The sequence below is a fragment of the Leiobunum rupestre genome, chromosome 5 (genome assembly GCF_980474605.1).
Source record: "Leiobunum rupestre chromosome 5, qqLeiRupe1.1.hap1, whole genome shotgun sequence".
Lineage (NCBI taxonomy): Eukaryota > Metazoa > Arthropoda > Arachnida > Opiliones > Sclerosomatidae > Leiobunum > Leiobunum rupestre.
Genome location: NC_143388.1, coordinates 42,838,213 through 42,908,785, shown reverse-complemented (window position 1 = coordinate 42,908,785; position 70,573 = coordinate 42,838,213). Strand labels below are relative to the sequence as shown.

Sequence of the window (70,573 nt, the reverse complement as noted above, 5' to 3'; positions counted from 1 at the left end):
AAAGATTACGTGGGGAGGCCTTTGCCATCTAGAAAGCTACGCAGTCTACGGCGAGACTATCCCTCGCTCTACATTTCATTAAAGGTAACTTTAGTTTTCACAAAAAGTACCCCTATCTCGCGTTATCGAACCTAAGCAATCGGACGGTAACAGCTTTTGTTTAAGAAGAAGAGACCCGTCTCTTTGATGTCTAAAATGTCCTCCAGACTCCACAGGAGAGGGGAACAGGGGCGTAGCCAGAAATTATGTCTATGTTAAGATAGGTCGATAAGGGGGGGAAATTTCAGTACAGTTAAAGTTAGGCCAAAAGGAGGGGTTTGGACACGGAAACCCTCCCCTTGTCTACCGCCACTGGAGGGAAAACAGGGGATGACTAGAGGCGAAGCAGCGGAAAAGCGTGCCCCACCGGAACTTCGAACCTGTCTCGAATACTACATAGAAAAGAACTAGTGACAGACAGTGTTTGGGATGACAACGACGCGGCGCGAAGTCTTGACCCTTCTCGTCCACGTTAAAAAATGTAAAAAAACTTAAACCTTTCCGATAACTTCGGTTCATTAACATCTTTGTACCAAAGTCCTGTACAATACCTCGGATAATCTTAGGATAGCGTCGTTCACCGAATTCCATCTAGTACAAACAGAGACGATCAGATCTCTTCCTCCAGTCTGTTTTTTTAGCATAGCGGTCCATTTGGGTGATCAGCGAAAAAGCAATATCCACGAGTGGGTTTTCTGTATAAAGCTTGTAGCTCCAGCACTGAGAGAAACAAATGTAGTTTTAACAGCAAATTTGTACAGGACCTATCTTTGGAATAATTCTACATAATTTTTTTTTAAATAGCCGTGCTTCTGTAATGAATACAGAAACAAATTCAGGAAAGCGCTGTTTTATCTAAAACCAGTATTTTCTGTAGGAAATTTGTGTAAAAGTAATATTATGGGAATTTACAGTGTGTCAGTTCTACAGAAAACTATTTTAGAAATAGACGTGTTTCTGTAATTTATGCAGAGAAAAATACAGAAGTAGACTGTTTTCTCTAAAACCAGTATTTTCTGTTAAAAATAGAGGAAATTTGTGTAAAAGTAATATTAAGGGAATTTACAGTGTCAGTTCTACAGAAAACTATTTTAGAAATAGACGTGTTTCTGTAATTTATGCAGAGAAAAATACAGAAGTAGACTGTTTTCTCTAAAACCAGTATTTTCTGTTAAAAATACAGGAAATTTGTGTAAAAGTAATATTAAGGGAATTTACAGTGTCAGTTCTACAGAAAACTATTTTAGAAATAGACGTGTTTCTGTAATTTGACCAAACAAATACAGGAACAGACTTTTCTCTAAAACCGGTATTTTCTGTAAAAAATACGGGATAGATTTGTAAGCGCATTTTCGATTTTGCACGGTCAGTGCAATATTTGCATGTTCATCGAGTCATGAAATTCTCTGATATTTCCTGGCGTTTCAGAAATATTTTCAAATTCCCTGATGTTTTAGGCCTATTTTCAAAACCCCTGAAGTTTTAGGCCTATTTTCATTTTCCCTAACGTTTTAGGTCTATTTTCAAAATCTCTGGCTTTTCGATGTTGCTTGGTAACCTTGCTATATTCTAAAAGTGTGCTAATTAACTTAAATAATTAGAGCTTGTCACAAACAGACGACACTTCCAGGTCAGATCGAGCGAAATCAAGGAAAAGCCAAGAAACTTTCTTACTTTCGCAAAACCATTCAACTCATACGTTACAAATTTTGTGGATCAGAGGTTGATCATATTTTCCAAAGAATATTTCAGTATATTTAAAAACATAATAATCCAATTATTTTAATGATTAAGTTCATATATTTAATTTTTACATTAATAAAATATAAATCTTTTTAAAGAAATTCAGATAAATCTCTGAGATTTCATAATTTAACTATTAAATTATGAAATATTTAAATTTAACTACAAAAATAAGTAGGTCAAAATTACATTTTGCAGTAGCTTTCAATCCTGGATGTTCTCAAAGAACAAGGCCAAGTCTAAGATGTTATAGATATAGTTAAGCATATATATTTATATATTTTGGTAAAGTATATCGCTGAAATTCGTCTTCCAGTTCAAAATCAAAAAACGTTTTCCTCGGGTTGGTTCCGCGCAACACGTGTTATTTAAATTCCAGACACATCTCTCGAAAACGTTTCCCTCTTCATAGCTGCATTATCAACTTGGAATTTCGACAAACAAGGGAAAAACAATAAGCAAATTCTTTAAAACCAGCAACCAAAGACCCCCGACCAAAAAGAGCGATTAATATTGTTAAAGTGGTTTTTGAATATTCGGGTACTATTAACTTCTGGGGTAATTCTTATATTTTAAAATTTACTGCTTTTAAATATATTCTGTAATGGACAATAATTTTACCAATATTTATTAGCTTCTGGTGTTACGAATTCTCGCGAAAAAATGTTAAAAACGGACGGGCGGGATCGTCCGATTTCAATTTCAAGATAATTAGTCACATTTTCACTTTCCCCAGTTAAGAATGTCAATCGTAGGTTTTTCTGCGCTTTCTTGACGCTGGAGAAGCGAGGACCAGAGTTACCAACACCGCGGTTAATCCGCGGAAACCCGCGGATTGTTTTAAAGCCGCGGTTAAAAATCTTAAAGCCACGGCCCGTGGTTTTGGTAACCGTTTGTTGACAACGCTGTTCAGGAATGGATAGACTTAGTTAGACTAGTGGATGGACGAGGCGGGATCGAAAATCAAGGTCGCTCTCTTTTTCCCTCTTTGGCATTTCTCCCAAGCTCTTGGCATATGGGTATATATTTTCAACAGCTTGTTATTTTACCTGGGATTTTTTCCTCTGCCCTAGGATCGTTAATCCTAGGATTTTCTTTGCAAAAAACTTAAAAATTTGGATTGTACTATACTTTCTCCTACTTACTAACAGAGCCGGACTTAAGAGATCCCGGGCCCCTAGGCAGATACGGAGTTTTTAGAAATATAGTACAAAGTCGACACAATAGAAATACACTTTTTAAGGAAAATATGACATATAAGAAATGTATACCCATTTTAATTACAAAATTACATTGACCTTCGACGAACTTTCTTTTGTCAAAAGGCTTAATAAAAGCTGTTAACAAACGTCGATTAAATATGCGATAGTTTTGCAACATTCCGATTTAAGGCTACGTCCGTAAACTGTCAGGTAGAAAATTTGTAAATTTAAAGTACGTTTGATATTATTATAGAGACTAGTCTGTATGATATTATAGATTCATGCTTTCGTTTACGGTAATTACGGTCACTGGAGGACCCCTAGGCGGAAATACGACCCTGCTTACTACCAATGGTCTTAGTCGATAGTTCAAAATAACGGTTAAAATCTCCGCCGTTCAGTTTAGTAAAATATTTTCGGCGGCGTAATCGTCGGTCATTTTCGGTGTGGATATACTGGAAGGCAGGCAAGGCCACCTGATTTCAATAGACCGAAAACGGCCAACTCTGTCAAATGCGGTCGGTCAAATGTTTTCGTTTTCAAAGTGAAAATTTTGCAGCGTAGCTATCAACTAGGACTATTTAATATGGGCTTCTTCGTCACTACTAGGTCGTGCGAACCGGATTGGCAACCCTGCGTGCGAAATAAAAGTAAAACTATAAATTGATCTACGCGTCTTTAAAGCTGATAGACGCTACATGTACTTTAAAGAAAAATATATATAAATATATAAATATATAGATGTATTTTTTTAATAAATGATTTATAGGTAATTTAAGAACCCCTTCTTTCTGTCTAAAACACTACGACCTGTATAAATTAAAATTTCGATCCTATAAATTGATTATAGGTTGAACAATAAAGGGCTTCTGATATTTTCTGAAGTCATCCTATAATTTGTTTAAATCCTAAACAATGTGCATAAATTTTCTCGGATATTTTCAAAAGTTATTTTCTAATTTAAAGTGTAAACGTGTAATTACAAATAAAAGTTAACTTTTCTTGCCAACTTCTCAAATATCACTATAAAATGCATTACGAGTGTAAATAAAGTTGGGCTAATTATTTTGTGGCCCCTAAGAATTTTGTGGCCCTAACAACCATGGAGTGTAGCTACACTCCATTTTACAAATTTAGTGACCCCTTATAATTTTTGTAAGGAAGCGAGAAGAGCAAGGTCGTTTTCTTGGTGCGGCTCTCTTCGCGTTTACTGGACCCCCTATGACCTTGTATCCGACCTGGAGGGGACATGTGCATGCCCGGGGTATTTCCCTAAATTCCCTTTCTTTTCTTCCTATTGTCCATTCAACTTTATCTCAATTTCCGCTCCCTTCCTAACAAATCTATCTGTTTATGGTCTACTATCTTATTGAGTAAACAAATTGATTTTTTTCCAGAAAAAAATTTCTTGGCATTAAAACAAATTTCTAGAGATAAAGAAAATTCATAAATTCAAATATGTGGCCTCTTAATTATAAATATGTGGCCCTTTTAATATAAATATGTGGCCCTTCTCAGAAATTCAGGGGGGCTAAAGCCCACTTCAGCCCACCCTTAGCGCCGCTACTGTTAATAAGAATATCTATTTTGGCGAATTTATGATTAAAATCGTCACCTGAAAGCAAAAACCATGTAACTTTATACTAATTATAGTTATGTAGTTTTTGGTTTTAGGCGACGAAATGAAAACCGACGTTCAATTGATGCCAGATCTATCGATAGTCGATAGTGATTACTGCAGTGGCGTAGATAATGGCCCCGCAGACCCCGCAATGCGGGTGGCCCCCGGCTTCAAGGGGCCCCCAAATTGCATATGAAGCTGTGTACATTGCAATCGCGCAAGGCCCCATCTAGTTTCTCCTCTTGTCAGCTCAATTTAATGTTTTGCTTGCCTCAAATATGTCTTTAGGCTTTTTAAGCCGATATGGCAAGCCCAAAATTTTACAAATATAGTAATAACTGTCGCGTAAATATCCGAACAACACACAAAAGGTCTGATAGTGAAAGTAACATATAATAGGGAGTTCTACTTAACTAAATTTTGGAAAGTATCGAGACACGTGTTGTTTAGCAGATCGTTATTCGTTAAACGCGGTACATTTAGTAACTAAGTTGTCTTTGCTGTCAGTAGTGCCAAGTTTCAATTTGCAAGGTAAGGTTAATCCGTTTGCATAATTTAATCGCTGGCCTGGGTATTTTTTGTTTCGAAAATCTAAAATTTAAACTTTAACCTTTGTGTACATTTCACAAATGATAATGCTTCTGCTTCACGAAGGAAATAATAGAATGCCTTTGAAACAGAGAAAATGGATTTAGAACGATAGACTCAACTAAAAAAAATGTATTCTGCTCCAATCATAGAAATCTCGCTTTTACATTTTTCAATTAAAAATTGAAACCCAGAAAATTTCCAAACAGAAAAATTGTCCTTCCCATAATAAGCTGCGCTTGCTGAAATTGTTTTACGTAACTCAATCGTAACGTAATACGTAGAAGTTCAGTTCAATTTATACTTAAAAACAGGGTAGATGGTACTTTTAATTAAGTTAACTCCAGGGCTTTCCATAGTGAATCGTCAACGATACATCACCCGTGACGCAACAGCAACATCAAAACCAGACCGCCAATGTTATTTTCAGGCGCGTAGGAACGTTTCGGATTATGGGGTGTACATCGTGGATGCTGAATTTGGCGCCCCCCTCATTGACAAGTTTTTTGCGCCCCTCCAATACAATTTGGCGCCCTTTTCTAACCAATTTGGCGCCCCCTTTCCCATTTCAAGGGGGTACGTTGTTCGTACGCCACTGGTCATTTTATAGAGCAACCTTTTAATTATTACCCAATTTTACTGATTAAGAGTACATCTAATATATAAGCTATAATTTGTCCTTATTTCACCAAAAAATGTTGCAGTATTTTAAATTTATTTCCGATAATTTTTGTGGGGCAGTGAAAGTATAATTCTGAGACATAAGCAGCCGAATACCAAGCCCCCCTCCCCTTAAAAAACCTAAGGGGCCCCTCAAATAGTTTCGCGGGGGGGGCCCGAACCCTTAGCTACGCCACTGGATTACTGATTACATCCACTTCACACAAATAAAAGTTATATATATGCTTTGCAACAAACGCTTTAAATTAAAAGTAATTAATACTATTTTATATTGGTACTATAATTTCGATTGTTGTAATATAATTTGCACCCTTTCTACGATAATTCGTTTAGAAAAATCTGGCAACGCTCGATCTCGGCATTTTAAAAATCACAAAGTGGCAACACTGCTCTTCGGAGTTCGGACGAGAGAACTCGGGCCGTAAGCCCGTAAATTCAAAGAAGACATTCCCATGTTTTCGTTTCGCGATTTTTGACAAATATTAGACAATGGACAAAGGCTTATACTTTTAAAGTTACGATTAGTTTCTAAGATTAATATAGTTTATAACAAAACAATTATGATCTTATTATATTTCCAAAAAAAACAATTAAGTTTATTTTCCTTTTTAAATTGTATTAAATTACTCTTCATAATCACCTACCGCATACTTTATTAAGCTTTATTCAAAATTATTCTTTCACAGTCTGTTTTGGACCTTTTGGCACGGATTTTGACGAATCAACAGTACTACTTCTATCATTTTGGAACTTAAGGTAAAATATAATATAATATTTTGATACTATATTAAATATATATTTTATCATGTAACTCTATTTATCATAAATTTATTTCGCTATTCAAATTAAAATACATAACCATTTAAAAAAATTAAATATTACCATGTTTATGTGTGAAACAAAACCGTTAATTTAAGGAACAGGAATAATGAAAATTCAAAATTTTTATTAGTTCAACGCATATACCGTCTTAAAATAAAACTTCACTAAATAATTACGGTTTTTCACTGAAAGTAGACTGACTGCGTGGCACACGTGTATTACAGTCAGTCTACTTCCGGTGAAAGACAGAGTAAACCGAAGATTTATGTAGTCGGCCTTTAAGTTATTTTCTTTAACTGTCTTTATCTATAAAGCCTGGTACACCAGCGATGGACATCTTGAAAAAGACGCAGAATTATTCAACTTTGGCTGTGATTGGTAATTTCGTATTAAAACACTCATATTCGACAAATGAACAAATATATATAACTTTATGTTGCATTTTAGGAGAGAGTTTGCTTACCGCGTCCCATTTTATGTTGGTAGCTGAAAACACTGTATTAATCGAACATATTCCAGGAGATCAAATTTCAACAGCAATTTGGATATTTTTTAGTAGTTACTACATGTTCAACATGCAATATCCAAGTGCAATCCAGCAACATTGGAGTTTTTTCAGCGGTAAGATATATTATTTATTTTTACTTCCATAAGTAAGAATGATTAAAAGTGTGGTTGGTCATTTTATCTATATAAAATTTAACTACCATTATAAGCAGCTGTTACTTTTATTATTGTTTATTTGTATTGTATATGGTTTTCTGTTTTTCATTACTATATTTATTTATGCAACTTCTAATATTTCTTTCTATTTAATTTAATGTAGATATGTGGCAATTATTAATCCTGAAAGCTCGAAAGACGTTGTAAATACTAAAGTCATACGTTTGTTCAATAAAGTTTCAGAACTTGAATGTACACAATTCAAGTTAAAATGAATTGTAATTCAATAATTTCATTTTTGTTAATGTCAATTTTGGTGAATAAATGTAAAATGTGTTTACATTGAATAAAAACTAATCGAAAACGTATATTTTTCGATCATTGCACATAAGTAAAAATCACGATTCCAGGGGTTATTTTTATATTATTTATATTTTTTTACTGACCGTTTCGCTAAATACGCAGACACTACTGTAAATAATACAGAACTTTGAACTGTTTTATTTACTGACCATTTCGCTAAATACGCAGACACTACTGTAAATAATACAGAACTGTGAACTGTTTTATTTACTGACCATTTCGCTAAATACGCAGACTACTGTAAATAATACAGAACTTTGAACTCTTTTATTTACTGACCATTTCGCTAAATACGCAGACACTACTGTAAATAATACAGAACTTTGAACTGTTCTATTTACTGACCATTTCGCTAAATACGCTGACACTACTGTAAATAATACAGAACTTTGAACTGTTTTATTTACAGACTCTTTCTATAAATAAACATAAGCTACTGTAAAAAATACAGTACTTGTAATAGTGTTATGTGCTGAAAAAAACTCTAAATATACAAATTACAGTACATCGATTTGTTTTATTTACTGTTCATTTCCGAAAAATCTACATATTTCACTGTAGAATGTGCAGTACGTTAATCCGTGTTATTTACTGAGAAATTCGCTAAATTTACATGTTTTTCTGTAGAAAGGACCTACATTTTATCTGTAATATTTACTGATTTTACTAAAGACACTACAGGGTTTGCATCTGTAATTTTTAAAGAAATGTAAGAGCAAAATATACAGGTTTATTTCTGTAAATGATTTTAGGGAAAATACGTAAAATATACAGAAACGTTATGGACACTCGCGCGTCCCGGAATTTTCTGTAAATTTAACAGACATTTTTTCTCTCAGTGAGGAGTAATAGGGGCAGAGGCAGCCATTTCGCCCGTGACCAACACTTTTTCCCAATGGATTTAATTTGTGGACGACCCATAAGGAAACTAATTACTATACATTTTCCCCAACTAACGTTAGAACGTCAATAAAGAAGAATATGCTAAACTGCATCGTGCTATTCAGTCTTACGGAGCGATTATCGGGGGTCATAGCAACGATGTTCTGAACTGCATTTACGACGGAAAAGGAGCATTATATCACGGATCGAGTTTCATGCCTTATCTGATCTACAAGTATCGTAAATACGACTTTAAAACCAAGAAGATCTATCTAGGAGTAGGAGTGTCCAGGATCTTTGAGGGTTTTCAATGTACAGGTAGAAAGGGGGTCGGCACCGGAAGTCCCCGCTTCCTTCCCCCTTCCGGCAGGTGGCGCGGGGGGGGTCGGCATTTTCCTCGGGGATCGAGGTCATTGACCTCCGCAGAGTGGCGCGCGCGCTGATTGGCTGGCGCGGGGAGCACGTGGTTACCTGCGCGCTGATTGGCTGGCGCGTAACTACGCGGCGCGGGGACCACGTGGTTACTACGCGCGTGTACTGCGCGCTTATTGGCTGACTCGAAATTGTTCAAAATGGCGCCGATTGGTTGGTATTTTGGCGCGAAAAGGGGTCAGTACTCCTTTAACGGAATTCCCAGGCTCGCTATACTCGGGCATTGTTAAAGTGGTGACAGGTTTGATTGATTACGAGCAGGTGTTTATCGAGGAATGCGCCGTTGCTAGGTTACCCAGTACGCTGTTAGAGGAAACTCCAGATTTGTATTCGGGACGATTTCGTTGTATACGTAAATTTCGAAGAAAAAATGGCTACGGTAAATAGCCACGATATTCCTTTAAAATTTCTTTCGGAAAAAAAACGATTAATGAGTTTCGTTAATTGGAAGGTACCAGGTGTACATAAATCAGACTTGGCCGCGCAAGGATTTTATTCGTTACCAGACAGCGTTTCGGTCAAGTGCGCCTTCTGTCCGCTAGTCATAACCGACTGGAAAAGCGTAGCACTCATTCGACACTTGGAAAAGATACCGCTTTGCCCTTTCATGAAAGGAGAATCTGTAGGAAACGAAACGAATCTCGAGTAGGGATGACGGTAGCTTACTTGGTAGGACGAACAACTTTGTAAATAGCAAATTCAAATAGTCACGAGTTCGAATCCCCTCCAAATAAGAGACCGTCATTCTTTTTATAAAAATGGACGACTTTTACGTAACTCTACCGAGTAACGCCTCTAGCGACCTCTATCCGGCGAATACTCAGTCAAACTTTAAAGTAAACTTGGGTCGTTCTATAACACTACCGGACAAATTTGTTGTTGGCGTGTCGGAAGTAATTTTGCCTCCCAACTGGGAAAATATCACGGATAAAACTAATAATTTTCAATTAAAAACTGTTGTAGCTGATTATTATAAAAAACGACCTTACATTTATAAAATCTCATTAAAAGTCGCTAAATTGGAAGCCGAAAAAGACACTGCCGGATTTGTCATCAAATATAGTCTGGTTAAAAAAGTTGTACGCGCTATTAACGAAGGAATAAGGGAAAATGGACTGGACGCCTACATTTCGTTCAAAATCTGGGAAAAACCCGATGGACTTTATTGGATTTACGATCCGACAATACATAATCCGGCTGACCCGACCAAGAAAAAGAAGACCAATTTCGAGTTATTTATTCCTGACGGACCTTTGAAAGAACTGTTATGTTTCGAGAGCAAGGATGACACGGGATATCAATCGGGGGTATATCAGCCGTCAAAACCGGTAACCCCCTATACGAGGAGCATAATTTTAAATCATCTAAATTATATTGAAATCAAAGAAAATCATCTACGCGATATGACTTTTACACGCAACGTAGAAGTTGACTGTAATATTCCGATTGGAACTTATTTAAGTATTCAAGCAATATTAGACGCCATGTCAAACACTATCCCTGATCACGTGAGGAACCTTGTTCATTTCGGTATAAACCCCAATGGCACAATCCATGTAGGAGCTGATCACGGGGCTGTGACTATTTTCTTCAAATCCAGTAAGAAAGGCTTAGGCGAATTATTAGGATTTACGGATTTTGATTTTGACCTGGTTGGTCACGACAGTACTTATCCGGCCGATTTATCTAGAGGCGCGAGTACGCTTTATCTATATTCGAATTTAATATATCCCCAGTATACCGGAGATACTTTCGCTCCTCTCATGAAAATTATACCGTTAGCGAGCAATGATCAGTCTAGTAATAAGTCTATTATATACGACAAAATAGACTATTACCCGGTTAAAGCAAGAGAGCTAGAGTTGATCGAGATAGACTTAAAAACTGATTTTGGAGAAAATTTGATATTTAACGCGGGGAAGACGGTCGTTCGACTTCATTTCAAGAAAGATGTCAGAGAGTGACAGTTATTTCCGTTACTATAAGTCTCAATATGGGGGGCGAGTGTTTGCCGGCCCCGTTTACCAGAGAGGGCGTGGTTTGGGTGGAATATTTAAGAAATTAATGAGATATATTACACCGATGGTAATACCTTTACGCAGCGAAGCGCTAGGTCTCGGAAAGCGTATGTTCGGTGATCTGGAATCCGGTGTAGATCCGCAATTGGCTATCCGCAACAATTTACGATTAGCCGGAAGCAATTTGTTACATAAAGCCGCTGACAGAATGAGTAAGCCCCAGTCAGGCAGTGGAACTCGTAAGAGACGCGCGCCTCCTGGACAACGGAAAAAGAAAACGAAAAAATCAAGGACGAAAGACGATTTTTTGGGATAAGAAACAATGGCGCTTCGAGAAGGCATGCTAAGTTCGTTAGACTTGTTCGAACGACCCGTGTTAAATACCAATATATTAGCTACAACCGAAATACGATATCTGCCCACGAATAACATAACCGACAATGGCCCTCTCGAATTTTTTATTCCGGCATCTGATGACTTATACATTGATTTATCCAAAACTATGCTCAAACTAAAAATGAAACTCGTGCATTTCGACGGTACAGACGTACCAGCCACTGAAGTGAAAGTCGGGGTCACGAATAATCTTATTGGAACTCTTTTTTCGCAAATCGACGCGTATTTGGGCGATACGTCGGTACAGTCTACAAATAATCTTTCGGCGTATAACGCGTACTTGGCGAAATTGCTGAATTTTGGTGAAGATGCTAAGAAAACGCAACTGGAGAATGGAATGTATTATATGAACGCGGCCTGTAACCCGCAAGACATGTGGGAACCTGCTTTTAACAATGATCGTAACGGAATGCTGAAGAGATGCGCGCGAACGAAAGAATCGACCACGTTTGAGTTAATGGGCCATTTACCCCTCGATATTTGTCACATGAATAAGTTTATTGTCAATCAACTACCCGTAAGATTCCGCTTAGTAAGAAGCCCTCGTTTAACTTGTATAATAGCTTTAGAGCAGGGAAAAGATTATAAGCTAATTTTAGAACAGGCGTATTTATACGTTACTAAAGTCAAGGTGGCTCCGCAGATAAGTTTAGCCCACGCTAGGATGCTAGAAAGCGGAATACCAGCGATTTATCCCATTACGCAAACAATTATGAAAAGTTTTTCTATCGCTCAGGGTCTAAAAAACATAAATCGCGATAACGTTATACTCGGGAAAATACCAAAAAGGGCAGTTGTAGTTTTTGTCAAAGAAGAAGCTTTCAACGGGTCATTGACCACAAATAGCTTGAAATTTGAACATTTAAATATCACCGACTTATCTTTGTCAGTCGGACCGGATAGATACCCTCCTGACGGCTTTCAAATGGATTATGCAAATTCAAATTACTGTTTACCTTACCAGGCTTTATTCGAGTCAATGGGCATAGCTTCCGAAGATAGGGGTAATTATCTAAATTTTGCGAATTTTAAGGAGGGGTACACCATCTTTACTTTCGATATGTCGCCGGACCAGAATGCTTCGGCTGATCATACGAGTATTCCTCGACAGGGGTCTCTACGTTTAGATGTTCAATTGAAAGACCCCCTACCGACTAATGTCGTGTGTATAATGTACTTTGAATTTGATAACGAGATTTTAATTACCCGGGACAGAAAGGTGATATATAGTATCGAATAAAATGAGCCACCCTGTTTTCTATGCGATTAGTTCGACGCGAGCTTTTGTTTGAGAATGACACGCCCCCATTTTCTCTCCAACCAACTCGACATTTTTTTATCGGCGAATCTCGCGGAGCCTGAAATTTTAATTAACCGTCAAGGACATAGAAAATATGTCAATTTTAGCGTAAAAGTGTGGAAGAATCTCTGGAACTATGAACAAGAAATTGAAAGATTTTTCAATACCACTACCGAAGCTATACGTTTTCACAGCTGGTTGTCGGATAGTGTCAAGTTGGAAGGATTCTTCTGTCAGCGTGGAAGAATTATTGATATTCGCGGCTATATTCGCGGGTCTAATTCAAATTACGACGTTGTGTATTCCTCCGCCAACGGGGTCGCCCTAGATAAAGAAGCCTGGGACCGTTTGAAGATTATCCGTACGAGTCTCGACAAAGAAATAACTGACCGAAAAGACGCTTTTGAAGGAATGAAAATGTCTATTTTAGACGAATTAAAAAGTGTATTATTTACGTTAACCGAGGCGTGCCCAAACCTGCCCTGCCATAATCAATTGGCCCATCACATTAGCTGCAAACCGATCGCGTCACATTTCTGCGAAAGACTTGAAAAAAGTGTCAAGATGGCGATACCCCTTATGAACTATGACAACGTAATTAAGGCATTTTACGTCAACTTTCCCGACTATAAACTGGGGGTAGAAAATTTATATCATAATATCATGCAAAATGAATCTGAAATTTTATCAGAGCTGATGTATTAAAAATTTCCATTAAAATGTATAAAAATGTAAACTTTGCTGGTCTTTCATTTAATAATGTAGCACGCTTTGAACTGTCAAGACATGAATATAGAATCTATTTATTTTGACCCAGAAAATCCCGGAAGTCTGGGAGGACTAAAACGTTTATCCGAACAATTACCCTCTATTTCCAAGAAAAAAATTAAAGATTGGGCGTTGACCCAAGACGCCTATACGTTGCACAAAGATAGAAAATTTAATTTTCCTAGAAATAGGACTTATGTCACGAGCTTGAACGAAGAACACCAGGCTGATTTAATCGAGTTAAACGAATTAAAAAATATTAATAAATTTAATTATATTCTTACTAATATCGATATTCTGTCCCGATATTTATTCGCTATTCCCGTGAAAACTAAGAGAGCGAGCGATATATTAGCTGCTTTCAAAAAAATCCACAAACAACGTAAGCCTTTGAAAATTAATACTGATCAAGGTTCTGAATTTTTAAATCGTAAAGTGCAACGCTATTTCAAGGACCAGGGAATTAAGCATTTCGTTTGTTACGGCGATAAAAAAAGTAGCGTATGCGAGAGAGTGAATAGGACGCTTAAAAATAAAATTTACAGATTTCTTACCAAAAGTAAAGGAAAAAAATTTATAAAAGAACTACCAAAAATTGTAAAGTCCTATAACGATAGCGTTCATCGCACGACGGGATATAGACCTAGCGAAGTAAGCTTAGCCAATGAGCATCTTGTTTGGCAAAAATTATTTGGAAAGAAAGCGAAAAGAGAGGAACCGAAATTCAAGATTGGCGATCACGTGCGCCTGTCAAAAACCAGCAAAGTATTTCGTAAGGGATTTAAAGGATATTGGGGTAAAGAGGTTTTCACCATATCGAAGGTGATAAATAAACCCCGCCCACTCTACCATATCAAGGACAAGAATAACGAGAAAATATTGGGGTCATTTTATCCCGAAGAAATTCAAAGGGTTTTGCCATGAATACTTTTCAATTGGACGCTTTTTTAAAATGCGACCCGAGAACCAAACCTTTTTTTCTGGGCACATTTTCCAAAGATACTTTACCTCGAGATTGTCCGAAAAAAAAGCCCTTTTGTTTGGTGGCCAATGTACAAGACTCATCAATGCCGGGAAGCCATTGGATAGGAATCTTCGTCAGTGCTAAAAATAGGAAAGGACAACGCGTGGGAGATTTTTTTTGTTCTTTCGGTCAACATTTTGATGTCTACGGTTTTAAATTGGATCATTTAGCTCAGAAATGGTTTTATAATAAAAATATAATTCAAGATATGAACCAAGAAACTTGCGGTTTGCACGTTGCTTCGTTTCTGTTAAATAGGTCTGCTGGATTAAGCTTTAAGAAAATTTTAAAAATGTATAATAATGAAATATATATGAACGAAGTAATTTCGCTATTGGCATTGTGTGTACATTTATTTAATCACGAAAACAGATTTTGTAATCAATAGTGTTTAATAAACATGGTTTTACAAAAAAACATTAATTTTCCCATTCATTAATTTCCCAATCATTAATTTCACGATCTTTAGAATACGCCCGGCGTCTTTCTTTGCGACCTTGTCGGGTTGGCAATTCCTTTCTTGTCAAGAGCGGTCCTACGAAAGGCAAGGAAACAGGTTCGGTCGTATTGCGAAGGGTGGATTCCGAAGGCTTATAGCTGCTGTCTTTGAAAGTTGGCGTGCTATATTCATCGAGACTCGTTTCGCTTCGAGATTTACGTAGCTCAGCTCGAGCGGGCGAAGTGAAAACGTTGCTAGCGCCGTTCTTCCATCTTCCCTTTTGGTAGCCTGGAGTACTCGCAAAGTCAGGCTTGAATGGAATATTTCGTGACGTCACGAGATGCTGTGGGGCTGCAATTAAAGTTTTATGGGCGTAATCGGGCGATTGACTTTCGTCCAACCCCGAAATGCCGGAGACACTCTGCCATGGTGTAGAAATTCCAGGATTTATCGGTGATGCTGGGAGGGGCCTGTTAATAGCCATTTCCAGTTGGTGGAGAGGTTGCTGTACGGCTCTTTGCACCTGTTGCGGCCCGGCGTATAGTTGATGGAGCTGATTTGGCGTTTGGGGAGGCGAAAAAAAACTTGGCGAGGCGAGCGGCGGGTTACCGAATGAACCGTTAGGTACAGCGGGAGGCTGGTAGATCGCACCGTGTGCTAACTGTATCGGCGCTAACGTACTCGAAGAAGGAGGTAAAGGGGGCGGTTTTATTTGAACGGCTGGAGCGCCGTCATAGTCTTTAATTCTGAGATACCGCGCCAACATTGCCAGATATTCTCGTAGTTTTTCTTCTTCACTACCGTCTCGAACGGGTTTGTTAAGAATACTATTCATGTGTTCTTGTATTAAATTTAGCAATTTTTCGGTATCGGATAAATAGCTATCCGCGGGTAGCAAGACAAATTTCTTCATCGCGCCGGATTAATTATACGACCCAAGATTGGCGGGATGAGCGAATCGAGAATCGCTCCCCAAAAACCGCCCGTTTGCGAGACTAGAATTCTTCGTCGATAACGATCACTGAGATCTCTTTGACCTAGTTTTCTAATAGATTTTTTATATCGTTGTAATTGCCGTCGTTTATGCTCGCCAACTGGTAAAGCTCCGCGGCAAATATTATGACAGATATTCGCGATTGAGCCAACCTGATCTCGCGTGGCGTTCTTCAGTAAAAATCGTCTTTGATTTGGGGAAGCCTTTTTTAATAAAGTTAGATACGGGCGGCTTTCTATAATTGACCTGGGCAAAGGCATTTTACAGAATGACGTAAAATTCGAATAAACACTTTGTTATATATCCTGATTATTACAATAATATACATTTTCCTCTACCAAAAATGATAAATACATAAAATAAAAAATTAATTTTCGGTAAATACTAACATTGGTCCTTCTTCTATGAGGCATTGCGTTCTAACTTTTAGAAATTCGGGAGTTTTTTGTTGCAGGTCAACAACCACGTTAGAATAGGGCGTATCCGACGTTACGTAATTATAAACGTTGCTCAGAAAATTAGGGTTATGCGGAAAGATCTGACGACTTAAATGTTTTATTTGTGATGGATCACGGGGGCTTCGGAACAGGACTATAAATGAGGCGTTAAGCGAAATGTCGCGAGAAAATCTGCCCTGACCAAAGACGTTCTGGCATAAGAATACAATACTCAGATTCAGATGATGCGAACACACTCGAAAAAGTTCAGATACCAGCGCGTTGTCTAAGCACTCGCTCGAAAGATCGTCTAGCACCAAGAGGTTGTTTTGTCTTTTGTCAAACAAATCTTCGGGTTTTTCACTAAAGAGTCCCTTATGGAATTCAATTTCGGGGGCGAGGGTTTTTAATTCGTCAAATTGATCGTTCCAAAGATTGTAGCAATATAAAATTTTTTGGGGTGGATTGTCGAACATTAAATTTTTATTTTTCAAGAGATTAAACGTCCAGTGACTTTTTCCCGACTTACTGGGGCCAGCCAAAAGAAAGGTACAGGGGGTTTGAAATTTTAGGCGTGTGAGTGACATGAATATCCGTAGGGAATAGAAGTACCGTCTTTGAAAAATATACGTTTCGTCGACGTAAATCCCACTAGTTTTTCGGCTTGTCTGAGATACAAGTGCCCGGTTTTTTGTCTTTTCACGTTAAAGGGAATCTCGACACGGTATTTTAATTCGCGGTTCTCGAGCGCCAACTGCTTTATCGTGTCAAAGTTTAAGATGGTCTGATTTTTTTTAGTAAGAGTGACGCCTTTTATCTTGGTTAAAATTTTGCCCGATTCGAACAAGATAGAGTAACCCTTGGGGGCTATCGTGGTAAAAGCTTTAATGGGGTCATTAGGATATTCATCCGTAAGTCCGCCCAAGCTGCTTGATAAAGTTAAATCTAATTTCTTATCGTGTATCAGAATACAACTGTCCGTATCGCCGTAGGCCAAATTAGGCCCGATTTTAGCCATTAGATTGTATAATTTAATACGCCCATAAGAGGCGACGAAAATGCCCACAGTTGGGGAACCTTTACGATAAGCCGGGACGTGGTCTTCGTGATATTTGGTCGTCACGAGAGCCATTCCGTTTTCTAGGAGTTTTAAATCGGTCAGCTCTTTCGTTTTATCAGTTAAAATTTTAACCAAGTCAGCGTAGGAGTTTATAAAAGAACTATTATTTTGACGTAATTGAATTAGGTGACGCCCCCAAAGCTGGTTAAGGGAAAGCTTGCCAAGCGCTTTGAGAGCCGGGTTAGAGCTAACCTCTTCTAGGCCTATTTTTATCCCGTCCTGTTCCCAAAAGTCGTTTAAATATTTTTGTTTTTCTTCTAAGGAGTCAACGTTTTTAGGAAAACCAGCGTATTGGGTTTTCATTTTGTAAAAATCTCTGACATAATCGTCAAAAAGAGGGCAGTCAGAGTCGAAAGTTTCGCGATAATGCTGCACTTCGTGAATTTGTAAAACTTTATAATTATATTGAAGGGATAAATAAAACTCGGGGGTAGTGTACGTATCCGTAATCGCGCGTTCCGCCTCGGTATGACGACAGTCGGCTAGATTATAGAGGGCGCACGTTCTGCATAGCGTAAACATTAATTTATCGCCAATCAGGGAGCCCAAGACGGGGAGATATAGATCTTGGGGTGGGAGAAGAGTCGCTTTGATTAGCCCGAAATAGAAATCGGGTTCGTAATTAAAGTTGCTAGTTAAGATTTCGGGGACCCCTTTGGGGTAGCGGTAATTTTTGGACATGGAGACCGATGGATACATACTGTTAAAATCGTAAAATTTAATCGGCCTCTCGGGGGTGGATTCTATATACAGTAAAAAATTTTCAACGCGCCCACCCCTCAGAGCGCTTCGCGAATTGATCGGATCGGAGAAAGCCAGTTCGTCGCAAAACGAATTTATTTCGGGGTTATCTTTTAAAAACGTGTCCCATTCACACTCCCATATGGTAATTAAACGCGCGTTGGGGTAATTTTGACGATAAAACTCGATTTTGTCGAGAGTTTTTAAGTAATTATTGATGTTAGATTCTTTAAGTTCGTAATTGTACCCATTATGGTCAGTGTGATTGGGACACCCGTGCCAGAAACACCCGAAAAATTCCCCAATTATTAAAGGGTCAGCGCTGTAAATGTCGGGGTGGTAAGGAGCTAAATACTTTTCTCCCTCCAACGATCGCGCCGTTTGAAACTTTACGTGCATTTTTTGCTCCAAGTAAGCCGCCCATCTGAGAGCTTTAACGGAATGCTTACCCCTGTACCCTGCTGGCGGGATAATAGCTATGGTATTTGGTTTCAGATACCGGCTCAAAAATAAATCGGTTAAAGCTCCCGGTAGAGTCACGCTTTTTCCCGCCAAAATGTCGAAATTGACCTTTTCTCTAAAAAGATTTCTGAACCGGTCAAAACCCCTCTGTAACAGCTTGACGTCATCAATGGCGTACTTTGTCAACACTTCTTTTAAATCAAAAACGGTAAATTTTTGGGCGTCGTACCAAGTTTCGAAATTTGCCAATTGGTCGGGGGTGAATTTATTTACTTCGAAAAATGATTTTTCCGGTACGACGCCGATATAGTCTAAGGTGTCTTTTTTTAAGAAAGAATACGGGAAAAATCCCTTGCTTTCGCTTAAATTAAAGGTTTTGGAGAAGCTTCTGAGAGGGGCTGGAAAATAAGAAAAGCTATCTATAAATCTTATATTGTATTTGGAAAGAAACATCGCGAGAAGTTTGCAGCCTTTAAAGATAACTTCGGGGATTATTGACCGGGTCAGAACTCCTTTTAATACGAGTAAACTGTCAAATCCAGATCCAAAATGCGAAATGCACGTAATGTTTTTAAAAACTGGTTCGACCTTTGAATATTTGGTTTTACCCTTTTTTGCAACGACCTGACTCTCCAATAAGTAATCTAAAAACGTCTCGACGCAATTAAAGCCGGTAAAGGTACGGTAATCGTACGTTTCAGAGTACGGACTGTCTTGCATAGCGGTAATTAGCAGAACGGGTTTAATCTCGTCATTGTCGACTAAAGTTTCAAAATCAAAGTAAAGGATTCTGGTGGAATTTTCCGGTAACGTGATAGGTTGAACAAAACACGCATTTTTCGGGTGCTCAATTTTGCAGTAGTGACATTTCAAATCGCATACGTGCTCCCCTTCAAACTCTTTACCGCAAGTTAGGCAACGTTTGAGTTTGTCGCACGTCCCTAATTCTATATGCTTTTGGAAGCACGTATTCCCCGAAAAATATCTAAAGCAGTTGGCGCAACGTTGACTAGTTTCGGTATGCGAAACATTCGTGTCGAGACACCGCTTACAGCTAACGGGGCCCTCGCAATTGTGCTGTTATTTTTCTTTGCTATTCCCAAAAACTTTCAAACAAAATGGACAGTACCCTATTCCCCCGAACATGGCGGCGTAAGACCTCACTACGTGGACGTGGTTTCCTAATTTAAGGAGAAAGATTTTTTTGGGTTGAAAGTGGCCTAAATAAATGGGGTCAAAATTGGAATCGGAATCGAGCAGGATAATTTGATAATCGGGCAAGACATTTTGGAATTTAGGAATGTCTTTTATTTCAACAGGACCTGGTGGCACTTTTGATAATCTGTGTAACGCTAAGGCCGCTTTTTTTTGTTTTGGATGGTTGACATTACGAATATAGCTTAGATCATGCATATTAAAATTTTTGGATTGGCCTTTATTTTTTAATTCTTGGTAGTCAGCGAGGCACTGTCCTACCGCAACCGCCCTCGCAAAACACAGATTATCAGAATTGCGAATTGGAATAAAGGTATTGCCCTGTTCAATGTAATTATCTAAGCACTCAATAGTCCTGTTACGAATACTTTTTTGACTACTACTCATATTGGTGTCTTGCAGAAGAATTACGTCGAATTTTAGGGGGGCCTCAAAATATAAATTTTTATGGGACTGGGCTACCTGCTCGATACCGCTTAAAATTCTATCGGCCGTCAACTCGTTTAGGTTCATAAATTGGAAATTAATGGGCTCTTCGAGTTCGTCCGAACTGACCGCTATTCTGATACGACTATAACCCTGATTTTCATCGCTAATTTCGTTTAATAGGGATTGGAAAATTTCGTTTAATTGGGTTTCTTTTCGCGCGTGGTTGAGATCGTCCAAGTTTTTGAACTCGCACTTGAATTCTAAAGTTTTACATTTGTATTTTTTGGAAGTCCGAGAGATAATTTTAGTAACCGAATAATAGTTCTCAGGTCGAAACCTGGTGCTTAAATCGAGAGGGGCTTCTTGAGTCATTGTAATTTACGAATTTCGTCGTAGCGTAGAGTCACTTCCCTCAATAACCGCAGGACGTCGTGAATGTCTCTTCTGCCGTATAGGGTCAGCGATTTTGCAAATGAGGAACCAGAATTTTTGGTCAAGCAAGTGTTACCGGTGGCCTGGCTATGGCGAATTTCTAATTTATCACCCTCAATTAGGTAAACGGCGTCTAGGTCCTTGACGTCTTCTAAGGCTGCTTTAAGCTGGGGTCCTGATTCTAGTTTAACGCATATACCCTGTTTAGTCGGTTGCGGAAGACTGGATGCTACGTGCGTGGCGTAACGCCTTATATCTATATATATTTTTTGGTCAAAGGTCGTTATTTTAACGCCCAAATCTCCGAGCTCAGAGAATTCTAATACAATCTCGTGCCAAGTGGTATTCTTTGTTAATTTTTCTATGTCTTGGTTAGCCCCTTTCCCCGCGAATAATTGTCGAGGTTTATTTTTTTTAATTACTTCGCCGACTTTTGATTTTCTAGCGTATACTTCGGGCAACTTCACTGGTGCTGTTGGGGGAGTGTCATAATCGAGCTTAATGTCGTCTGGGGCTGCCTAAGACATATAGAGATTAAAAACTAATCTCGCTTAAAAAAAAATTCAAAAACATAATTACCATCTTGCTGATTGGTCGTCGGGGAGAGTGAGGGCGGTGTTCGTCGCTTCTGCGAAATTGACCGTTGCGCGGTTTCTTTTATACTCGCAAGGTAAGGGGGGGAAAGAACAAAATAATCGCGTGACAGTCCTATTGTCAATTTGTCAAAATGATTAATTACTTAACGAAAGCGGAATGAACCGGTTCTACCATGACTATGCGAAAGGATTGTTCACTAACGCATTTCCAGCGCGACTCAATTTAATTCGATGACATAATTAATAGGTTTTTCTCTCGGTATTGTCACTAAAGGTATTTGCGCCGCTAAGTTATTTCTACACCTGCTCGTAATCAATCAAACCTGTCACCACTTTAACAATGCCCGAGTATAGCGAGCCTGGGAATTCCGTTAAAGGAGTACTGACCCCTTTTCGCGCCAAAATACCAACCAATCGGCGCCATTTTGAACAATTTCGAGTCAGCCAATAAGCGCGCAGTACACGCGCGTAGTAACCACGTGGTCCCCGCGCCGCGTAGTTACGCGCCAGCCAATCAGCGCGCAGGTAACCACGTGCTCCCCGCGCCAGCCAATCAGCGCGCGCGCCACTCTGCGGAGGTCAATGACCTCGATCCCCGAGGAAAATGCCGACCCCCCCGCGCCACCTGCCGGAAGGGGGAAGGAAGCGGGGACTTCCGGTGCCGACCCCCTTTCTACCTGTACATTGAAAACCCTCAAAGATCCTGGACACTCCTACTTCTAGGTAAGCAGCACTTGCAACGCTATTTTCTTGATGACGAATTAAACGTGTCTATTGGTTTCCCTAGCGTTAGCAAAGTAGAAGGAATCTCGTGAAAAACAACCTTAACGTTAAGTAACCGGGTTCAAGAATGTCTAGGGGTATGATATAGGTAAATATACAACGAGAGTATGGGTGTCCAAACGGTTTAATATATTATAAACCAAAATAATAATAACAATACAAATAACAATAAAATACTTAAACACTTAATAATAATAACAATAAGCATGCAAAAACACGAAATACGCGGGGGGGGATACGCGGGCTCTCTCTCTTTATAACAATAGTTTGAAGCCTGTGGCTTTCGCTCACCGATTGATGAAACGGTCTGGTGCCGTTCAACGTCGCTCGTTTGGGTCTCCTTAACCCTTTGGCTCTGTCCGCTCTTTAACTCGGCCCACTCTCTGGCTCGATCCGAACTCTGGCTCGATCCGAATTCTGGCTCTGTCCGAACTCTGGCTCTGTCCGATCTCGGGCTCTGTCCGACCTCTGGCTCGATCCGAACTCTGGCTCTGTCCGACCTCTGGCTCTGTCCGATCTCTGGCTCTGTCCGGTCTCTGGCTCTGTCCGGTCTCTGGCTCGGTCCGGTCTCTGGCTCTGTCCGATCTCTGGCTCTTCCGTCCCTCAGGACCCTGAGGACTTACTCAGGCCTCTGAGGACTCACTCCATCTCTCTGTCTCTGTCTAACATAAAATCTCTCTAACTCCCTGGTTTTGTTCAGCACCATTTCAGTAGGCGTGGTTTAATTACGGAAACTGACATTTGGTGGCATCTTATTGGAGAGGTTAAAAGGTTAAGGGTAGCTTGGAGTAGGCGACTTGGCTTTAAGATTATTGGCTGTAGAAGGTTCGTGTATAAAAGGAGAAAGATGAAATCATCTGGTGTCTTTCCCAGGAAGAAGGTCGCACGACGGTACCACATGTCGCCACGTGGCTTTCGAGAAGGGTACACGTGGTTGTAGTTTTTATTTTTAAAGGTGGCCGTTTGAAATAACGCTTCTTTCAATAGTTTACTATTGACGTCCGAACGCCGTACAATAGAGAGCGCGCATCTTTAAGTCATTTACGATACGACGCCGAGTATTCAACAATAGAGAGAGAGAGAGAGGGGTTATAGCGCACAATGGATGAGTCAAGATGTGCGCGCTTTCCTAGCACCGAACGCTGGTTAGGGGAGAGCCACATGTAGAGAGGATACGATATTTTACACGGACAACAATAATACATTTTACAAGAAAAATACTAATGATACCCTTTTACGACTTGGACACCCGTAAGAAATTGAAAAATATAAAAGGGACTTAAAAACTAAATGTCATAAGTTTTAAATAACACTAATCTAAATAGGAAATATTTTAAATGCAATAAGTTTTAAATAACACTAATCTTTATATAACACTTTTAAAAATGAGCGTTACACTCCTCCCTCCCCAAGACCGAACGTCCTCGTGAGGTGTTAACTATCGCTAGGCAGTCCCTTTCGGTGGTAGAATATTTACGCATACCCGTGCTAAGGGCGCGACTTAAGTAGTGAAGTACCCCTTCTTTTCCGTTGATATTTTGACTTAAAACACCTCCTATTCCGACGTCGGACGCGTCCGTCCTAACCGAAAATGGAAGATCATACCTCGGGGTCATTAGGATAGGGGTCGTCGATAAAGCAGTTTTCAGCAGATTGAAGGCCAGCTCCTGATCAACTTCCCACGCCCACCTAAGAATCCTATCCTTATGCAATAGCCGCGTGACTGGCTCCGCCATTTTCGCGAAACTAGGGATGAATTTGCGATAATACGACGCCATTCCCAAAAATCTCCGAACTTGATTTACATTTCTGGGAGGGGGGGTACTCTCTAATAGATTTTACTTTGTCTGGGTCTACTGCTATTTATTTGGCAGGTTAGCTTTGAGCGCCTGTAATTTGTTAACCAAAGCAGTTAACAAGTGACCCTCGGCAGTATTTGGTTTGGGGTTACCTGCCAATTGGGAGAGTAGGAGCGAGAGAACTATTCTCTCTTAAGTGGGGAAATTTGTTATACCTCTCTTGGCGTTCTAGGGTTTGAAATGTTCTAATACAGGAACTAAAACTATGGAATTTACCCAAGCTAGGGATGCAGTCTACACAGAAAAAGGTCTCACAAACAGAATCACTATCCAGATCGCTCATAAACCCAAATTTTCAAAACCGAAAAAAAAATCAAATTTTCAAAACCAAAAACTCCTCACGGAAACCTTCTAGAATTGGGAAACCCTTTTTAAATATCCCGGACGGACCCCCAGAATGCAACGCTATTTTCTTGATGACGAATTAAACGTGTCTATTGGTTTCCCTAGCGTTAGCAAAGTAGAAGGAATCTCGTGAAAAACAACCTTAACGTTAAGTAACCGGGTTCAAGAATGTCTAGGGGTATGATATAGGTAAATATACAACGAGAGTATGGGTGTCCAAACGGTTTAATATATTATAAACCAAAATAATAATAACAATACAAATAACAATAAAATACTTAAACACTTAATAATAATAACAATAAGCATGCAAAAACACGAAATACGCGGGGGGGGGATACGCGGGCTCTCTCTCTTTATAACAATAGTTTGAAGCCTGTGGCTTTCGCTCACCGATTGATGAAACGGTCTGGTGCCGTTCAACGTCGCTCGTTTGGGTCTCCTTAACCCTTTGGCTCTGTCCGCTCTTTAACTCGGCCCACTCTCTGGCTCGATCCGAACTCTGGCTCGATCCGAATTCTGGCTCTGTCCGAACTCTGGCTCTGTCCGATCTCGGGCTCTGTCCGACCTCTGGCTCGATCCGAACTCTGGCTCTGTCCGACCTCTGGCTCTGTCCGATCTCTGGCTCTGTCCGGTCTCTGGCTCTGTCCGGTCTCTGGCTCGGTCCGGTCTCTGGCTCTGTCCGATCTCTGGCTCTTCCGTCCCTCAGGACCCTGAGGACTTACTCAGGCCTCTGAGGACTCACTCCATCTCTCTGTCTCTGTCTAACATAAAATCTCTCTAACTCCCTGGTTTTGTTCAGCACCATTTCAGTAGGCGTGGTTTAATTACGGAAACTGACATTTGGTGGCATCTTATTGGAGAGGTTAAAAGGTTAAGGGTAGCTTGGAGTAGGCGACTTGGCTTTAAGATTATTGGCTGTAGAAGGTTCGTGTATAAAAGGAGAAAGATGAAATCATCTGGTGTCTTTCCCAGGAAGAAGGTCGCACGACGGTACCACATGTCGCCACGTGGCTTTCGAGAAGGGTACACGTGGTTGTAGTTTTTATTTTTAAAGGTGGCCGTTTGAAATAACGCTTCTTTCAATAGTTTACTATTGACGTCCGAACGCCGTACAATAGAGAGCGCGCATCTTTAAGTCATTTACGATACGACGCCGAGTATTCAACAATAGAGAGAGAGAGAGAGGGGTTATAGCGCACAATGGATGAGTCAAGATGTGCGCGCTTTCCTAGCACCGAACGCTGGTTAGGGGAGAGCCACATGTAGAGAGGATACGATATTTTACACGGACAACAATAATACATTTTACAAGAAAAATACTAATGATACCCTTTTACGACTTGGACACCCGTAAGAAATTGAAAAATATAAAAGGGACTTAAAAACTAAATGTCATAAGTTTTAAATAACACTAATCTAAATAGGAAATATTTTAAATGCAATAAGTTTTAAATAACACTAATCTTTATATAACACTTTTAAAAATGAGCGTTACACACTACGAACGAACATTTCTTCACTTTTTTTACTCAAGACGCCTCGAAGATGCTTTAAAAGAACAGGTGTGTAAAACTTTTTAATGACAATTTGAAATAGACGGCTGATGGTTGGTGACAAGGAAAATGTATTTGCGCTTTATTATTATTAGCCGCAACTAAATCTTCGGTTATAAATGATTCCCAGAAGATATTCTCTGTCCTTGTAGAAATCTAGCTCGCGCTCACAGGGGAGGGTCTTCATCTTTTACCTGAGGCGGAGGGGCGTGGTTTTTCTTCACGAAACTAACAAGTAGCTGCTTGCATATTTAAATCTTATTTAGTATTATAGGACTCTATCAGTATAACATATCTTAGATAACACTTAAGATAAGTGATATTCGAAAGATCAGTGTCAACTTTATTAAAATATGACTTAGATTTTTACATTTAATGTTTTATTATGGCACTCTATCAGTGTCGGATTAAGCAGAGTTTCTACCGAAGGCAATATATAGTTGAGTGCCGTCCAATGAGCTCAGAACACAAAGAGGGAGGGATTCAAAACGTGACATCCTGAGATCTCGTGATTTGATAAAGAAATTACTTCGGCGCCCAGGGGCAATTGGCCGCTTTGTGACCACTGCCCTTAATCCCGCCCTGCACCCTATACATTGCTTCTGTTATTCGCTGGAAACATACCTTTTCAGGCTCCCGCAAATTTTTAAAATATGTTTCGTTAGAAAAATAGTGCCTGGCTAAATACATCATGTACTGAATTTTCAAAAATTTAATTGGAAATTTTATGTTACTTTGGAAGGTAGTTAATTTAATGCAATGATCCTGTGTACTCGTTCAATGCTTTGCGATAATTTGACGGCCATTGGTGTTTGCCTTGAGCCGATATCAGTAGAGCCCAAAAGAACCAATTTTAATTATTAACGATCTCTACCTTCAAAAAGGAGACTTCAAATATAAACTAGACTAATTCGTACAATAAATGATTTGAAAATGGTGATTGCACAAATTTACAATGCGTAAAATCACCCTTTAAAAGGTTGAGAATTAAACTTTTCAGATATGAATTTGCCCTCTTTATAGTAGTTATCTGATTATATGATTATAGTAAATTTTCGTACAAAAGCCAATTTATAAAAAGAGTTACTTTATGCCGACCAAATTAATTTTTTCTAGACATTTGCGTTACTTTGAAACTGATCAAGGGCGACAAAAGAAAAGGGAAGACGGTTTAGTTTTGAACAAGTATACCCTAAGGGCCACCGCCCCTCATTCAAAGACACGCCGTCGCACAGCTGGGAAAGAAAAAGCAGATTTGAAATATTATAAGTATCCAAACCTGGCTCATTGATCAGATCAATATTTAAACACACCATTGTAAAATGCGAATAAATGAAATTAAACTGCCTGAGTTAAAATTTCATTAATAAAATGGTAATATCTGAAAACAACTCTATTAGCTTGAATAGCCTTTTTTATACAAAAAATTACTTTCTGACTGGTGATTTAGAAATTACCAATTTAATGGAGGAAATGGGTTTTTGTTACAGTATCTGTTACATAATATTTTATCTGGTTTAATGAACTCTCATATCTGTTTGATTCAAACATCTAGAACGCCTCCAAATTGATCCATTTATAGCCAAGAATTTAAAGCAATTGGAAATTAAAATGTGATGGTGCTATAAAGTTCATTATTATTATTTATTTTAAGAAATGAATATAAAAGAAAAAAAGGGATTCAGGGCAGCGAAATAAAAATCCTCAAATGAAGCTTCCAGAGCGAATTTTTTTAAATAATATATCATATAAATAATTGCACACTGAAATAACAAATCTTACTAGTGATGTCTGTAATCTCACTTCAATAAATAAATTATCATAGTCTCAAACGTTGGTAACAGAATTCGCTGTTGTCTTTGCTCCCTACTCTTATTCATTCACATCCGAAACAAATTGCAGATCTATGAAATAAGAAATTGGGTTTCTAGCTTTAATATCAGATTTAGACATGGCGTATTTAAGGTATTCTGTTTCTGTTTTGTATTTATCCGTCAGCATCTTCTACAACATCTTCTTTTGAGTCAGGGAAATGGCTTTGGATTTAGTTTTTCGCGAAGTGCTTCAAACCAAACAATCAGTTTTTTAATCCATCTGCGGATAATCTACACAAGTTGGTGATATTCTGAAATCCTTTTACGTTTATCAGTTGATATCTGTTCTCTGATCGAACGGCTGCTAAGATATGGATTATCGAACATTCGGGCCTCATTCGGAAAATTCTAAAATGCCTAATTCATCAATATTATTAATCCGGCATATAACCACACCGTTCCAACAACTCGTTAAAGCAATATATATATGCTTATTGTGTTACCCGCAATGAAACGACGAAAGTTGTTTTTTTCCTCAACAATAAGATATTATTTCTCGGTCGCCTCGAGCATTTTAGAATTTTCCGAATGAGACCCGAATGTTCGATAGGCCATATCTTAGCAGCCGTTCGACGTAGCCGGATAACAATGACACTTTCTATATATGAATCGACCCTTGTGAATCCATCATTATTAAAAAAGTTGTCAAAAACGATATTTGGCGGTTCCTGCGGATATGGAAATGCTACACGTGAATCAAGACATAGGTATGAAAGATATTAGTAAAATATAAAAAATAAAGTTGATTTCAACTTGCTATCTTTCATAGTTTTTGAGATAATCGCAAATAAGTGCCAAAATCTCAACGGCCGAAGACTTATTTATCAGAGTGTACATGGGGGATCGTGGAAAATTCCCACGTTTACACAGCATATAAGCATCAATACTTTATACCAAAGAAAATATTCACTCCCGGCAAGGGAAAATACGCTACATAAAGTCAATGGAAAAATATCATATTCTAAAGAACATAAATTTTACATTTTTTTAAAGTTTCTATTAACGCTAAAGTTAACAATTCTAGATTTTATTTATGCACTAAATTTTAATTGGCTTTTAATTTAACAAATTTTTTATGTTGATTTTAATTAGGATATACAGGGTGTTTCGATTTATCTGTCTGGGAATTGTTTCAGAAACTGCAAAAGATAAGAGTTGCGAAATTTTCATATAGCCAATGGAAAAATATAATTTTTTAAAGAACTACAATATTACATTTTTTTAAAGTTTAAATTAACGTTTAAGCTTAAGTTAACAATTCTAAATTTTATTTATACACTTAGTTCTAATTGGTTTTTGATTTAAACAAATTTTTATGTTGATTTTCATAAGGATATATACACATACAATACATCAAGCGCATTATTTTACAACCCCCTGATTATACCTGGATATTTATAAGAAAGGTATAATATAAGGTTCGTTTGCGTCATCGGTTATTTCAAGGTTCAATTGTTTTACTGACAATTGTTAGGGTTGTGTACTAACGAGAAATTTGTCTTTCCAGTAGATCCTTTTTCGTGCTATTATCAGAAAAAGGGGAAATCACTGGAGCTGTCCACAACAATCGAGAGTAGTAGTACTTCTGCATGAAATCCAAAACGGAGTACTGCCAGAAGTAAAACGACTCCAAGGCAGCGATTTTCAAGTTAATGTCGGATATAATTAGAACTGATCGTTCTTTGACTAAGTTTTTCAGGATCCCTTTTTCTACAAAATCCAGAACTGTCAGTCGTATCTTATCATAATTGTAGATTTTTCGCTTTAGTTCGGCGAACATTGGGTCGACATCTGCCTTAAATAATAATAATATAAATCTTAAAGACGTTTAATTTAATCCAGAAACCATAGTCTCAAATGAAGAAATACGGCTCTTATCAGGTTTTGGTGCTCCGCATGGCTCTGGTTCCGACTTAAACCCTATCCAGTTCCGGTGAAGGCCGGAGCCGGATCTGGAGCCGCGGAAATCACATGGACATGTTGGTTCCAGTAGTAACTCTTGAGACCACACATGAGTCCCCGTGGACTGAATTAGAATGAATATTCTTTTACGAATTTTAGTAGTTCCTTATTACTTAAAATTTAAGTATTTTATTGTTCGATTTTCTCACTGTGATTCTAGACTACGTTCTGTCTAAAATACTAGTCTTAAATATAAATAATTAAGCAAATTATGTTTTTTAAAATAATCCAACGCAATCAAACACAGATTAACGTATTTACACTAAAAGTACGCATTTTGAAAAATCTCACAAGATATTAGTGGGGGGAGGGGGTCGAGCCAAATCTCACGACATCTCGCCAAGGGGGGGTCGAAAAATCACCAAAACCGCCTCACGTAATTAATCGACGCTCCCTATTTTGTAATGAATTTACGAGTCCTAGAGTAGCAGTGGTACACTCCACTGGTAACTTTGTTATCTATCTTGTTTAAAAATAAAATAAAATATTTTTTTTTTAGTATTGATGAATGATGATGTTGTGAAGTTTATTTAACGCTTTGATTAGCTTTTGAAACACAATAGTGTATTATTTCACAGAAACATTAGTTTTATCTTAATATATACATGCGCTTTAAAAAATAATTAGTGCAATTGGATTTTGCTCCGGCTCCGACTTTTTAGGGGAGCCGAGTTTTGGCTCCGTCTCCGGCTCCGACTTATCCTCGGAGCCGGATCTGCGGAGCACTATCAGGTTTTGGGGCGAGGTGAAATGCTGGATTAATAAGAGTTGAATTAACGATGTAATGATTAAAAAAATGAACATTCGACCAATATTGAATTATTTGAATGTAGCCTCATTAAAGCTACTGTCACATGGCGCGGTACCCTATTGCCTTCACCCTGGACCGTACTTACGAAACCGCAGAGCAACATTAGTAAAAAGAAAGTTAAAAATAAATTTATTGTATACAACTTACGGTACGGGGGTATAAAAATAAAGATAACGAATGTATACTCACTCACTTATATAAGGCTTGTTTATCGTTTGCCTATTTTCCTAAATTATGGAAGTCGTCTCGCATTAAAACTTTAAATAAACCTGGTCGTGACCCTCAATATTCTAACTCATATCGTATTATTTGTATTACCCCCTCCTTTGGCAAAATTTTAGACAAACTTTTAACTCAACGTCTTTCTCATTTCATAGAATCAATTCCTTGTTAGACAATAGGCAATTCGGCTTTGGTCCAGGCAAATCTACTTAACATGCTTTATCTTCTACCGTCAATACAATCTTAACAAATCGTTCAAACAATCAGTATACTACCCTTATTTTTTTAGATATTCAAGGCGCTTTCGATGTCTGGATACCTAGTATTCTTAATTCATTACGTAAAAAGAAATGTTTTAGAAACTTATACTATATTATCGAATCCTTCTTAACCGATCGTGTTGTCACCTTCCAATCTCCAAATTTTACTGTTCGTCGATCTGTTTCTCGTGGTGTCCCTCAGAACTCATGTCTAGGACCTACTTTATGGAATGTCGTTTGTGACTCCTCATTTAATATCGAATTTCCCATTGCCAGTACCATTCAATCATTTGCAGATGACATTTTAAGTTCCATCTCCGCATCTTCACGACGTGCTCTGGAAGTTAAGGGTTGTTCGGTGTTATCTCTAATTTCACATTGGCTCGAGGAAAATAAATTAGTACTCTCTCTTTCAAAATCTAAGGCTTTGACTTTTATTAAAACTAGCCGTTTGTAATGTCCAAGTGATGGATTATTTAGGTGTATGTTTAGATGCCCGATTGACCTGGTTACCACATCTGGAGATTGTCAAGACTAAGGCGGCGACCTTAACTCAAAATCTGGCTCGCAAACTTTGGGGTATAAAAGGACTGGCCCTTAAACATATTTATAAACGCGGTATAGAGCGCCTAATAACATACGCTTGTGGTGTTTGGTGGAAAGAATCAAAGAACTCTCTTTTGTTGCGTAAACTCTACTCCATTCAGAGAATCTGTCTATTGAGCAGATCACGGTCATACCGTACAACATCAACCCAGAGTTTACTGGTCCTGACAGGCATTCAGCCTGTTCACCTCACCATCAATAAGGAGTCGTCTGTCTTCCGAAGCTATATACATTCTTGGTAGGGACAGTATTCATTGCTCGGTTTCCGTTCCTGGTAATGGTTACTTGAAGGATAGCCCATCATTTGCTATTCACCCTGGTCAACAACCATCTATTCTGGAAATATTCACAGATTTTTCTAAAACTCTCGCCCATGTTGGCTTTTCGTTCGTCGTTTTCTTTAACGTTGGGGAATTTTTATATCGGCAGTTTTATCTTCCAACTACGGCTGATATTTTTAGTGCGGAGATGTTGGCAATTTTGCACTCTATTTATTGGTTGACGGAGGAGAGGACCCCAAATAGTTGATATTTACGATGAGTATCATTTTAATATACGTGTAAGAAATCAAACAGCTTACTGTTTACATGCCGTCACGGTCTTTTACATGCAAGAGATACTTCAGCTACAGAAGAGCTACGTAACGTATACCTGCGGAGGTAAATTTGCCAGAGCTTTAACAGCGGAATTTTGACCGTCACCTATATGTTAAAGTTCTTGCAGCTGCAGGCCGAGTTAGTTCAATATAATTCGAGCCTCGTAGCTTTAAAATTGTTAATGAAATTTATAATAGAAAATTTAGATTTATTACGAATATTTATTAAAAAAAACATATTACGTTACTTTTCCTTTCTAATAAAAATTATGAATGATGACCACACTTCCTCTTCAAGTCGTCCTCATCTTTCTCATCGTCAAAAAAAATAATAAATAAATAAAAACGTGCTATATATTACGTTACTTTTCCTTTCTTCATAAAATAGATGATGAATGATGACCACACTTCCTCTTCAAGTCATCCTAAAATATATATATATATATATATATATATATATATATATATATATATATATATAACATACGATTCCTCTTTAAGTAATCCACGGCTTCCTAAAAAAACTTACCACACTTCCTCACCTAGTCATCCAAGTCTTCCTCGTCGACCTGGAATAACGAAATACCCACTTACCACACTACATCTTCAAGTCGTCCACGTCGTCTACGTCTTCCACGTCATCCTCGAATAAAAAAAACACACACTTACCACACTTCCTCTTCAAGTCGTCCACGTCTTCCTATCGTCATTAAAAAAAATCTAATAAACCTTCCACATTTCCTCTTCCACGTCGTCAAAAAGAATATATATTACCAAACTTCCTCTTCAAGTCGTCCTCATGTTGGAATTGGCTCTAGTACTCCCCCTCCACTCGGAGCTGAAACCGACACCGATTATCCAAGTCAAAGCAAGGAAAGGCGTATGACGCCAAAAACGTCTTTTAAGAATTATAATCCGCAGGAAAAGTCATTTGAAATTGAAAGCGGTGATGGTAGTCTAATTAGGCGTGATAGGTCATTTCGTACTAAACATGACTGGAATGGTTACGGACATGGAAATGGAAATAGACAAATGTCAAATCGACATGAAAGAATAAATTGTAAGTTGCTTTAAATTTATTTTAATGTAAAAATGTTATAAAATATGAATGAGTTTTCAGCCCCTGAGGAAATAAATATGAGATTCGATTCAGAATACATTAGAAATTGTTTAAGACAGCTGAATGTAAATATTAACTATTATTTGAAGTTCTTAGTTCTCTTAAGTTGGAAATTAATTTCTTGATATTTCAATGATTGTGTAGCCTCGAGATCGGCCTCAGTCGTCCCCTCTAGCAGCAAACGCACCATCTTCGAAGGTACATTTTTTCAAGAATACGAAATTAGAATTTAATTTTTTTCACCCATTTGTAATCTTTTTGGTTTTTAGATGTCAGCCAAACCAAAATCCTAAAAGGTGTCTTTCTAATGATGTCAGAGCTTAATTTCAAAGTTGATGAGATATTGAAAAATTAAAGGCAATCAAATGGGATAAATCCTTTAGACCTTGGTGACATAGAAGGGTTGCCCCCCCCCCTACCTTTGCAATCCCTTGAAGATTTATATATTTTGGAACATTTACTTGAGAATGAGGAAAATAAGAAAAAAAATTGTATTTTATTTAAAATTATACGTATAGGGGTGGCAAAATTGGTCCATATTATTATACTAGGGGGAGCCAAAATTGCAGCTCGCCCCTGTCGCCATTTTCTCTAGCTAAGGCCCTGGTGGTTGTATTTACCTAACATGTTTGCTTTTATAGGTTTTAAAACTTTCTACTTATGGGGGAAAACGAATTAAAGATACAGGCAGAATCTTGTTGAAAAAAGTATTTTCACACAACTTGATATTAAAATATAATTGGATAGGAGCGAGCGGCAAAAATTCATTCAAGGACTTGAAAGTTAAAAGATGTTATTATTGGTAAATTATATTGAAATTCAACTTTAACTTTTACTATTACCATAAGTTGAAAAACATTTACATAAGTCCGCTCGCTCTTTGGTCTCGAATAGCCATAACAGCGCCTCGTTAGGGGATGATCTTCTTACCATGAGGACGTCATTCCATGAATTGTTCTCAGTAAAATATTTCCCAAAGAGAAGAATGTTATAGACTTATGCTATTACCAAATTATCGAATAACCCTATAATTATAACTATAATTTACTGTTTTAATTATTTTTAGTATAACAGACCTAACTTAATTTATTCTACTTTAGAAGTCGTTCAAGTAAACATCAAAGGATCTGAAAACTTTGATGTTGAGGCGATAATAAAAAAACTGGATAAAGTATGCACCAAACCGTGAAGGAGGAAGGGAAAAACGAAAAAAAAATACAGAAGAAGCTGAAAACATCATTGAACACGATAAGGACGAATAATGTTATTTTTTAAATAATGCTGATAATTTTTTTAATGAAATAAAAAACGTATTATGTTTCGCAATTAATTGTTCATTTACTTAATTTAAACACAAGGAATTTTGGTTGGTTCCTACTTATTTTTCGCGTTGGTTTAAAAATATATATTTGATGGGTTTTTTTTAATAATAAAACCATTTGTATTTATATATTTTCACCAAAAGTAATTTTTATGGTTGAAATAACATATACTGCTGTTAAGAAACAACTAATTTTGTAGGAAAACCATGTCGGTTACCTACACACAAAATCAGTAATGGGCCACCATTAGGTTTTACAAAAGAAACTCCATCTTCCCAACAGTAAAAACAGGTTGGTCAAGTAGACATTTATACTCAAATATGGATGGAGGCCCAACTGTACTATCCATAGGTTAAACCACTATTCGGCCATCATTGGGTTTTACAGAAGTAACCAGAGATAAGTTTAAGTGCTAATCCGATATGGTCTAGTGGCTACGATATCTGGCTTTCACCCAGAAGGCCCGGGTTCGATTCCCGGTATCGGTGATTCCCGGTATCGGTGCTTCTCCTCATATTTAAAAATTGGTTATATTTTCCTTATCTCGATTCTTAAAAAAAACCGTGTTTTCATGCCTTATAAGCGCGCGCATTGGCGAGAGAATAGATATTGCGTTCATCCGATATGGTCTAGTGGCTAGGATATCTGGCTTTCACCCAGAAGGCCTGGGTTCGATTCCCGGTATCGGAGCTTCTCCTCATATTTAAAAATTGGTTATATTTTCCTTATATCGATTCTTAAAAAAAAACCGTGTTTTCATGCCTTATAAGCGCGCGCATTGGCGAGAGAGTAGAAATTGCGTTCATCCGATATGGTCTAGTGGCTAGGATATCTGGCTTTCACCCAGAAGGCCCGGGTTCGATTCCCGGTATCGGAGCTTCTCCTCATATTTAAAAATTGGTTATATTTTCCTTATCTCGATTCTTAAAAAAAACCGTGTTTTCATGCCTTATAAGCGCGCGCATTGGCGAGAGAATAGAAATTGCGTTCATCCGATATAGTCTAGTGGCTAGGGTATCTGGCTTTCACCCAGAAGGCCCGGGTTCGATTCCCGGTATCGGAGCTTCTCCTCATATTTAAAAATTGGTTATATTTTCCTTATCTCGATTCTTAAAAAAAAACGTGTTTTCATGCCTTATAAGCGCGCGCATTGGCGAGAGAATAGAAATTGCGTTCATCCGATATAGTCTAGTGGCTAGGATATCTGGCTTTCACCCAGAAGGCCCGGGTTCGATTCCCGGTATCGGAGCTTCTCCTCATATTTAAAAATTGTTTATACTTTCCTTATCTCGATTCTTAAAAAAAAAACCGTGTTTTCATGCCTTATAAGCGCGCGCATTGGCGAGAGAGTAGAAATTGCGTTCATACGATATGGTCTAGTGGCTAGGATATCTGGCTTTCACCCAGAAGGCCCGGGTTCGATTCCCGGTATCGGTGCTTCTCCTCATATTTAAAAATTGGTTATATTTTCCTTATCTCGATTCTTAAAAAAAACCGTGTTTTCATGCCTTATAAGCGCGCGCATTGGCGAGAGAATAGAAATTGCGTTCATCCGATATGGTCTAGTGGCTAGGATATCTGGCTTTCACCCAGAAGGCCCGGGTTCGATTCCCGGTATCGGAGCTTCTCCTCATATTTAAAAATTGGTTATATTTTCCTTATCTCGATTCTTAAAAAAAAACCGTGTTTTCATGCCTTATAAGCGCGCGCATTGGCGAGAGAGTAGAAATTGCGTTCATCCGATATGGTCTAGTGGCTAGGATATCTGGCTTTCACCCAGAAGGCCCGGGTTCGATTCCCGGTATCGGAGCTTCTCCTCATATTTAAAAATTGGTTATATTTTCCTTATCTCGATTCTTAAAAAAAAACCGTGTTTTCATGCCTTATAAGCGCGCGCATTGGCGAGAGAGTAGAAATTGCGTTCATCCGATATGGTCTAGTGGCTAGGATATCTGGCTTTCACCCAGAAGGCCCGGGTTCGATTCCCGGTATCAGAGCTTCTCCTCATATTTAAAAATTGGTTATATTTTCCTTATCTCGATTCTTAAAAAAAACCGTGTTTTCATGCCTTATAAGCGCGCGCATTGGCGAGAGAATAGAAATTGCGTTCATCCGATATGGTCTAGTGGCTAGGATATCTGGCTTTCACCCAGAAGGCCCGGGTTCGATTCCCGGTATCGGAGCTTCTCCTCATATTTAAAAATTGGTTATATTTTCCTTATCTCGATTCTTAAAAAAAAACCGTGTTTTCATGCCTTATAAGCGCGCGCATTGGCGAGAGAGTAGAAATTGCGTTCATCCGATATGGTCTAGTGGCTAGGATATCTGGCTTTCACCCAGAAGGCCCGGGTTCGATTCCCGGTATCGGAGCTTCTCCTCATATTTAAAAATTGGTTATATTTTCCTTATCTCGATTCTTAAAAAAAAACCGTGTTTTCATGCCTTATAAGCGCGCGCATTGGCGAGAGAGTAGAAATTGCGTTCATCCGATATGGTCTAGTGGCTAGGATATCAGTTCTTCACCCAGAAGGCCCGGGTTCGATTCCTGGTATCGGAGCTTCTCCTCATATTTAAAAATTGGTTATATTTTCCTTATCTCGATTCTTAAAAAAAAACCGTGTTTTCATGCCTTATAAGCGCGCGCATTGGCGAGAGAGTAGAAATGCGTTCATCCGATATGGTCTAGTGGCTAGGATATCTGGCTTTCACCCAGAAGGCCCGGGTTCGATTCCCGGTATCGGTGCTTCTCCTCATATTTAAAAATTGGTTATATTTTCCTTATCTCGATTCTTAAAAAAAAACCGTGTTTTCATGCCTTATAAGCGCGCGCATTGGCGAGAGAATAGAAATTGCGTTCATCCGATATGGTCTAGTGGCTAGGATATCTGGCTTTCACCTAGAAGGCCCGGGTTCGATTCCCGGTATCGGAGCTCCACCTCATATTTAAAAATTGGTTATATTTTCCTTAATTCGATTCTTAAAAAAAAACCGTGTTTTCATGCCTTATAAGCGCGCGCATTGGCGAGAGAGTAGAAATGCGTTCATCCGATATGGTCTAGTGGCTAGGATATCTGGCTTTCACCCGGAAGGCCCGGGTGCAATTTCCGGTATCGGAGCTTCTCCTCATATTTAAAAATTGGTTATATTTTCCTTATCTCGATTCTTAAAAAAAAAACGTGTTTTATGCCTTATAAGCGCGCGCATTGGCGAGAGAGTAGAAATTGCGTTCATCCGATATGGTCTAGTGGCTAGGATATCTGGCTTTCACCCAGAAGGCCCGGGTTCGATTCCCGGTATCGGTGCTTCTCCTCATATTTAAAGGTTACATTTAAGAAAGACGTACTTTGCCGCAATACACGCTTCTATCTCTGGCGTCCCCCAAAACGGGCAAAAAGGGGGAAAAAACGGCGCTTGGTGCGCTGACGTCAAAAAAGGGAATTCCTCTCTCTATCAGGCTCCGTCACAGCGATCGTCTACGGTACTTCCGCGCTTTAGCCTTTTAGGGCCTTACTTTGAGTTAACTCTTGCCTAATTTTTATTGTTATTTTTTAATATTCTAGTACTTAAATTAAATAAAGTATAGACTATGGTGGTTTACTGCAGTGCGTACGGTTGTAATTCGGCTTATAGCAAGGGAAAGAATAGTTTTTTCAAGTTTCCTCTGGATAACTCATCGCTATTAAAAATATGGGTGTCTAAAGTAAAAAGGAAGAACTTTAAACCCACGAAGCACTCGAGATTATGTCAAAAACATTTCGAAACTAGTTGTTTTGAAACAAATACAAACGCTGAATTTCTTCAAAGTCTTGGTGTTGAAAGCACTTTTTGGCCTAAACGGATGTTAGTTAAAGGAGCAATTCCGACTATCTTTGCATACCAAAAAGAAAAGGAAACCAAACGTCCAAGGAGTCTTATATCAAAAAGGCAAAAGAAACTAGTAAGAATTATCCAGGGTTATATTATTTTAAAAGATTTAAAAACATTGTTCAATAATTTAGGAAATAGAAAACATTCTGGGTGAGGCTGAGACCGAAGCTAAGACAATTGGAGTGGTGTCAAATGCAGAGATGTCAGTTGAGGAAGTTTTAACTTTGAACCCTACTCCAAATCCTATATCAATCCAGACTGATATGCAAGATGTTTTTACTATGATGGATCTACAGCTCAAATCCAGAAAAGTACAAACGGTTAAGATTAATAAGCATTTCCGTTCAAAAAGTACGCAAACTATCGAGAAAAGTCAATCTGAAAACAAGCTACCTATGCCAGAGGAATTGAAGCCCTCTTGCAGTTGTCAATCTAAGGATTATGCTGATTCTAGTACTCAATACTACTCAAGTGATATTAAAAATGAAGATTGCAACCCAGATGACCTTAATACCTCATTTTACGAACCCTCTTCGGAATCAGAGTAATGGAAAATATTTTTATATCTCCTTTCATTTAATTGTGTCTTAAATAATGCTTTATTTAAAAACAGGAGTGATTCTGACTTTGATATTGAGGAAGAGTTACCCAAAGGTCCGGCTGGAGGAAAAAAGTTCATAGTGTTTATGAGTAACCTCATGCAACTCTTCACATTCTGTCGACACTGCTTTGGGGCCACTGCTGCGAAAATTAAATATATTAAGGGGTCAATGGTGTGCATCGAATCTCTTTGTGTGAATGGACACTCTCAATGCTGGTATAGTCAACCTCTCGATGGAAAACTGCCCATTGGAAATTTGTTATTAGCAGCTGGCATGTTGTTTAACGGAAACCATCCGACTAATATCATTCGAATGCTCAAAACATTAAACATTCATTGCTTTTCATTGTCAACCTACTATTTAATCCAGAAATATTATTTATATCCGTCTATAATGGAGGTGTGGAAGAAGGAAGAAGCTGATAACATTGCAGAGCCAATAAAGGGAAACCTACTTTGGTATTTCGAAAGGAGGATTCTACCTATGGTGAGATTATTAAATTTATTTGTGATATTTTGAGAAAAAAAATTAAAATATTTTTAATTTTAGGTTATGTCGAAACGCTATACCAAAAGGTTCTAGAAATGAGAAAGATTTATCCCACTTACGAAGAAGCTAATAAGTCTTTGGGAAAAGATATTGTACCACCTCCCCTTTCATATTCATATAATCACCCACCTAAAGAAGAATTACTTACAAAATTTACAAGTAGATTTTGCCAAAAAAAGTAGTTTAATGATTCTTTAACAGTCTGACTGATTAAAAAATTCTAATTTTATTTTAAATTTGTAAAAAGTTTTAAAAATGACAACCCTTGTAAATTATTTTGAAAATGAGACCAGTTTATTAAACTCCAGGAGCATTTACTTTTTCATGACAAATATAACTGAACCTTTTCTAAAGAATTTGACTAAATCTCAATCACTAAAATTTAAACATGTAGATATCCTTGGTAAGTGTCATCTGGTGAGGGAAATCTTGCACGAATGCGAGAGATAACACATGATGGAATCACTACTCTCAATCGCTCACCCAGATTTTTGTAAATCATGCCAACAAATTGCCTGTAGGCTGTATATCTGAATCGTCTAAAAACCAAAATAATAATGAAATAATTGTTATAATATAATAATGAAAACCAAACTTATACATTGACAAATTATTTGTCAATGGTTATACATACGCATTTGGATCATTGTTAGGTAACCCAAGCCTTCTTATAAAGTTCCGGGCATATAATCGGTACGCTGTGTTTAAAACATAAATATTTAGGCACACTGCCACAAATCCAGGGTGTAGAGTAATGCACGAGACTTCTTCCATTTTATTTCTAACTTCTCTCTGCTCTACACAGCACGTACACTCATCCTCCGTTGCCATAGCTTTACAATTTGTACATCTACACCTAATTGGCATTCATTTAAAATTAATCACATGGTTGAAACCAATTAAATAATTGAATAATTGAAAATAAATACACTCACCAGGTATTCACATCTGCATCTAAGCGGTGGCCATAATCATCTGATTCATCAGAATCATTTGATTCATTATAACTATAATTTTCCGATATATCAGACTCACTAGAACTACTACTATTTCTTTCTGGCTCAAATCTATATGGTTCTATTTGTTGCATCGCTAAAATGTAAAATTAAATCACTCGAAATTTAGGACTACCGACCACGAGGTTTAAATTGCCGCTTAGGCAGATTCCCGCCTGTGACGTCGGCCTTAATATAAACACGTGACCACTAGCGTTTTCCCGTTTTGAAGTGAATCGCGTCGTCTGCTTAAATATCCACTTTCTAATGCGAATTAAAAATTAATTACGGTCACAAAATAATAAATGAACTGTTTTTAGGATATATTATACTGTAAGCTTCACGAAAAAATAGGTTTTTATTTTTATTAAATGTAACCTTTAAAAATTGGTTATATTTTCCTTATCTCGATTCTTAAAAAAAACCGTGTTTTCATGCCTTATAAGCGCGCGCATTGGCGAGAGAATAGACATTGCGTTCATCTGATATAGTCTAGTGGCTAGGAAATCTGGCTTTCACCCAGAAGGCCCGGGTTCGATTCCCGGTATCGGAGCTTCTCCTCATATTTAAAAATTGGTTATATTTTCCTTATCTCGATTCTTAAAAAAAACCGTGTTTTCATGCCTTATAAGCGCGCGCATTGGCGAGAGAGTAGAAATTGCGTTCATCCGATATGGTCTAGTGGCTAGGATATCTGGCTTTCACCCAGAAGGCCCGGGTTCAATTCCCGGTATCTTAGCTTCTCCTCCTATTTAAAAATTGGTTATATTTTCCTTATCTCGATTCTTAAAAAAAACCGTGATTTCATGCCTTATAAGCGCGCGCATTGGCGAGAGAATAGAAATTGCGTTTATACGATATGGTCTAGTGGCTAGGATATCTGGCTTTCACCCAGAAGGCCCGGGTTCAATTCCCGGTATCGGAGCTTCTCCTCATATTTAAAAATTGGTTATATTTTCCTTATCTCGATTCTTAAAAAAAACCGTGTTTTCATGCCTTATAAGCGCGCGCATTGGCGAGAGAATAGAAATTGCGTTCATCCGATATGGTCTAGTGGCTAGGATATCTGGCTTTCACCCAGAAGGCCCGGGTTCGATTCCCGGTATCGGAGCTTCTCCTCATATTTAAAAATTGGTTATATTTTCCTTATCTCGATTCTTAAAAAAGAAACTTGTTTTCATGCCTTATAAGCGCGCGCATTGGCGAGAGAGTAGAAACTGCGTCCATCCGATATGGTCTAGTGGCTAGGATATCTGGCTTTCACCCAGAAGGCCCGGGTTCGATTCCCGGTATCAGAGCTTCTCCTCATATTTAAAAATTGGTTATATTTTCCTTATCTCGATTCTTAAAAAAAACCGTGTTTTCATGCCTTATAAGCGCGCGCATTGGCGAGAGAATAGAAATTGCGTTCATCCGATATGGTCTAGTGGCTAGGATATCTGGCTTTCACCCAGAAGGCCCGGGTTCGATTCCCGGTATCGGAGCTTCTCCTCATATTTAAAAATTGGTTATATTTTCCTTATCTCGATTCTTAAAAAAAAACCGTGTTTTCATGCCTTATAAGCGCGCGCATTGGCGAGAGAGTAGAAATTGCGTTCATCCGATATGGTCTAGTGGCTAGGATATCTGGCTTTCACCCAGAAGGCCCGGGTTCGATTCCCGGTATCGGAGCTTCTCCTCATATTTAAAAATTGGTTATATTTTCCTTATCTCGATTCTTAAAAAAAACCGTGTTTTCATGCCTTATAAGCGCGCGCATTGGCGAGAGAGTAGAAATTGCGTTCATCCGATATAGTCTAGTGGCTAGGATATCTGGCTTTCACCCAGAAGGCCCGGGTTCGATTCCCGGTATCGGAGCTTCTCCTCATATTTAAAAATTGGTTATATTTTCCTTATCTCGATTCTTAAAAAAAAACCGTGTTTTCATGCCTTATAAGCGCGCGCATTGGCGAGAGAGTAGAAATTGCGTTCATCCGATATGGTCTAGTGGCTAGGATATCAGTTCTTCACCCAGAAGGCCCGGGTTCGATTCCTGGTATCGGAGCTTCTCCTCATATTTAAAAATTGGTTATATTTTCCTTATCTCGATTCTTAAAAAAAAACCGTGTTTTCATGCCTTATAAGCGCGCGCATTGGCGAGAGAGTAGAAATGCGTTCATCCGATATGGTCTAGTGGCTAGGATATCTGGCTTTCACCCAGAAGGCCCGGGTTCGATTCCCGGTATCGGTGCTTCTCCTCATATTTAAAAATTGGTTATATTTTCCTTATCTCGATTCTTAAAAAAAACCGTGTTTTCATGCCTTATAAGCGCGCGCATTGGCGAGAGAATAGAAATTGCGTTCATCCGATATGGTCTAGTGGCTAGGATATCTGGCTTTCACCTAGAAGGCCCGGGTTCGATTCCCGGTATCGGAGCTCCACCTCATATTTAAAAATTGGTTATATTTTCCTTAATTCGATTCTTAAAAAAAAACCGTGTTTTCATGCCTTATAAGCGCGCGCATTGGCGAGAGAGTAGAAATGCGTTCATCCGATATGGTCTAGTGGCTAGGATATCTGGCTTTCACCCGGAAGACCCGGGTGCAATTCCCGGTATCGGAGCTTCTCCTCATATTTAAAAATTGGTTATATTTTCCTTATCTCGATTCTTAAAAAAAAAACGTGTTTTATGCCTTATAAGCGCGCGCATTGGCGAGAGAGTAGAAATTGCGTTCATCCGATATGGTCTAGTGGCTAGGATATCTGGCTTTCACCCAGAAGGCCCGGGTTCGATTCCCGGTATCGGTGCTTCTCCTCATATTTAAAAATTGGTTATATTTTCCTTATCTCGATTCTTAAAAAAAACCGTGTTTTCATGCCTTATAAGCGCGCGCATTGGCGAGAGAATAGACATTGCGTTCATCTGATATAGTCTAGTGGCTAGGATATCTGGCTTTCACCCAGAAGGCCCGGGTTCGATTCCCGGTATCGGAGCTTCTCCTCATATTTAAAAATTGGTTATATTTTCCTTATCTCGATTCTTAAAAAAAACCGTGTTTTCATGCCTTATAAGCGCGCGCATTGGCGAGAGAGTAGAAATTGCGTTCATCCGATATGGTCTAGTGGCTAGGATATCTGGCTTTCACCCAGAAGGCCCGGGTTCAATTCCCGGTATCTTAGCTTCTCCTCCTATTTAAAAATTGGTTATATTTTCCTTATCTCGATTCTTAAAAAAAACCGTGATTTCATGCCTTATAAGCGCGCGCATTGGCGAGAGAATAGAAATTGCGTTCATACGATATGGTCTAGTGGCTAGGATATCTGGCTTTCACCCAGAAGGCCCGGGTTCAATTCCCGGTATCGGAGCTTCTCCTCATATTTAAAAATTGGTTATATTTTCCTTATCTCGATTCTTAAAAAAAACCGTGTTTTCATGCCTTATAAGCGCGCGCATTGGCGAGAGAATAGAAATTGCGTTCATCCGATATGGTCTAGTGGCTAGGATATCTGGCTTTCACCCAGAAGGCCCGGGTTCGATTCCCGGTATCGGAGCTTCTCCTCATATTTAAAAATTGGTTATATTTTCCTTATCTCGATTCTTAAAAAAGAAACTTGTTTTCATGCCTTATAAGCGCGCGCATTGGCGAGAGAGTAGAAATTGCGTTCATCCGATATGGTCTAGTGGCTAGGATATCTGGCTTTCACCCAGAAGGCCCGGGTTCGATTCCCGGTATCGGAGCTTCTCCTCATATTTAAAAATTGGTTATATTTTCCTTATCTCGATTCTTAAAAAAGAAACTTGTTTTCATGCCTTATAAGCGCGCGCATTGGCGAGAGAGTAGAAATTGCGTTCATACGATATGGTCTAGTGGCTAGGATATCTGGCTTTCACCCAGAAGGCCCGGGTTCGATTCCCGGTATCGGAGCTTCTCCTCATATTTAAAAATTGGTTATATTTTCCTTATCTCGATTCTTAAAAAAAACCGTGTTTTCATGCCTTATAAGCGCGCGCATTGGCGAGAGAATAGAAATTGCGTTCATCCGATATGGTCTAGTGGCTAGGATATCTGGCTTTCACCCAGAAGGCCCGGGTTCGATTCCCGGTATCGGAGCTTCTCCTCATATTTAAAAATTGGTTATATTTTCCTTATCTCGATTCTTAATAAAAACCGTGTTTTCATGCCTTATAAGCGCGCGCATTGGCGAGAGAGTAGAAATTGCGTTCATCCGATATGGTCTAGTGGCTAGGATATCTGGCTTTCACCCAGAAGGCCCGGGTGCGATTCCCGGTATCGGAGCTTCTCCTCATATTTAAAAATTGGTTATATTTTCCTTATCTCGATTCTTAAAAAAAAACCGTGTTTTCATGCCTTATAAGCGCGCGCATTGGCGAGAGAGTAGAAATGCGTTCATCCGATATGGTCTAGTGGCTAGGATATCTGGCTTTCACCCAGAAGGCCCGGGTTCGATTCCCGGTATCGGTGCTTCTCCTCATATTTAAAAATTGGTTATATTTTCCTTATCTCGATTCTTAAAAAAAACCGTGTTTTCATGCCTTATAAGCGCGCGCATTGGCGAGAGAATAGAAATTGCGTTCATCCGATATGGTCTAGTGGCTAGGATATCTGGCTTTCACCCAGAAGGCCCGGGTTCGATTCCCGGTATCGGAGCTCCACCTCATATTTAAAAATTGGTTATATTTTCCTTAATTCGATTCTTAAAAAAAAACCGTGTTTTCATGCCTTATAAGCGCGCGCATTGGCGAGAGAGTAGAAATGCGTTCATCCGATATGGTCTAGTGGCTAGGATATCTGGCTTTCACCCGGAAGGCCCGGGTGCAATTCCCGGTATCGGAGCTTCTCCTCATATTTAAAAATTTGTTATATTTTCCTTATCTCGATTCTTAAAAAAAAAAAACGTGTTTTATGCCTTATAAGCGCGCGCATTGGCGAGAGAGTAGAAATTGCGTTCATCCGATATGGTCTAGTGGCTAGGATATCTGGCTTTCACCCAGAAGGCCCGGGTTCGATTCCCGGTATCGGTGCTTCTCCTCATATTTAAAAATTGGTTATATTTTCCTTATCTCGATTCTTAAAAAAAACCGTGTTTTCATGCCTTATAAGCGCGCGCATTGGCGAGAGAATAGAAATTGCGTTCATCCGATATGGTCTAGTGGGTAGGATATCTGGCTTTCACCCAGAAGGCCCGGGTTCGATTCCCGGTATCGGAGCTCCTCCTCATATTTAAAAATTGGTTATTTTTTCCTTATCTCGATTCTTAAAAAAAACCGTGTTTCATGCCTTATAAGCGCGCGCATTGGCGAGAGAATAGAAATTGCGTTCATCCGATATGGTCTAGTGGCTAGAATATCTGGCTTTCACCCAGAAGGCCCGGGTGCAATTCCCGGTATCGGAGCTTCTCCTCATATTTAAAAATTGGTTATATTTTCCTTATCTCGATTCTTAAAAAAAAACCGTGTTTTCATGCCTTATAAGCGCGCGCATTGGCGAGAGAGTAGAAATTGCGTTCATCCGATATGGTCTAGTGGCTAGGATATCAGTTCTTCACCCAGAAGGCCCGGGTTCGATTCCTGGTATCGGAGCTTCTCCTCATATTTAAAAATTGGTTATATTTTCCTTATCTCGATTCTTAAAAAAAAACCGTGTTTTCATGCCTTATAAGCGCGCGCATTGGCGAGAGAGTAGAAATGCGTTCATCCGATATGGTCTAGTGGCTAGGATATCTGGCTTTCAGCCAGAAGGCCCGGGTTCGATTCCCGGTATCGGTGCTTCTCCTCATATTTAAAAATTGGTTATATTTTCCTTATCTCGATTCTTAAAAAAAACCGTGTTTTCATGCCTTATAAGCGCGCGCATTGGCGAGAGAATAGAAATTGCGTTCATCCGATATGGTCTAGTGGCTAGGATATCTGGCTTTCACCCAGAAGGCCTGGGTTCGATTCCCGGTATCGGAGCTTCTCCTCATATTTAAAAATTGGTTATATTTTCCTTATCTCGATTCTTAATAAAAACCGTGTTTTCATGCCTTATAAGCGCGCGCATTGGCGAGAGAGTAGAAATTGCGTTCACCCGATATGGTCTAGTGGCTAGGATATCTGGCTTTCAGCCAGAAGGCCCGGGTGCAATTCCCGGTATCGGAGCTTCTCCTCATATTTAAAAATTGGTTATATTTTCCTTATCTCGATTCTTAAAAAAAAACCGTGTTTTCATGCCTTATAAGCGCGCGCATTGGCGAGAGAGTAGAAATTGCGTTCATCCGATATGGTCTAGTGGCTAGGATATCAGTTCTTCACCCAGAAGGCCCGGGTTCGATTCCTGGTATCGGAGCTTCTCCTCATATTTAAAAATTGGTTATATTTTCCTTATCTCGATTCTTAAAAAAAAACCGTGTTTTCATGCCTTATAAGCGCGCGCATTGGCGAGAGAGTAGAAATGCGTTCATCCGATATGGTCTAGTGGCTAGGATATCTGGCTTTCACCCAGAAGGCCCGGGTTCGATTCCCGGTATCGGTGCTTCTCCTCATATTTAAAAATTGGTTATATTTTCCTTATCTCGATTCTTAAAAAAAACCGTGTTTTCATGCCTTATAAGCGCGCGCATTGGCGAGAGAATAGAAATTGCGTTCATCCGATATGGTCTAGTGGCTAGGATATCTGGCTTTCACGCAGAAGGCCTGGGTTCGATTCCCGGTATCGGAGCTTCTCCTCATATTTAAAAATTGGTTATATTTTCCTTATCTCGATTCTTAATAAAAACCGTGTTTTCATGCCTTATAAGCGCGCGCATTGGCGAGAGAGTAGAAATTGCGTTCACCCGATATGGTCTAGTGGCTAGGATATCTGGCTTTCAGCCAGAAGGCCCGGGTGCAATTCCCGGTATCGGAGCTTCTCCTCATATTTAAAAATTGGTTATATTTTCCTTATCTCGATTCTTAAAAAAAACCGTGTTTTAATGCCTTATAAGCGCGCGCATTGGCGAGAGAGTAGAAATTGCGTTCATCCGATATGGTCTAGTGGCTAGGATATCTGGCTTTCACCCAAAAGGCCCGGGTGCAATTCCCGGTATTGGAGCTTCTCCTCATATTTAAAAATTGGTTATATTTTTCTTATCTCGATTCTTAAAAAAAACCGTGTTTTCATGCCTTATAAGCGCGCGCATTGGGGAGAGAGTAGAAATTGCGTTCATCCGATATGGTCTAGTGGCTAGGATATCTGGCTTTCACCCAGAAGGCCCGGGTGCAATTCCCGGTATTGGAGCTTCTCCTCATATTTAAAAATTGGTTATATTTTCCTTATCTCGATTCTTAAAAAAAACCGTGTTTTCATGCCTTATAAGCGCGCGCATTGGCGAGAGAGTAGAAATTGCGTTCATCCGATATGGTCTAGTGGCTAGGATATCTGGCTTTCACCCAGAAGGCCCGGGTGCAATTCCCGGTATCGGAGCACACCCTTTTGTTTCCCCTTTTGTTATATTTTCCTTCTCCCGATTTTAATAATGAAGTAATTTTCCTGCCTAAAAAATGCGCGGCTTCACGAGAGAGTAGCTAAAGTGTCCATCCGATATGGTCTAGTGGCTAGGATATCTGGCTTTCACCAAGAAGGCCCGGGTTGAATTCCCGGTATCGGAGCTCACCCTTATGTTTCTCTTTTGTTAAATTTTCTTTAAAATGACGTTTACATGTCGAAAGAATGAGCCTCTTCGATCAGGAGGAGTATTGGCAGCAAAGATCATTCATTCTTAGTACACGGAAGTATGTTCTTTGCCTTAGTGACAGAGTGAAACTGTTTCTGAATTTTTGCTGAACACCTGTCTTTTTCTTGTCAACAAACCTCTTACCAACGACGAATCTATCAAAACTGGGCAAATTTGACACTTTGAAGGGTGAATAAGTCATATTCCATTAATTTTAATAAATTTAATTTAACATAATAATATTTAGAATATTAATAGTTCTTTCCGAACTTGTTTTTATGTCGCCCTTACGTCACGATGTTATAGCTTTATTTAAATATTTTTGACATGTGCGCTTTGCACGCGCACGTGTAAATCCGAGTTTTTTCACCCCCTAAGCGCTCGTCGTTTTATTTAGAGCTCGGCGTTTGGATAAGAATTAATCACTTTATTTATTTTTATCCAAAACACACAATTACCCACAAATTATCCGAAAAAATCTATTATTTTTACATGTTAAATTGCTTTTTAGTCTGGATAATATCCACGAATAAACAGTTAATCGAAATTTTAGCGGTTAATTTATCCGTTTCGCCGAGCTCTAGTTTTATTACCAAAGTTAAATATAAGACGTATTAGCTACATTCAAACAAGAAGGGCACGTTAATTTTTAAAAAACATCTTTAGACAAAGATATTAATATATATAAATAACATTTATTTTATGTGTTTGAAAATGTCCAATAAATTAAGGTTTTGATGATGAAGACATGAACGACTATTTTTTAATTTCTTCCAACAAATCCAAATAGATACAAGATATTCCATATCACTAGGCCAATTGCGTTTATTCTGAAAGGAATTAAATGTAGATTGTCCATAAAAGAAATAAATTGTTCGTTTCTTTACCACTATTAGCGTATGTAACATAATTACTATGCCACTAGCTCTATTTCTTCACTAACGGTTTGTTTCACAGATATTGCGTCATCCGTTACCTACGTAATATTTTACGTCATATTTGATGTAATATTTGACGTCATCGAATCTCAAATGCCGATTATGCCGTTGCTCAATTAGCTCTACTTCTGATAAATCACGGCCATTATTTTAGTAAACAAACCGGTTTGAACATCCAAGCCTTAGGAGCTAAAATGAACTACAATATACTGCCAAGTGCTGTTAATGCAATTAATAAAGTTTTCGGAGACTCAGGTTCTAAAATAAATTTACATTGTCAATTAAAAGAAGCAGGTTTATTGAAAAAATTGTTGAAATTCAGGTTGAGCTTTTCAGGCGCATCTATAAGGTTGGAGTCTTTGCAGATTCTTTTGAGCCCAGGCCTAAGTCTTCTAAGCTTGGTATGGGTTTCAAAAACGCTGGTGGGATCAAGGATTCTATATTGCGATAGAATCCTTGGTGGAATATCCCACTTCGACGACTTGTTCCATTTTCGGAAAGCGATCAATGAACCGAACCGTATTGGTCATTTTCCTTTTCTTTTTCTAAAGTACTCATTATTTAACTTCATCCGCACAAACCGAGCGAGTTTATAAATTTCAATAAAGCTACATTGGGCTGACTAAAATTCGACGCAAAAAATTCCTTCTCAATTTAGAGGCTTTTCATTGGCTTAAATAAATATGTTTATAGCCAATAGTGTGACTCCCAAAATTACTAGGATGAATAAAAAGGTTAAAATCTAACGTAGTCCACCTTTTTACTGGTTCGTGGTGAAACAAATCGTTAGTGAATATTTTTGGATGGAATAAAGGTACAGTGGCATACTTATGTGTAATTATGTTACATATGCTATAGTACAATCAGAAATATACAAATAATATCTAATTTATTAATAAATCTCTTAATAGAATCTAGCTTTGACTATTAAATTTAACGTTTATCTTTCTAAGCAATGGGGGCGTATTTATCGTGAAATCAGTTAAGTGTTTGTGAAATTTACTGCGAGTATTACTACGCTTAACAATGTTAAATGTAAAAATTACACTGCTAGGGATATTTAATATTATATTTTCGATGAAATAGAATCCGGAAATCCTTATTAAGACGATTATCCACGTGCACTATTTTTTCTTATTTCTTATTTTGAGTGTACAAAGGCACATTAGAAGTATGGGAAGATGAACAAATCTCTCGAAAGAAATGTTTAAAGCTTAAACAAATTATAATCTTCAAAATTCATACAATATCTGTTGAAGAGAGGATTTGTGCCATTTATTAACGAAGTACAGTAACATTTTCTGTTGAATTAGCCGCAATATGCTCGACTGTACTGTTGCGGAAGTGTCTCACAAGGTCTAAATTAAAGGTCAAACCAACGATAGGGTATTTGCCTGGGGATTTTCTATTACATGGAGTTCAACTTACATTCCTTTAATTGAGCTGATAAGTCTGGATTCTTCTTTCGGGTTTTGCTGATTCGCCGGGGAATACCAAACCGCCTTTGAGTTATGGACAGCGTCAGTTCTGGGGTTTGTGAATTGACTGTCAATCCTTTCTCTCTCCTGCTCCAAAATGTCATTAACGATTTTAACTGGAAAATAATAATAGAAAAGAACAAATTAGAATATTGGCCATGAATGAATGATTCTTCAGCTTTCCCTGAGCAATTATCGTTTCCTCAACGTCGGGCGTCGAAGGGGAATTGGGTACAATATCCGGTTTGTTTTTCCATGCGGTATATTCGTCGTAATACGAAATTATTAAAATGTCTATGACGTAAGCTGTACTCAAAGTTAAGTAATTCTGAATTTCCTGCATTGTTTGAAAAGGTGGCGCTAGTAGTCGAGGGTTACGTTGAGAAGACGTGTTTTAGAGAGGAAACTTTTTCTGGGGAGTCTTTGATTTGTTTATTATTAGATCAACGGAAATTCGGGGCTACAGGCAACACAACGAGAAGATTCTTCAAATGGAGAGTGGATATAAATACGTAATTTTGGAATATTAACATATAGCATATTAATTACAAATCATTCAATTTTTTGTAGCTTTTATATATAATTTAATTTTAGTCATTAATAATTCGATTTAAAAACAGAACCCATCTTAGGTTTAATATTCTCGTTTCAGTATTTTACAAAAAAAAATAGGCGTCCAGACTATACAACTTTTAAAGACCACGTTATTTGTCTAACTAATTGGCAGTGAATTAACCAATGTGGTACACATTTTGAGGGACCAACACACAACTTTTTCGGATAAGAAATCGATCTTTTGGTGTACAATTTATTCGATATATCCAACTACATGTATTTGAAATTCAACCTATGAAATTTACTATTCTGTAACGTCACTCAAAAGCCTTTGACCCGTCATCTGCTTACAATATAATGTTGCTATTATCGAAATAGCAGGCATAATTAACAAAATTTGGTATTTTTGAAAGTTTTCATTAATACTTTTGGATCAATAGATTATAGTCTCAAAAAATCAAGTTAAGAAAATTAATCGGTTCTTGTCGGAAAATACATTATTCTCTATTTGTCGTGACAGCGAAATAAAAACTTAGTTTCGGCAGTTTAAACAGTAGAAAAACTTTGTTGTTAACGAATTAGGGGAGAGCAAAAAAACTAAGCCATTAACATTTGAATCTTTTAAAACACTCCCGTTAATGGGTATTTTCTTTAAAAAACACGCGACATTACATACCACAAACAAAATAATGGTAACGCACGCGCTATTTCCAATTTGAATATAAAGATACATGTGTTGTAAAATATTGTATTATATTAACTATTAAATAGAGCCTTTTTCGCGGGTAAATGTGTTAAGAGGGGATAATTGTTACTAACGCCACCAGATAGACATGCGATTATCACATAAAGCAGAGGTTCAGTTGAGATTATCACATGAAGCTGAGGTTCAGTTGAGATTATCACATGAAGCAGAGGCTCATTTGAGAAGACAGCTAAGGCATAATTCTACATTGCCCAATCACCATTTACATCACCATTTTGAAGGCCAAGATGACCATTTTCAAAGTCGGAAATGCTACGAAACTGCCTAAAAAATGTTTTTCATAGTTTGAGTAGAAGGAAAGTAAGGGTGTGGCATCGATCCCGGGATCGGGATCGTCGGGATCGTCGGGATCCGGGATTTAAGGGGTGAAATGGGGGTAAAATCGTTGAAAAGTCAATGTATTCTTGATATTTCTCGCGACGATTTGTTTTTTCGTATATCAACATATTGTGTTCAGGCCAACTTGTTCATTTAGCTCCGCTTATCTCAAATTTCAAGAGTACACTTATATGGTACTTGAACGTATATCTTATCGAGTTTTATCGTACGGAATAAGTTGAAATGATGTAAAAAGTGATAACCTAGACGGCGCGTGCGCGTGCGTGCGTGGATTACCCGGGGGACGCGGTTAATTTGAATTTAAAACATGGAGTGTGTTGACGTCATGGAATATTCGTTGTTAAAATGACGTAGAATGGAAATATTTTTAAACTTCATTTTAATATCATTGTAGTACTTAAATACGCTTGGCACTTGAATCTATCTCACGGGTATTTCAAACGATTATCTCCAGTTTAAGTATGAGAAACGTATCATTCTCAAGTATCGTAATTGTACACGTGATTCCGTATGAGGACCGGATAAATGCGTATACGTAGAATGTAATTAATTTTAAACTCCGTTTTAATAAAAAAGATATCGAAGATAAATAATTTCAGAGTATAAAAAGGGAAAACCGTATAATAGTAAGACCATATTTAGAAAGTTCACCATCTGTATTGTATTGGAAGTGACTCCGAGGAACCTTAAAATGTAAGTAGGAATACTCGGTGATAATTCTTAACTTTGTCTTAATGTATGTATTTTCATTGTTTCATTTCCTGGGTCTGCTGACAAAGGGTTAATCGTTTATGCAGATGAAACCATCTACTGCGGTCTATTGGATTTAACAAAGGGTATCAAACTAACAGAAGCGGAACTGCAAGAGCTATGGGCAAAGAAAGATACTATTGAAGCTTATTTCAATAACGAAGCTGAAACTTCGTGGGTTTTCACAGGTTCTGAAACCAAACGGTTTTCGGTTCATAGATTTGCCGAACAAAAGGTTCTAGATGTTAGACAAATGTACCATGGTTATGAAGTAAACTATGGAAAACTGTTACCGACTAAAGAGGGGGTAGCTTTCGCTCAATCATCTTGGTTGAATTTCCTCGAGCAGTACGAGTCTATTCAGAAGTGTTTAAAGCAAATCAAAGAAATAAAGGAGGTGATGACCGACGTTGTAATTAAACAATTACACGAAGCTCTTAAGAAAGCGTGCAATGGCTGTCAAATTGATCATCCATCACAACTCCAGCATGATTGTATCATGACGGATTTTTCTAAGCGTGTAGATTTACATTTTTATTAAATAATTATGTCGGTAGATTGTGAAAATATTATTGAAATGTTTACTATTCGCTGTGAATTGTCGAAAGAAATTTTAAATAATATAATGTCACTAATAATATGCAATGCTAAAAACTTGTTAAAAAACTAATAAAATTGATTGCACTAATGTTCCGATTCTCATTAACCATTATGGATTTAAGCTTACAACATCCAATGAATGGGCTTGTAGCCGGGTCCACCCAATGCGGAAAGTCATTCCTGGTGGGACGGTTGATTCAATATAAGAAGACCTGCATATCCCCTCCTCCGGAGAGGATAATATGGTGTTATACCGAGTATCAGCCGAAACTATTTCAATCAATATTAGAACACACACCTTCAGTCGAGTTTCACGAAGGGTTACTCGATGTTAATATATTAAACCCGCAAATTAGGAATTTAGTTATTTTAGACGATTTATTATGCGAGATATCTAATAATAAAGATGTAACTAATTTATTTATTCGTGGATTTCATCACAGAAACTTGAAATTGTGTAAGTTGTATGATACTTAATAACCTAGGCGGGAAGATAGTGTTCGCGCGCGCGTGCGCGGATTACCTGGGAGGCGCGGATTGCCCGGGGAGCGCAGTTAATTTGAATTTAAAACATGGATTTCGTCTCCGAAATAATTCATGTACCCCAAATTGGACCGTAAGTTTTTTTCTTTTTAGGGGAAGCTCTATGGGAGTTTAACATTACAATAAAGCTAATAAGTCCAGTTTGGGGTACTTTTGGTTCGAAATGGGGTACATAGGGCCGAAAATGGCGACTTTGGTCGTTTTTAGGGTACTTTTGGTCTATTTTGGTTCATTTTTGGGTACATCAGAAAAGCAGTTGGAAAAACGAAGAGCCTTATTTTTTTTCTCCACCCATCCCCAAACTCTAAAAATTTATTGCTATAATTTATTTATCGCTTCCGTAGGTATAAAATAAGATAAAAACCACTTACCTATATTTTAATTTCTTTAAATTAAAAATATGTACAAAGTTACGTTTAAAAGAACCAGTAGTAACAATTCCAATATGTAAATATAGGTAAAAGGATTGAAAAAATACTTAAAGTAAGTGGTTTTACTGATAAACTCTAAAGGAATTTAACTTTAAAGGGTATCTTAGATTATTGTTTTTAATTTTATTCAAGTTGAAAACGTATTAAGAGTCCTTCAAAGTACTATAAAAGGATTTTATTTACGAACTAAATTAAAATTTTCTTCAAACTTTCAATTCACTTTTATTACTATTTAAATACGGTAAAATAGAATTCTAATACACAAATATAGTCAGAAAGATACTATCAAACACTAAAATTAAAATGAAATGAAATTTGTGTGGATAAGATTTGTAGTAGGCTTGATTACTAAAGCGAATAACACAGAGACGTTTCCGGTGTAGTCACGTAGGAAGAAAAATACTACAACAATCTCTATACTCTACATTCAACATGTTAAAATATATTTCCGAAATGCCAATATAGGTATTAAAATACTACAAAATCTCTATACTCTACCTTCAATACGTTAAATTACATTCCGATATGTAAATATAGGAGGAAAAATACTACAAAAGCCTCTTTTCTTGGCGTTCAATATGTCAAAATAGATTTCTGAAATGCAAATATAGGTAGTAAAAATGATATGCCTCCGATCGAATCGTTCATTTTTTTCCCTATTTATTTAAATATAAGTATTTAATGTAGAATTGCTTCTAGTCTTCGGCAGTCGATTAATTTTTATCCATGAATAAAATAAGCTCGGCTATATTTAAATAATATTTATTTAAATAACCAATAGTTGAATAAAAATTGTTAAATGTTTAAATAATCGAAAGTGAATAAGCCTATTATTTAAATAAAACAAACAATTATTTAAATAAGTACCACTTTTATTCAAATAAATGCTTGGTTACGTAAAAATCATAATTAAATAAGTTAAAATGATATTCTTTTTACCAACGTTTTTTAAATAAATCGGAAAATTTGTGGATAATGAATAAACAATTCCGAACACTAATTGCTTCATTAAATTGTGCATTTGTTCTTTAAACAATACCTGAATTTGAAATTATATAACATAAAAAAAATAGTTTACATTTCAATACATTTGAAGAAGCGAGTGAAATAGTGGAAAAGTACAATGAGACGTGGCTATAACCATACAAAACCTTATTTTTATTTTCTATATACAAATATACCACCATAAAACACAATCATTTATTTATTTATTTATTAATACAAATATCTGAAGTCACTCTTACTGTATGTTTAAAACAATAACAATGGATTTTATAGGTAAAATAAAATTTATTCACATATTTTCAAGCAATTAACAAGATTTTCTAAATTTTCTGAATCTTCGGCGGGAGTTTCCATACCGTTATTTTGAATGATTTGATTATTCTCCCAATATTCTTGATAATATACCAGAGCTTCCAGCTGTTCATCATACGGCATTTTTAAATCGGGTGGAAAAACAACGTTAGATGTCATTAGAGAATCAAGAGTTTTTTGAACGCTGTTAGCTCGGACGCTGTTTCCATATTTTTAATTTTATCACGTTTGGATGGCTTTTGACATCTGACAATAAACTCGTTAAGATAATCAATAATTTGATTGCGGCACGGTGGATCAAAATAACATGACTTAGTGCTGAGCGAATCACACTTATTCTCCGGTTTTCCCATGAAGAGTTTCACATTTTTGTCTAAATCTTTCACTAAAATTTTATTTTTTAAAGAGCCTGTATGCGGAGACGTCTGGCGTTTACCCATCGCGTTCGGCTTACGGAAATCTGGTTTCCCCTCAACTGTTTCCTTAAGTACCGAAAATCTAAGCACCTGCTTCGTCACGTTCATGTCTACTGGTGTTGCTTCTCCCATGATGCTGCTGCTACTGTTACTTTCACTCGATAGAAGGGAAAGAATGAATAAATTTAATGAGGATTCGCGGCTTTTTATACTAAAAACCTAAATCACTTGAGAGGACAATCGTTCCCTTGAAAACTTCCCAATTAAATTAATTAATTTATCACCAAATGGTGAAATCATGGCTTAAGTGGATTTCTTTTTAAAGAATATTAAGTATTTTAAATAGCTCCAATGTCTTCGTTGAATGGTGGAATCGCGGTTTAAGTGGATTTCTTTTTTAAATATGAAAGTGGATTTCTTTTTAAAGAATATGAAGTATTTTAAATAACTTCAATGTCTTCGTCAAATAGTGAAATCACGGTTTAAGAGTATTTCTTTTTAAAGAATATTAAGTATTTTAAATAACTTCAATGTCTTCGTCAAATAGTGAAATCACGGTTTAAGAGTATTTCTTTTTTAAATATGAAAGTGGATTTCTTTTTTAAAGAATATTAAGTATTTTAAATGGTTTCAATGTCTTCGTCAAATGGTGGAATCGCGGTAAGTTTGCATATTTGTCAAAAAAAACTAAAAAAGTAATTGAAATTACTGTTAATTTTACTTGCAATAGTAAAATACTAAACCAAATGTATAATTTATATTTTATTTTATTTAATAAATTTAAACTATAATACTAAACTTTTTCCAAAAAAACTTTTACAAACCAAATTTAAAATACACATTTTTAAAATTTAACTACACCAGCTCCCAGTCAGCTAGCGACTTTTTTTTTAAGTAACTACTAACTAAAATTAAAATCAAAGGATCTGCTATATTTTTCATGCTTTGAAAACAATTCATTAAAATCTCGAGTTTTTAAATATATAAACACGAAGGAGCAGATCTTTTATCACAAATTTTCAAAAATTATATTTAATTTAGTTTATAATAATATAGGGAACTCAAAAATTAAAAAACGAAAAATCAAAAAAATTACTTACTTCAACCTTTCTCCCAGTTATTAGTTTCGTTTTAAACTTGGTTTACGTTTTAGTTTTACTTTGCTATTCTAGAAAATTCCAAAATTCCATTAGAGTTTATCAGTAAAACCACTTACTTTAAGTATTTTTAATCCGTTCGGTCTAATAGTAGATTACGCACCTATAATCCATGATGTTTTCATTTAAATTCAAATTATAACGAATTGAAAGTTTGAAGAAAATATTAATTTAGTTTGTAAATGAAATCCTTTTATAGTACTCTGAAGGGCTCTTAATACGTTTTGAACTTCTAAAATAAATTAATGTACTAAGTTACGTTTAAAAGAACCTTTTATAACAATTCCAATATATATATATATATATATATATATATATATATATATAAATAACCGTGATAAATAGTAAAACCCACTTATTCTTCAATAAATACATTTCAGATACACAAATTAAATAAATAAAAGTATTTAAATAAGACTTGCTTCACTAAATTATGCATTTGTACTTTAAATAATACCTGAATTTGAAATTATATTAGAATAATTATATTGTTTAACGTCTTTCATTTTTAAAAATGTAGTAGAAAATGAAAGATATTTTAATTAAAACATTTCTTAATTTCTTTATTACCAAAAACATATTTACAATATTTACAAATTTTTATATTGTTTAACGTCTTTCATTTTTAAAAATGTAATTGCTTGACTTAAATAAAGCGTGAAAATTATTAGTTTCAAATGATATTTACAAATCTTATCAACTCTAAAGTCCATTTTTCAGGTATTAGTAAGTATTTCATACAAACTAACTTCTAAAATATGGATTAAGTTCGTAAATAAAATCCTTTTAAAGTACTTTGAAGGACTCTTTATACGTTTTGAACTTGAATAAAATTAAAAACAATAATCTAAGATACCCTTTAAAGTTAAATTCCTTTAGAGTTTATCAGTAAAACCACTTACTTTAAGTATTTTTAATCCGTTCGGTCTAATAGTAGATTACGCACCTATAATCCATGATGTTTTCATTTAAATTCAAATTATAACGAATTGAAAGTTTGAAGAAAATATTAATTTAGTTTGTAAATGAAATCCTTTTATAGTACTCTGAAGGGCTCTTAATACGTTTTGAACTTCCAAAATAAATTAATGTACTAAGTTACGTTTAAAAGAACCTTTTGTAACAATTCCAATATGTAAATATAGGTATAAGGATTGAAAAAATACTTAATTATCCACTCTAAAGTCCATTTTTCAGGTATTAGAAAGTATTTCATACAAACTAACTTCTAAGTTTGAAAAAAAAAATGGATTTAGTTCGTAAATAAAATCCTTTTAAAGTACTTTGGAGGACTCTTTATACGTTTTGAACTTTTATAGTATTTTTCTATGTATTTATTACTATAAATATCCCAATATTAAATGGGAACCATGTATGCGTAACAATTTCAATATGTAAATATAGGTATAAAAATATGATAATCAAATTTAAAACTTACGTGCTAATAATATTAAAATGAAGTTTAAAAATATTTCCATTCTACGTCATTTTAACAACGAATATTCCATGACGTCAAAACACTCAAATCCGTGTTTTAAATTCAAATTAACCGCGCACGCGTGCTCCGCGCCTCCCGGGTAATCCACGCACGCGCGCGTTATCTCTCACCCAGTGAAATACTCGTGAGATAGGTTCAAGTGCCAAGCGTACTACAATGATATTAGAATGAAGTTAAAAAAAATTTCCATTCTACTTTAACAACGAATCTTCCATGACGTCAAAACACTCTTAAATTCAAATTAACCGCGTCCCCCGGGTAATCCGCGCGCGCGCCGCCTAGGTTATCACTTTTTACATCATTTCAACTTATTCCGTACGATAAAACGTGATAAGATATACGTTCAAGTGTCACTCACGATAAGCAGAGATAAATGAACAAGCTGGCCTGAACACAATATGTTGATATACGAAAAAACAAATCGTCGCGAGAAATATCATAAATACATTGACTTTTCAACGATTTTACCCCCATTTCACCCCTTAAATCCCGGATCCCGATGATCCCGACGATCCCGATCCCGGGATCGATGCCACACCCTTACTTTCCTTCTACTAGTTTGATTGTTCTTTAGTTCTTTATTAGCTTAAAAAAAAGGTCAAAGACCCATCACGTCAAGACAGTGGAAAGTGGATATACAGAACAGTGGAATAATCTGATATAAACAAACAGTGGAATAATCTGATATATACAAACAGTGGAGAAAACTACGTACAAAAAGTACAAGCAAGGCATACAAATACAGGGTAACAATTTTGCGTCGCCATACTTCATTCTCAATAGCGATATCTTCACTGAATGAAAATCTTTGTACGTGAATTCTATCAGCTCCTAAGTTGCTACTCTAAATATACTCCCAAACAAAGATGGTGACCGATATAAAAATAGGTCTATTAACAGCACTTTTTATTCATTTTTATAAAAGCCCTTTAACTCACTTGGATCAAAGTCGAAAGAATTGCAGACTTGAAAACTAATGACGAATAAAATTAAAACGCTGAAAACTGTTAATTTTAATTTTGTCATTTGCAAATGCATCCTTCTACTGTGACGTTATGGGTTTTGTAGAGAAGTGGAATACCAGCGCAGCAAGAATGCGGCATAAACGTGTAGAAAATGTTACGCTGTGATTACACAGTGACCTCAATAGCCGTAAAGTGGGTTATCGGTTCGGTTATAGGCGGCCATTTGTTTTGATAATAACTGGAACTCGCGTGATTTCGCGCCTTTTACAGTCCGAGGTCAGCTGTTATCATGTTTTTCCCATCTCTGCCAGAAAAATATTAAAACGGTTGATAACAGAAGTTCATAATATATCTCTTACGATACAAGTATCCATTGAGGCCATTAAATTTAGGGTAGGCTGATTTAAATCAATTTGATTTAAATCACACAATTTCAATGGACGAAAAAAGGCCCAAAAAATAGGTGATTAAATAATTGAAATACATCAAAAATCTGAGCCAACTCAAATATTAAATAATAATTAAATTTAATTAAGATTTCATTTAATTCAAGATTAGCTAGCTGACAAAGTGAAATATCCGTTAATTATGAAAAATTCATTAATTGTATAAAAATCATATTAAGTTTAAGTTCAAGTTTCAAGTTTCAAGTTTTTTATTGATATTTTATGCGAAATTTACAATATGTGGTTAAGGGCCAAGTCACGAGTGACTTATTAAATTCAATAAATTCAAAAAATCCAATTTAAATAAAACAATTATTGAATTGGTTAAAATAATCTATTGATTTGATGAAAATAATCGATTAATTTGATAAAAAAATCGATTGATTTGATTAAAAAATCGATTGATTTGATTTTTATTAAAAAAAATCAAAAAAGTGCCAACCCTGATTAAAAGAAAACATGTACCTTCGGCGGCTCAGTGTGGATTCTGTGAGCTCAATATACAAATCACACTGCGTAGGGATATTTACCTATTGATGAACCATATTTTACCGATGAAATAGTATTAGAAAATCCATACGCAACGTTAAGTTAAAAGGAGCCACCTATGGACTGCATTGTAAAGGATTATACATGTATAATTAGCGAATAAGTAGGTGAGTCCATTATGAAAAGGGATAATAAAGCTAAACCCTACAAATTTGAAGAAATTTAAAAACTTACTTATAGCTCGAGCGAACAAAAAGACGCGAAACTCGGACCAAATAGATCTTCGAGTGAAAAACTAAATTAAATTAAATAGCCAGAAATTCCAACGGTAGACCGGTTTCGTCCTATTTGGGACTGGTCAGTACCGTGCGGGAAATCTGGCTTGCGACTGTAACACCGAATAGAGAAACTAAGCCTAAATATTAAAAATTTCAAAACGAGTTGCATAGCAACGGAAAGCCGAATAGGGGGAGAGTGGTGGAGATTAGTATATACGCAACGTTAAGTTAAAAGGAGCCACCTATGGACTGCATTGTAAAGGATTATACAATTAGCGAATAAGTAGATAAGTCCATTATGAAAAGGGAAGACTTATCGGTACGAGCTATTAGTAAGTTTTTAAATTTCTTCAAATTTGTAGGGTTTAGCTTTATTATCCGTTTTCATAATGGACTTATCTACTTATTCGCTAATTATATAATCCTAGAAATCCATATATGACCGTATTCACCCAACCCTATTTTTATGTGGTCCTTAGCTCCACTGCCCATTGACGTATTTATTTTTCTAATGGTCCTCATGCCTAGTTTAAGAATTATTACTTGACAGTTTCAGAAAATAGTAAAACTGGCGTAAACAAAAACGTCAATGACTTTCCGTAACATTGGTTTCAACTGCGGGGAAAATCGTAGACGTTCGCGTTTACGACTTTTGTACGAGTAGCTGAAACTGTATATTATTATACCAGGTTTCAACTCTTAGTTTTACAAATAAGAGTGCTAGAAACAAGTACAAATTAATTGACAAATTAAGAGTTAATAAGATAAAACTTCCGTCTGTTTAACCTTCTTTCACTATTAATTAACCAAAGGTTTGAACCTTGATTTTGATTAAAGGAGCAATAAAACTCATTTACACGTAAAAACATTATCAACCTGTATACGTATTTCACGCGTACGCCGCGAAAGAACTTTGTGTAACTTACAGGAAAAGACAGCAAGAAATGTTTATAAGGAACTCGTGGCCAAGGCCTATTGAAAATTAAAACGCCTTCAAAAGTGAAATAGTGCTTACTTCAGCGAAATAATGATAAATTATTAAATTGGAAAATAATATTGTAAACTCGCTTGGTTGTTGAGAGGGTGTTACGGATAAGCATGTCAAAAATTAAGTGAAGTGTTCTTTGGATAAAATTGAGTTGAAAATGTCTAATGAACATGGGTCGCACAATACGTTGCTTCCAAGTAATTGGCCATCAAAACGTCAAAATATGGGCCAATGTGCAGTTTCTATTATTCCTTGGACCCAATTGTTTCTTTTTACTAAGCATTTGGTTTTTTTTTTCGTAAAATATAACAAAACGATCACTAGTATCAAAAGTGCGATATTAAATTAGCATAAGTAGGGCAAGTGTCACCGTTGTTTAAATGAAAATTTCAAATTGAATTCGGATCTTTGTATTTTTCAAATGTCATGAAACACGTACAAATTTAATTTAATTACAAAAATTGTTCAAAATGACCACCTACAAATGATTCTTGAACCCATTCGAAGATTCCAGGCGTGTTACGGATAGTTTCGCAGGCATCAATTATTCGTTGTCGTAGGTCATCAATGTCGCGAACCAAGTCTTTAATGTCTCCTCAGAGATAAAAGTCGGGATATCGCGCGCCCCATGCAACAGTGACAATTCGACCAATCCCATCTAAGAGGAAACGTCGCATCAAGGTTCGCTCCTCTCGGCTACAATGTGGTATGGCTCGGTCGTTCAATTACCGCTGGCACCTTCTCGTTATTATTATCCTCTGCCAGGAATCCATACCTCTACTTGGAATGCTTATCCTGTCGTATCACGTATGGTAAGATCACTCTTACGGATTTGACCCCGCCTACGAGATAAAAAATCCCCTTTGCGCGCACTCCTCCCTCATTAATGAACTGAAACGTATTACCGCTCGGGGATTGGCGCAAGACGCTTTTTGCAATAAATGAGAACGAAAATTAAGAGGGTTAATTGGCAAGGAATAGGATTCTCAATGGATTTTTGATAAATAAAAACATTAAATATAAAACACACTAAAATATACACTAAATGGCAACACTAATTATAATATCGTGAGTGGCTCTACCAAGGAGTATAGGTATAGAAGTGGTTTTGTTAGGCTGCCAGCCTAAACTTCCACTGTAGAAGAAAGGAGGTTAAACAGAAAAGGGGAAACCACTTGGTAGACTATTGTCACGTTGTCGTTGTTGGACAGGAGGAGAGAGGTCCAGTGTAAGCCGAAACAAAAATAACATAACGTGCTGGTAAGGTTTAGTCAAGAGAAGATAACGTTAACAGTTGTCGATAATAAATATGACAGTGGATTGAAAAAACAAAAAAAAACACTATTTTAAGGGGGGAGGGGTTTTAGTTATACAATACAAATTGGGAGGAGGTAGGGGTTTAATTCCATAATGCGGCTAAAACCCCTACCTCCTCCCAATTTGTATTGTGTAACTAAAACCCCTCCCCCCTTAAAATAGTTCCCCTCATAATTTTTAATCTTTAATTTTTTGTACCCCCTAGCGATAGATTTATGAATATTTGTAAATTTCTCCATTAGCACACCTGACGATGAAACCGAATGGTTTTCGAAACATGTCGTGTAATCGTATTTTCAATTAAATACTTTTATCCTTTCACTACGCAATAGTGGTTTTTTTGTTTTTTTTTCAATTATTTTAATGCGTAGGGAGTAGTCGAAAATAATTTCAAATGACAGTGGATCATACTTACTGTAAAGCGAGATACCTTAAAAAATTACTAAAGCGCAGCAGAGGAAAATTGACACAGGTAAGAAAAATAATCAATTAATTTAATTTTAATAAAAAATTTATACATGAAATTTTAATGCTATTCTTAGTTAATGCTTCGGAATTATATAAAGGTTACTCGTTTTGGAAAGCCTAAAGAGATAACCACTGATTTCAGACTTCACTAACATTTCAGAGACGAAACTAACATTTTTTAAGACTTCGCAAACATTTTAAAGACTTCGCTAACATTTTAGAGACTTCGCAAACATATTAGAGACTTCGCAAACATATTAGAGACTTCGCAAACATTTTAGAGACTTCGCTAACATCTTAGAGACTGTACTAACATCTTAGAGACTTTACTAACATCTTCGAGACTTTACTAAAATCTTAGAGACTTTACTAACATCTTAGAGACTTCGCTAACATTTTAGAGACTTCACTAACATTTTAGAGACTTCACTATCATTTACGGATTTTCCGCCTTCGGGCATGGCCGCCTTCGCGTGGGCCCACGCATCTTTAATTTGTTCGTGTACAAACCGCTTTCTGGATCTTTAAAGTGCAAGGAATGATTCACTTTCAAGTAATGGAATTCTTCCTGAATGAATATAATTTAAAAATATTTAATTAAATATAAGATGAATATAATTTATAAATATATAATTAAATATAAGATGAATATAATTTATAAATATTTAATTAAATATAAGATGAATATAATTTATAAATATTTAATTAAATATAAGATGAATATAATTTATAAATATTTAATTAAATATAAGATGAATATAATTTATAAATATTTAATTAAATATATAAGATGAATATAATTTATAAAAATTTAATTAAATAAAAGATGAATATAATTTATAAATATTTAATTAAATATAAGATGAATATAATTTATAAATATTTAATTAAATAAAAGATGAATATAATTTATAAATATTTAATTAAATATAAGATGAATATAATTTATAAATATTTAATTAAATATAAGATGAATATAATTTATAAATATTTAATTAAATATAAGATTAATATAATTTATACTAGGGCAGCAGGGGGTGCCATCGGAGAAGTTCGAGGGGGGTGCAAATCAGAACGATTAAACTTGAAGTAGACGGACCCGTCAAAACTTCTGCACGGTCCTGGGGGGTGTCACAAAACACTGCCGCCGCCCCGGGGACCCAGCCTTCTTAAGCCGCCACTGGCGAAAGTGCCCGTACAAACACAACAAACAAAAACCAAAAAATACCAAAGTTATAAAAAATTGATAAATATTGACGAAAAAAATCAGAATTGATCACATTTTGAACAGTTTGAACCAAATCGGTGAAAATGAACCGATATGGCTAAAATTGGAAAATAATAAAAAAATACAAACATTGAAAAAAATATTTCAAAATTGATTAAAATAATTTTTTTTTTCAAAATTGAAAAAGAAATTTTAAATTGAAAAAATAATTATCCAAAACAGTAGTTTCGATCAAATTTTTTAATTATAATTAAAATTTTATACCGGGAGGGATAGAACCAGGAATACGTTTTTAGTAAATAACTCTGAATTGCGGAATAATATCTTTAATGGTTATCTCGATAAATTAATACCACTAGGGACAATTCTTCCGAGGAGAGGTATATTTTGGCAAGCTTGCCAACTTGTGTTTCTGATATAAAGTTACCTTTACAATAAATAAAATAAATAACTCAATTAATTTTTCTACTATATACTCAAAGATACCGTTACCTTCAACCACTACCAAAGGCGGGGATTTTTCGGTAAGAGCTTGAAAGGGCTTGTAAAAAATTAGTTTTTTCATAAAAATATTTACCCATTTTAAAATCGAATTTAAAGTAACACCGTGACGTAAGTACCTCAACCGCCGTCATTCGTAAAAACAACCGCTTCTAAAAATATCATGGCAACCCTGTTTTTAAAGATTTTACAACTAAGGACTAATGATTGGACCGAAAACTACTAATTTTTCTATGAAAATGAACAACATGATTTTCCGCACGAGCTCCAGTGAACAGTCCGTAATTTGCGAGATATTTGCTTATTGCGCCATAAAAAACGGAAGAGGACTAAGGCAATCCATTGATCAGAGAATGAAGTTACTCGAATGGTTACTAATATTAAATGCCAACCGCTTTAGTTGGCTCGGGTAACATTGATTTGGAGTTTTGGAGGGGCATCCTACATTGCCTAATTAGAGCTACAATTGAGTTGAAAACGTTTCCCTTCCAGCCCGTTTCCGCATAGAGCAAAATTCTATTCCCATCCCATTCCCCTACAAATTTTCGTCTTCCATCCATTCCCATTCCATTTGACAGAAATTTTATCATACCCATCCATTATCTATATTCCCGAAATTTCCATTCCCGAATCAAAGAATAAGAAATATCAAATTATTAAATGAAAGCCATTAGGGTAACCTTTCCACATGGGTGACAAACCCAGACTAGTCCAAGTATGGACACTTCGGAGTTTTTGAGACGAATATAAAAATATCCACTTGGTGAGACGCTAAGACCTACGTTAGAGAATCGAGACATTTTATAGCCTGTATACCTGCCGAGTCAAGTGCTCTAGTACTCTACACTACAAAGGCGGCGAACCTGCGAGCTATAGTTAACAGAGGAGCTCGCTTAGCGCCTCGATAAAAATCTAACAGGAAATAAATAAAAATCTATTCCCGTCCATTCCCGAACTGAAAAATGAATGATTTCGAAAGTAAGTTTTGGTCTAAAATTATTTTATTTCAGTACTGCATTGGAACCCCAGCAGCACAGTCTAGTCGGTTTTTGGTAGGGAAATGGTTGGAAAGTCGGTTAATGGTCTCGGTCGACAGTCGACCTAAGTGCGACCATTGCAAATGGTCAATATTTAGTTGGCTTTTGGTCATTTTTTTTTAATCTGTGATAGTTGGTACGTGGTCATATTTAAAAACAAAAATAAGTTACACCTACTTTGGGCCAACTCGCACATTGATAAATCATACATTTCTCAATATGCCTTTAAATTACTCGTAAAATACATTGAATTACCTTAGAAGTCAGATTTGAAATATATAAACCTGAACGATTTGAAGAGGGGCTAAACCAGTGAAAAAAGTTGGGTTTGACATGGTATCGTCGGGACGTCGTCGCGCCTACGTCGTATTCATGTTTTACAATTACGCGAAAAATATACGTTCGGATTGAATTGTTAATAAACTGGCGAACATCTACTGTGTCGGGAGATTTGTACAAATGGCCATTTCCGGTCTGCTATTGGTAATTTTTGTGTGAATCTTTGATAGTTGGTACGTGGTCATATTTAAAAACAAAAATGAGTCACACCTACTTTGGGCCAACTCGCACATTGATAAATCATATATTTCTCAAATATTCATTTAAATTACAAGTAAAATACATTGAATTACCTTAGAAGTCAGATTTAAAATATAAAAACCTGAAAGATTTGACGAGGGGCTAAACCAGTGAAAATAGTTTCGTCGGGATTTTTTTTTAAACTGATGGGCTGAAGAAATAATCATTTCGATTTCATTTGCAATAAATGTGCGAAAATGAACTATATCCCAGGATTTAACGCACATATTTGATCAAAAATAATAGTAAAGCAAATTTGTAAATGTTTTTCAATGTCACGATTTATTTTTATTAAAATGTTTCAGTATTTTTGGGCTATTCTTTTAAAATAGTTGGCGGGTAAACTCTTGATAAGTCGGCAACACTGCAAATGAACTAAAGATTATCTAGACTACGTCGGTTCGTTAGAATTGGATGCATGTGTAAACTTTATGAGCAGGTAATAACGTTGAATTGAATACTTTAATGATATAAAATATTATTAAATGTTTAGTTGTTAATATTTAGAATTACTACATGTATGTAATAGTTACATAAAAGGTAAGATCGTTTAATTTGCGAGCTAAAATGACTTAGCTAAAACTTAAGTTTTGGGCCTCGGTATCTTCAGTGACCTTGGGTGGCGTAAACTTCAAATTAGTGCAACGTTGCCAGATTGAATATACCAAATATATATGGCATCCACTATCCAAAATCAAGCAATTCTTAGACAAATTATAGGAGCTGCAACTAATTAAACCTATATTTATAGAAATTGAGGAAATTGTTCACTTCAAAATTAGGATGGTGACTACATAATATTTTAAAATCCTTAATAGGAATAATATAACATCTCTCAGTGAAATAAAGGAAAATATAAGAAGTCAATTTGGGGATAAAACCAATAGGACACAAATAATTTAAAGCAGACGACGAAGCTTACGCTTGCGGCTCACACGAGGTAATTGAATAGGGTAGTTCAAGGGGGGCCAGTTCACGGTTCTAAAATCTCAGGAAATTTTCACTCTCTCGTCGTCCGCGTTTGTGACGTCATCATGAGACTCCCATCCCGTCCCGTGTCTCTCGCTAAGCGCTCTACCGCCGCAAATTTCTCGGTTATTTTCGAGTTTTTTACAAAAATTGAAGGCGTGTAAATTGTTTTATTGATATAAAAAAAATGTTTTTTAAACCAGAATTTATTGGACAAATTCATTTTACAATTAAACTGAACATAACAATTAGAATTTTACATATAACAAATACAAGTGTTGTGTTATCCAAAAATTTAAAAACGAAATAGCTCAATCCATTTAATAATATCTTCACTAGTTAACTTTTACCCTTTTATAAAAACCATACCCATTGTTTCAAACAAAACAAAAATGACTTTCTATAAAGTATCACAAATATCTTTTACAATTTTGCAATGTCAATTTTAAAATTAATAATATCTTCACTAGTTAACTTTTACTGTTTTATAAAAACAATACCATTGTTTCAAATATACAAAAATGACTTTCTATAAAACATCACAAATATCTTTTGCAACTTAATGCCAAAAACGTTGTATTTTTGAGATTCAACTATTTATCAATTAAAACGCCAATCTCATTCAATAATGTCAGATTTGAAATCTAGTCAACAATTTGATATAAAATATCACCGTTATTTTTTCAACTTAGGAATAAAAAGTTAACCTGGGTATGTTTTCTAAAACTGAAATTTTTGAATTTAATTAGGCTGGTTGTGTTTTTACATTTATTTGTTAAAGCATTTTTTTTATATTGTCAATGAATTTAAAAATAACCGAGATCAGTTTCCTCTACAAATTATATAGAACCAAATAACTGAGGAAAGACTAGCTAGTGATCTTCGGATATGTTAATATGTCCTCTTATCAAGGGGCAAAAAAATAATAATAATATCCTTTATACACTTCCTTACTCTTTATGTCATTGTGTGTAAAGCTGCTAAGTACATTTTAGGATAATGTTAATGAAATTGTCGAACATTTCTGTGAAATGTTAAGTCACAATTTTTGTGCTTTTTCCTACTATTATCTTCGGATTCTCTTTCGAGAAATCCCCGTCAGTTCTGATTGGAGAACCCTTTTGAAGTCTTCCAAATTAAAATGTTCTGAGCAAATACGCGATGTTTCTGGATTAAATTTGTCTAACCTTCTACAACGCACAACCCACACCTTCTGCAGCTCAGGATCTTTGCGGAATCAATAATATGTTATATTTTGGGTTTCTTCAGATTGTTTGGTGGATTTTCAACAATTTTGGCACACTGCAACCGCATATCTTGTACCAGTCATCCTATTAGCTTTTGGAAACCATGTAAAAGAATAAATATTGATATAAAAAATTAAAAACCTAAATAAAAAGGGCCTAGTCTTAAGTCATAATGGCATGCATTTTAAAAATTGCAATATATTTACGTCTAACTTTGGTTAAAAATAATCCAAAATAAATAAAATAATAAAATCTAATACTTAAATAACAATAAAGTTGAAAAAAATGTACTTACTTAATACAATTCATAAATTATGACATAAGTTTGGCAAAAGCGCTGTCCGTCTGACACCAAATCTAGCTTCCTGAAGGCCCTGGGAAAAACTTAAAGAAATTCTCCAAGTCTCATGATGACGTCAATCGAACAGCCAATGAACGCGCTCAAAACTGCCCATAGGAAATGCTGCCAAACCAGCCAACCTATATTAGCGTAAATTAATTTCTAGGAACCTTGAGGGTAGTTAATATAAAAAAGCGTATCAAAAGAAATAGTCGAAAACTATCGCCAAACAGTGTTGGAAATAAAAGCTGTTACGTTTTAAAGATTTCCAAGGGTAAAATAAAATATATATTTTTTTAATTTCTTCAGACTTTGACTTTAAATATAGGATATTATTGTATTATTGTATTGCAGCGGACGGTGGAATTATTGAACCACATTTAAAATAAGACGCTTGAATTCTGGAATTCTACTATGTAAATTGTATTTTCTCTAAATAATTATTTAAAATGATTTGGCTTAAAAAACAGTCCGTTTTTTATCTTTACAAACATACGATCATTTC

The 70,573-nt window shown here is 36.7% G+C and overlaps 2 protein-coding genes and 21 non-coding genes across 23 annotated transcripts; 22 read left to right on the top strand and 1 right to left on the bottom strand.

Annotated features, from left to right (window-relative positions):
* The first annotated feature begins 35,340 nt into the window (after positions 1-35,340).
* On the top strand, positions 35,341-35,412 carry TRNAE-UUC (transfer RNA glutamic acid (anticodon UUC)). The gene has a single exon. It is a non-coding gene; the product is annotated as a tRNA-Glu (tRNA).
* A 115-nt stretch (positions 35,413-35,527) lies between these two features.
* TRNAE-UUC (transfer RNA glutamic acid (anticodon UUC)) lies at positions 35,528-35,599 on the top strand. The gene has a single exon. It is a non-coding gene; the product is annotated as a tRNA-Glu (tRNA).
* A 114-nt stretch (positions 35,600-35,713) lies between these two features.
* Positions 35,714-35,785, top strand: TRNAE-UUC (transfer RNA glutamic acid (anticodon UUC)). Its single transcript has one exon. It is a non-coding gene; the product is annotated as a tRNA-Glu (tRNA).
* Positions 35,786-35,899: 114 nt separating this feature from the next.
* On the top strand, positions 35,900-35,971 carry TRNAE-UUC (transfer RNA glutamic acid (anticodon UUC)). The gene has a single exon. It is a non-coding gene; the product is annotated as a tRNA-Glu (tRNA).
* A 302-nt stretch (positions 35,972-36,273) lies between these two features.
* On the top strand, positions 36,274-36,345 carry TRNAE-UUC (transfer RNA glutamic acid (anticodon UUC)). The gene has a single exon. It is a non-coding gene; the product is annotated as a tRNA-Glu (tRNA).
* Positions 36,346-36,460: 115 nt separating this feature from the next.
* On the top strand, positions 36,461-36,532 carry TRNAE-UUC (transfer RNA glutamic acid (anticodon UUC)). The gene has a single exon. It is a non-coding gene; the product is annotated as a tRNA-Glu (tRNA).
* Positions 36,533-36,833: 301 nt separating this feature from the next.
* On the top strand, positions 36,834-36,905 carry TRNAE-UUC (transfer RNA glutamic acid (anticodon UUC)). The gene has a single exon. It is a non-coding gene; the product is annotated as a tRNA-Glu (tRNA).
* Positions 36,906-37,020: 115 nt separating this feature from the next.
* Positions 37,021-37,092, top strand: TRNAE-UUC (transfer RNA glutamic acid (anticodon UUC)). The gene has a single exon. It is a non-coding gene; the product is annotated as a tRNA-Glu (tRNA).
* A 488-nt stretch (positions 37,093-37,580) lies between these two features.
* On the top strand, positions 37,581-37,652 carry TRNAE-UUC (transfer RNA glutamic acid (anticodon UUC)). The gene has a single exon. It is a non-coding gene; the product is annotated as a tRNA-Glu (tRNA).
* A 396-nt stretch (positions 37,653-38,048) lies between these two features.
* LOC149945132 (uncharacterized) lies at positions 38,049-41,061 on the top strand. Its single transcript, XM_090175150.1, has 5 exons — positions 38,049-38,200; positions 38,283-38,659; positions 38,721-39,133; positions 39,203-39,677; positions 39,741-41,061. The coding sequence occupies exons 2-5, from the start codon at positions 38,309-38,311 to the stop codon at positions 39,771-39,773; spliced, it is 1,272 nt and encodes a 423-aa protein (XP_090031276.1). The 5' UTR covers positions 38,049-38,200; positions 38,283-38,308; the 3' UTR covers positions 39,774-41,061.
* LOC149945133 (uncharacterized) lies at positions 40,048-40,918 on the bottom strand. Its single transcript, XM_090175151.1, has 3 exons — positions 40,676-40,918; positions 40,375-40,596; positions 40,048-40,279 (listed from the first exon to the last, which is right to left on the bottom strand). Exons 1-3 carry the CDS (start codon positions 40,828-40,830, stop codon positions 40,123-40,125), a joined length of 534 nt encoding a protein of 177 aa, XP_090031277.1. The 5' UTR covers positions 40,831-40,918; the 3' UTR covers positions 40,048-40,122.
* Positions 41,062-41,774: 713 nt separating the features above from the next.
* TRNAE-UUC (transfer RNA glutamic acid (anticodon UUC)) lies at positions 41,775-41,846 on the top strand. Its single transcript has one exon. It is a non-coding gene; the product is annotated as a tRNA-Glu (tRNA).
* A 301-nt stretch (positions 41,847-42,147) lies between these two features.
* TRNAE-UUC (transfer RNA glutamic acid (anticodon UUC)) lies at positions 42,148-42,219 on the top strand. The gene has a single exon. It is a non-coding gene; the product is annotated as a tRNA-Glu (tRNA).
* A 115-nt stretch (positions 42,220-42,334) lies between these two features.
* Positions 42,335-42,406, top strand: TRNAE-UUC (transfer RNA glutamic acid (anticodon UUC)). The gene has a single exon. It is a non-coding gene; the product is annotated as a tRNA-Glu (tRNA).
* A 114-nt stretch (positions 42,407-42,520) lies between these two features.
* On the top strand, positions 42,521-42,592 carry TRNAE-UUC (transfer RNA glutamic acid (anticodon UUC)). Its single transcript has one exon. It is a non-coding gene; the product is annotated as a tRNA-Glu (tRNA).
* A 487-nt stretch (positions 42,593-43,079) lies between these two features.
* On the top strand, positions 43,080-43,151 carry TRNAE-UUC (transfer RNA glutamic acid (anticodon UUC)). Its single transcript has one exon. It is a non-coding gene; the product is annotated as a tRNA-Glu (tRNA).
* Positions 43,152-43,637: 486 nt separating this feature from the next.
* TRNAE-UUC (transfer RNA glutamic acid (anticodon UUC)) lies at positions 43,638-43,709 on the top strand. The gene has a single exon. It is a non-coding gene; the product is annotated as a tRNA-Glu (tRNA).
* A 486-nt stretch (positions 43,710-44,195) lies between these two features.
* On the top strand, positions 44,196-44,267 carry TRNAE-UUC (transfer RNA glutamic acid (anticodon UUC)). Its single transcript has one exon. It is a non-coding gene; the product is annotated as a tRNA-Glu (tRNA).
* Positions 44,268-44,382: 115 nt separating this feature from the next.
* TRNAE-UUC (transfer RNA glutamic acid (anticodon UUC)) lies at positions 44,383-44,454 on the top strand. The gene has a single exon. It is a non-coding gene; the product is annotated as a tRNA-Glu (tRNA).
* A 301-nt stretch (positions 44,455-44,755) lies between these two features.
* Positions 44,756-44,827, top strand: TRNAE-UUC (transfer RNA glutamic acid (anticodon UUC)). The gene has a single exon. It is a non-coding gene; the product is annotated as a tRNA-Glu (tRNA).
* Positions 44,828-45,313: 486 nt separating this feature from the next.
* On the top strand, positions 45,314-45,385 carry TRNAE-UUC (transfer RNA glutamic acid (anticodon UUC)). Its single transcript has one exon. It is a non-coding gene; the product is annotated as a tRNA-Glu (tRNA).
* Positions 45,386-45,873: 488 nt separating this feature from the next.
* TRNAE-UUC (transfer RNA glutamic acid (anticodon UUC)) lies at positions 45,874-45,945 on the top strand. Its single transcript has one exon. It is a non-coding gene; the product is annotated as a tRNA-Glu (tRNA).
* Positions 45,946-46,617: 672 nt separating this feature from the next.
* TRNAE-UUC (transfer RNA glutamic acid (anticodon UUC)) lies at positions 46,618-46,689 on the top strand. Its single transcript has one exon. It is a non-coding gene; the product is annotated as a tRNA-Glu (tRNA).
* Positions 46,690-70,573: the final 23,884 nt, after the last annotated feature.

What these genes read in the sequence shown, in the direction of transcription:
- LOC149945133 (XM_090175151.1), bottom strand. Translation starts at nt 40,830, where the DNA reads ATGCAACAAATAGAACCATATAGATTTGAGCCAGAAAGAAATAGTAGT. An exon ending in GATGCAGATGTGAATACCTG is followed by an intron (nt 40,597 to 40,675) that starts GTGAGTGTATTT and finishes AATGCCAATTAG; the next exon opens with GTGTAGATGTACAAATTGTA. An exon ending in CCTAACAATGATCCAAATGC is followed by an intron (nt 40,280 to 40,374) that starts GTATGTATAACC and finishes TTTGGTTTTTAG; the next exon opens with ACGATTCAGATATACAGCCT.
- LOC149945132 (XM_090175150.1), top strand. Translation starts at nt 38,309, where the DNA reads ATGGTGGTTTACTGCAGTGCGTACGGTTGTAATTCGGCTTATAGCAAG. An exon ending in CAAAAAGGCAAAAGAAACTA is followed by an intron (nt 38,660 to 38,720) that starts GTAAGAATTATC and finishes TCAATAATTTAG; the next exon opens with GAAATAGAAAACATTCTGGG. An exon ending in GAACCCTCTTCGGAATCAGA is followed by an intron (nt 39,134 to 39,202) that starts GTAATGGAAAAT and finishes ATTTAAAAACAG; the next exon opens with GAGTGATTCTGACTTTGATA.